This window comes from Toxorhynchites rutilus, chromosome 1, assembly GCF_029784135.1.
Source record: "Toxorhynchites rutilus septentrionalis strain SRP chromosome 1, ASM2978413v1, whole genome shotgun sequence".
Taxonomy (NCBI): Eukaryota; Metazoa; Arthropoda; class Insecta; order Diptera; family Culicidae; genus Toxorhynchites; species Toxorhynchites rutilus.
The window spans coordinates 179575772-179647860 of record NC_073744.1 but is presented as its reverse complement, the minus strand read 5'-3'; the positions used below and the strand labels follow the sequence as shown (position 1 = coordinate 179647860).

The 72089-nt window shown below is 40.7% G+C and overlaps 2 protein-coding genes across 6 annotated transcripts; one reads left to right on the top strand and one right to left on the bottom strand.

Annotated features, from left to right (window-relative positions):
- Positions 1–13010: 13010 nt before the first annotated feature.
- On the top strand, positions 13011–26536 carry LOC129763044 (leucine-rich repeat-containing protein 15-like). 2 transcript variants are annotated; one of them, XM_055761783.1, is made up of 4 exons: positions 13011–13402; positions 24751–25573; positions 25632–25801; positions 25861–26536. In XM_055761783.1, the coding sequence occupies exons 1-4, from the start codon at positions 13385–13387 to the stop codon at positions 26389–26391; spliced, it is 1542 nt and encodes a 513-aa protein (XP_055617758.1). In that variant the 5' UTR covers positions 13011–13384; the 3' UTR covers positions 26392–26536. The 2 variants fall into 2 exon arrangements, with proteins under 2 accessions (XP_055617758.1, XP_055617747.1); XM_055761772.1 differs by lacking the exon at positions 13011–13402 and adding an exon at positions 21544–21751.
- A 4208-nt stretch (positions 26537–30744) lies between these two features.
- Positions 30745–54751, bottom strand: LOC129763021 (splicing factor 3B subunit 1). 4 transcript variants are annotated; one of them, XM_055761742.1, is made up of 7 exons: positions 54633–54751; positions 54094–54368; positions 53900–54026; positions 52769–52848; positions 52512–52700; positions 38581–40770; positions 30745–31909 (listed from the first exon to the last, which is right to left on the bottom strand). In XM_055761742.1, exons 1-7 carry the CDS (start codon positions 54658–54660, stop codon positions 30845–30847), a joined length of 3954 nt encoding a protein of 1317 aa, XP_055617717.1. In that variant the 5' UTR covers positions 54661–54751; the 3' UTR covers positions 30745–30844. The 4 variants fall into 4 exon arrangements, with proteins under 4 accessions (XP_055617717.1, XP_055617709.1, XP_055617735.1 ...); XM_055761734.1 differs by lacking the exon at positions 54633–54751 and adding an exon at positions 54414–54551; XM_055761760.1 differs by lacking the exon at positions 54633–54751 and having other exon boundaries at positions 53074–54026; positions 54094–54116.
- Positions 54752–72089: the final 17338 nt, after the last annotated feature.

Below are 72089 nucleotides of genomic sequence, written 5' to 3'. Positions count from 1 at the left end.
TTAATTTTTAAACGATTTGTTAATAAAACTTGTCATTATCGATGTGCGTTTTTATTAAAAACATAATCGAAGTTACAGAAAGACATAGACAAGTTTGTTAGAAAATACATTATATCGTTCCTATTACACGATATTGCAATAAATTCGATTTCAGAAAGTTTTGAAGTAAGTTTACTGCTTGCTTTATTCACGTGAATACATTCCTCGGACAGCGAAATACAGCAAATATGTACAGTGTTGTCTACCGTAAGTTTCTTGGTGGAAGGAGTAATATTACATATCAATCCAGTATATAACGTATAAACGTTAAGTTATGAAATATCATTAAAGATAATTATACGTTAATTCAAGTGAGAATGAAAATATCTTATAATTTATCGAACATTGCATCGCTCACCCAATCATCACATTATATTCACATAAACTTAAACTCAAAACATATGAAGGAGCGCCTTATGAATCTGCTTCAAAATAATGTCGACGATATTAATACAAAAAGTGCGACACACGGATCGCGCGCATTACTAAAATATAGATTCTAGCTGGCTCAAATGAAATACGCTTGAGGAATTATTTGCATTCAAATTCAGTAGCACACACTGAATTTGAATGATTCAACTGCAAACTGGCACGTGAATCTCATATGCTACTGAACCAAATATACTGCTTACAGCCTACGTTCAGGGGATAAAAAAGAATTGCTAGACTCTCTTCCAAATAGTCTCACGACTTTTTAGCGTTATGAGGAAGGAAGGAAGGTATTGTATTATAGAGACTTTAAACTTTTGCAGTTCATTCGTCTCTAGCCTTGAGAAAGGCCCTTTGAAAACTCTACTCTATTCTACTCCAGCGCTACCACCTCCGCCCTCTTGCCTTGAGAAAGGCACTCGATCCCTCGCCGTCCAGCCCGTCCAGCAACGATGTTGTCCAGTCGGTGTCCACACAAAGAATGGCGTTATGAGTACAAATTCTTCAGCACATATGGATGGACACAATCGTTCTCACTTTTATTTCTCGTGTGGTATCTTCAGCGCGAACAGCGGTTGCTTGGTACGTTAGTGTGAGAGCTTTAAAGCAACTGAACTGTTTTACGGTTCGTTCATTCAAATTTGAATGAATGGTGAAAGCACTGCGAATCGATGAAAATTTTGCTGGTTAGCTCTATTTTACTAATATAGAAACCGAGCATGATCGAGTGAAAGCTATCGGTTCAATTCTAGATCAACATGTCAAAAGGGTCTATCTTCTTTGATCGATTCTCTTCATCTACATTCTCTTCCATTAATAACTCAGCAGTAACAGGATTTCCTGATGTGTTCAACGATAAGGAGTGTGAAAGGGGACCTCGATTATCAAACTACATGGCAAAACTGGAGCAAAATCTGTATGAAAGGCCATGGTTATCGAAAGAGAAAGACGGTGAAGAGAATCGATCATAGAAGATAGACCCTTTTGACATGTTGATCTAGAATTGTATTAATTTTACGAGTTTGATCTACTTATTGCATAACTACAAGAATTATTTTGTTTTGGTTTGCGTCTCTGATGATTTACCGCATAAAAAAAGTTTCTTCCAAATTGTGTAGCGAACACTATGGGTCCTATTCCAGAAAACGAGACGAGCAATTCGTCTCGTCTCGTCTCGGCTTCAGTCACTGTCGAGACGAGCAAAATATCCCATTCCAGTACACGAGTTTCATTGAAATGTTTTATTTGGTAGACTGGAGAGACTTCAGTCAGTTTTTCTCGGTATGATCAGTGATGTCAGATGAGAAGACATGTTTTTGTTTTGAGAAAAACGACAAACAGTTTTAAAATTGATCAATCGATACTCTTTTCTCAATGCCAAAATATTAAAAAAAAAAAAAAAATAACAAAAAGGAACAAGTTTCATATATCTTTTGGTTTCATTGATATTTTTCCCCGAGCATATGGTTTTATCACTCAGACGTTTTGTTATTATGGATTTATTGGGGGCAATGTTTTTTCACCTAATCAACGATTTATCGAGAAAAGTTTCAAATCTATACATACGTATTTCCGAAAAAAAAGTAGTTGAAGACCCTTTTCGTGCCGTGTTCATCTATTCAAAACAGTCATCTAGCATCCCTGGATATGAGTTCAATGTTTACATTGGTTGTGTTGTTTGGAAGAGGTCCATTTGAAAATCTGTAAAATCTTGCAATTACTGAATTTAATATGATGGTTGCAGTTGAAAACATACATTGCTTATGCAATACTAGTTTAGCCGTGAAACAATTTTTGAAGATAAAGGCAGAGCAGATGAATACCGATGCTTTCAATCAACAAGGTGAACAAACACATCAAACAAACTAGACGATTCGACTGATTCATTGACGAGCGCGGCCAAACGGTCGTCGAACCAGACGAGCTACTCGTCTGTTTTTAGTCGAGCTCGGCTTCTGGAATATGAAAACAAACGAGACGAGCGCTCGTCTGCTCGTCACGTTTTCTGGAATAGGGCCCTATATTTTAAAGCTACTGGTGAACTTCAGTACAATTTTTTTCATGCGGTCCATATCCCTCGCACAAAAACACGTTGCCTGTATGCAATTGCAATGTTACAGAAGTTCAGAATTATCGGTTAATTTGGCATGAACTGCACTATGGAAGCGCAGCTGTGAAATAGTCAGTAAAGTTTAAAGTGAAGGTAGAACGAAGCCATTGTAGTAGTACAGGTAAAACCACGTGTTTTCGTGGGGTAATAGTATTTGTGAGAGAAGAGCAAAGCGCACCGTTTGTTTTGGTTTTGGTACTTGAATAGATCAATTGATTTATCAGACTGTGTGGCGCTTCACTGACACGAGTCTTAGAATAAGGTAAATGATTTTGGTTTGTCCAGTCGAAAATATGGGCTATTCCAGAAAACGAGACGAGCAGACGAGCGCTCGTCTCGTTTGTTTTCATATTCCAGAAGCCGAGCTCGACTAAAAACAGACGAGTAGCTCGTCTGGTTCGACGACCGTTTGGCCGCGCTCGTCAATTGTTGATTGAAAACATCGATATTCTTCTAATCCGCCTTTATCTTCAAAAATGGTTTCACGGCTAAACTAGTATTGCATAAGCAATGTATGTTTTCAACTGCAACCATCAAATTCAATTAAGTAATTTCATGATTTTAAAGATTTTCAAATGGGCCTCTTCCAAACAACACAACCAAATGTAAACATTGAACTCATATCCAGGGATGCTAGATGACTGTTTTGAATATATTAACACGGCACGAAAAGGGTCTTCATATATTGAACGAAAATGAGTAATTCAAAACAACTACTTTCTTGGAAATACATACATATATATATATATATATATATATATATATATATATATATATATATATATATATATATATATATATATATATATATATATATATATATATATAAACTTTTTAAACTTTCCTTGATAAATCGTTGATTAGGCGAATAAACATTGCCCCCAATAAATCCATAATAACGAAAAGTCTGAGTGATGAAACCATATGCTCGAGGAAAAATATCAATGAAACCAAAAGATATATGAAACTTATTCCTTTTTGTTATGTTTTTTTTTAATATTTTGGCAATGAGAAAAGAGTATCGATTGATCAATTTTAAAATTGTTTGTAGTTTTTCTCAAAACAAAAACATGTCTTCTCATCTGACACCACTGATCATACCGAGAAAAACTGACTGAAGTCTCTCCAGTCTACCAAATAAAACATTTCAATGAAACTCGTGTACTGGAATGGGATATTTTGCTCGTCTCGACAGTGACTGAAGCCGAGACGAGACGAGACGAATTGCTCGTCTCGTTTTCTGGAATAGGGCCCTATGATCATGGTTTGTCCACTGTTTCGAATGCTCTAATTCAGCACACCTTTGTTAAATCAGGTATTCGAATGTTCCAAAACATAAAAATAAAATAGTCTTTTCCATGATTTACAGTAGTTTTATAGTATATTTTTACGGATTCACATGTTTTAAAGGCGTCTTTCTCGACTCGAGGAATCCAGGGTAGAATGATCACTAGCCGGCGCAATCATCAGCTCGTGTAGAGTTGTCATGAGCGGTACAACCTTTGGCTCTTGGTGAATCATCAGTGGACTGCACAACCTTTGGCCCGTGTATCTGTAAAGAGTGTGTATATGTATTGCCGCGACTAAGTAAAAGTTTATCGATCGGATAGGAGGGATATGAAACAGGGACACAACGAAGGAAACATCATCAAACGTTAACATCGGCGGACAGATCAAAAATGACAGAGGAATTGCAAAAGTATGGGAAGCAAACTTGGTTGGAGATGCCTGGTGAAGAGTGCACGTACGGGGGTACTCCTGCCAAGACTTCGAGACTCATCGTATGTGTCGAATGCAAACACCCTATTGCTATACGCAAGCAACGATATTGTATTCTCTCCAGCTTGAGAATATGAATCCTGGCAGCTGATCGGAAAACTGCCATATTCTAACACTGATAATATCGTTGTTTTGTACAACTGAATGAGGTCTCCTGGATGGGCACCCCACCATGTTCCGGTTATTGTTTGGAGAAAATTGATTCTTTGCTGGCATTTCTGTTTCAAATACGCAATGTGTCTCCCCCAGGTACACTTAGAATCAAAATATACACCCAGGTATTTGAAAAACTTAGAGTGCATGATTGTTTTGCCGGATAGGTGAAGCTGGATTTGGGCGGGTTCGTGCTTCCTAGAAAAAACGACCATTTCAGTTTACTCCGTAGAGAACTCGATACCCAGCTTAAGGGCCCCCGTGAACAGATTGTTCAGGGTATCTTGCAACGACTTTTGCAGAGCGACGGGATTAGTACCCGTGATGGAAATAACTCCATCGTCTGCAAGTTGTCTCAGCGTGCAGTCTCTAGTTAGACAATCATCCATATCATTGACGTAAAAACTGTACAAGAGGGGGCTTAGGCAGGAGCCTCGTGGTAGGCCCATAAAACTGTAACGAGAAGATTTCGAGCTGCCATGAGAGAAAATCATGTGCTTTTCTGACAGTAAATTGTACAGGAAATTGTTGAGAATTGGTGAAAGTCCACGATTATGAAGCTTCTCTGAGAGAATTTCCATGGAAACTGAATCAAATGCCCCTTTGATATCGAGAAAACGGAAGCCATTTGTTGTTTGCGAGCGACAGGGATTTGGATTTCAGAAGATAGCAGCGCGAGACAATCGTTCGTCCCTTTACCTCGGCGGAAGCCAAACTGCGTATTTGGCAGCAAATTGTTTGTTTCGACCCACTTGTCCAAACGAAGGAGAATCATTTTCACTAACAATTCTATGAATACAGGATAACATTGCAATCGGCCTAATACGAGTTGTGATCGCAAGCCGGCTTGTTGGGTTGTAGCACGGTACTGATTTCGACATATGGAAGCCCCTCGTTTCTTAAATTTGAAGTCAGATCCCACACAATCTCGTATGTGTGGATCTGAGTTCCTCTCTTCTGGATTTGTTTGGATGAATGGCAGAGCGAGAGCCTCTCCGCTTTGAATATTTGAGCGACTAGCCATAATGGGTGCTGAATGGGATCCGGCGGCTGAGTTTAGCGAAGACACTCACTGACCAATACGTATTTAGAAGACTCATGCTTTCTTTTTTTTGTTAACACACTTTCCCCCAAAAAAAGCAGAGTCTTTCGGCGGGTTTCTTGTTCTTGAAACTCCAAACCCGGCGAACTCGATTTGGACTGTATTCGGGAGCGTAAAAACCGCGAATGTGGGAAAAACGAGACGGGTACAACCACAAAGAACTTCGGTTAAGACTGTGGAATTATTAACATCGTTAATAATTACGTAGTTCCGGTTCTAAAGAATGCCGGGCTGATCTGAGGATCAAATGTAGTTTGTGTCTAAATCGCGAGTTTGAAACCGGAAGGTATTGTTGGTGCTAGGTGCACGTTAGTTAGTGTGTTAAGAGTTTTTTTTCCTATTTGTAGAGTGAATTAGGTTATTCAAATAATTGTAACAAGAAATACCCTCCAGTGCATCCGTCAAACGATAAATAGGTAAGCTCTATATTCAAATGTGGCACGTGGCGTGTGTAAACTAAATGTGGCTTTTGTGTGGAATTTTTCTGTTGTGTAAAATAGGAGGAAGAGCCGTTTTCGACACCACGTCCATCGTTGGAATCCAGCCCCGAACGCTATTGAAAGTGGCCGCGCATCCCATTCGTAAGCGCTACAACACTCGCGGAAAAGGAAAACCAGCCGCGGCTCGAATACCAGAGTTCATCGGCGGATTCATCGCCCACGTCTCCCATGCACGCAAGAGCCGCCGGCTATTCACGTAATGCCTAGGTTGTGAGTACTCTTTTCGTTTCTTTCTAACACATGCGCATGTAGAGAAATAAATTTGAAAAGCCACACACGTATTAACAAAGCCACAATGCCACACACAAAATAGAGCATGCTAAATATAGAGCAATAACCGACGACGATAGAATATCGTCGGTAAAGGAGGGCATGAACGCAGATGAAATGATAGGTTAGTTAGAAAAGCAACAGATTAGAAATCCCATGGGTAGAGGTTCAAAACCAACGGATATATGTGATTTATAAAAAAATATATAATTGCTGTTGAATTGATGTTTGTAATGATGGTTGTTATGTTTGATATGATTATTGAGTTCTATGTGTAGAGAGTTAAAAAAACGAATGAATAAATGTTGTTGAGAAAGTTATAGAGGTCTAGAAAAAGAACTCGGACGCATCTTTACTGGCTGGCGTGTAGCCGAAACACCGACAAATCGAAACTTTTTTCAGGAAATAGGTCTTGAGTCCAGGGTTGGGGCTCCTTTTCTGTTGCAGCAATATTCCAACCCCCGCTTCACGTTCTCTGAAGCTAGTTTCAAGGTGGGTGGGATTAACGATATTTGAAATTGGTCCTATGATGAGATTCTCGGCCTAAGCGGTGTTCTCGGAACCAACCGTGGTTCTCAGTTTTGTGGTTGTATCACGGACCGCGGACCAACGGTGTCGCGGGTCCTTCAGAGAGCGCAGAAGAGTCGCGGAAATAACCGGGTTTGTGAGAAAAAGGACAAACCCGCCCTCAGTGGGTGTCTCATTGCCGGGCAAGGATAAAACACGGCGGTCGGTCTCCCTCGCGGGAGTGGCGCTTAAGCCGACCGCTTATCTGCGCAAAATCCCCGGTCGCGACGAACTCGCGCGCTTCCCCGGCGTCGCGGGTTACAGGGTTTTCGTATGATTTTTGTTAAAAGCTTAAGAAACGTAATATTTGAGGAAAATTTGTCCCATTGAATTATGTTTTGTAGTTTTTTTCCATCGCCACCCGAAATTAGTCCATTCCTTCAATGCATACGTTAACACCAAAATCGTACAAAATGGATTGGAATTTTCAAGCATTCCATTTGGTAATTTGAAGAAAAGACGGGTGGGTAATTTCGGGGACATAACCGGAGTGACGTAGGACTATACAAAGGGGACAGCTTTTGTTAAATATATATTTTAAATATATTGTTTTATTTTCTTCTCCTACGTGAATACCTACCTATCTACCTGAAAAATGGATTATTTTACTGTTTACTATTTATGAACATGTTGATGGTTCTGAAAAGAACCTTTGGTGTTGTGTTTTTGTTATCACTCGATATTCCCATCTTGTTCGGTTAAACCTTCCTGTTTAGCTATTGCGTTTGCCACTCGCCACAGCTTTCACAGTTGGAAAATTTCTTCCCATCCAGCTTGTGACATGTTGTTCAGTAAATTACATTTAATGCGACGTGCCGGAGAAACACTTTGCCACTCACTGAAACTAATTGTTGCCTTGATGAGCGCCGAACCGAAGCTGCTTCTTGATGCGGGTTTTCTGATTGTCGTGAGCAGCTTTGCAAGCCAACTCGAGCACTCCGACGGCCGAAACTCTATAATCGCTGTTAGGTATACTGGTGCTCCGGCACCAATCCGTTCGGTCTAGTTACCCTTGCGGAGCAATCAGTGAATGCGACCAACAGGGAACTGGAGACCTGCACGGCTCGAGTGAGACTTTGCCTTTCCCTTAACTTGTCCTCCTTTGTTACGTCCACGATGCCGATGCCGTACAACCACACGGGTTTACGGTTTGAAAGAAAATAAGATATTTTTTTGGGGTCCACGTGTTTTATACTCTAGCGGTACACACTCACAGGATAGAGATAAATCGGCAGATTCAGCCAGAGGGGCGAGTCCAACGAGACGAACGAATGAGCGTTAAAAGGGAGCGATGGCAAAAATATACATTCATTACGATTTGTTCGCTCGTTGGATTCACACGCAGGCTAAAAAGGGTCCTTTTCAGGATCACAAAATTATCTTCAATCTAAAGAGTTTATTGTTTTGTTATCACTTGATATCCCCATCTTGTTCGGTTAAACCTTCCTGTTTAGCGATTTGGTGCCACTCGCCACAGCTTTCACAGTTGGAAAATTTCTTCCCATCCAGCTTTGTGACATGTTGTACAGTAAATTACATTCAATGCGACGTGCCGAAGCGCCACTCAGTGTCGCATTGAAGGCGATTTTAACCTGTAATTGAACATTTGCGATGACAGTGGTACAGTGTCGACTTTCAATGTGGGGTCATAATTTGGATCTCTATGTTTACAAAAATGTCCAACTAAATAAGTCGCATTACATGTCCGTCCAATTAGCTAAATGTCGAACTAATTGTAAATTACTGTACTTTCAATCTGGAAACAATTTAAGAATTGGTGAAAATTGAATAATCAGGGAAGTTCCCAACTATCAATAAGCTCAGAACAACTGCCAAATTCACATACTCATCAGATCCCGGCAAACAAATTATGAAAAAATCAATTTGTGTTTCATTATTATTTTGGATAATGTTTTAGAAAGAATTGAACTGTATTTCCTAAACTCTTTTTTGGAAGGTTTAATGGCCCTGAAAAGCGCCTTGTTTTATGGAATGGTTCCAATTTAGAAAACTTAGTACTCGTGGTTTTGAAAAAAAAACCATTTCGAACGCACTCGATGCCGCCTTGTTCTGGATTTGCCACCAAAGCAGTTTGTATAAAGAACAAACTTTTTTCTTCTGCTACCTGATGCCGTTTTGCGATTGTGTTTGCCACTCGCCACTCGCTGCAACTGCCTGTTGTCTTGATGTCCACCGAACCGGATGTGTTCTGTTCCGAATGCGGGTTTTCTTATCGTCGCGAGCAGCTTTGCCAGCTAACTCGATCACTTCGGCGGCCGAAACTATATAACGCCGGCTAGGTGGACTGGTGCACTGGTACTAACGCGCTCGGCCTAGCTACCCTTGCGGGGAACTCCAGATCAACACGGTTCGAGCGGGATTTTGCCTTTCACTTCACTTTTCCTCCTTTACCATGTCCAGACATGGCTGCTTGGGTTGGTTTGTTGATGTGTTGTGATGCGAACCGATGTGGTGTACGGTTTGAATGAGAATGATCGTTACGGAAGGAAGGAAGGTCTTGTATTATACGGCCTGATTCTACTCGGCGTGTGAGGTGAGATGACAATTGTCACATCACCATCACGCAGTTCTCCTCACTCTATTCCTACAGTCGTATCGGATGCCGTGAGTGGTTCATTTTATGTATGTGAGAGAATGAACTGCAAGTGACAAGGTGTTCATTCTGCTGGTTGCCAAATCGGATCAGAGATGCCACAGTCGCACATATGTTCACGCATTTGCAGACATTTTATTTTTGTCATAAGCTTTTATTCCTGCTGGAGACTCTTTAAAATAATGACAAAACATTATTGGTTCCAAATGATCGACGAAGCTGGCCGGTTTTGTTGATATTAGGACATAATTACAAATATTTCTGATTTTTATCGCATATATTTGATAAAAAACATCTGGCATCTCAGAATTTTATTTGCTTCGCTCAGAGAGGTTAGATATTTGTTTTGCTACAGTCAGTGCCGTCGTAGCTGCTGCTCTCTGCGCTCTCAGTTGTTGCTCTGGATCCGGCTCCGGCGTTTACCACGGCTTCTGCAATGGATATGCAGTCCAGTGATGATGACTTGCGGCTAGATAGATGAAACACAAGATCCATGTAATATATATATTTAAGAGAAAATAAATTGATTTCATGTAATATAAATATTTCCGGAATGCTTATTCGTCCGATCGAGGGATAACAGATATCACAAGAAATTCAAACTACTTGCAATTTGTCAATAGCACTGTTAATTGGAGATAAATTGATTCTATTGATACATACAATACCATTACTATCGATTGTTTAAGACCAAAAACGACTCTTAGCATTTCTCTTCCATTTTTCATTTGTTTTTATGCGCTGTCGACACCTCAAGACATATCGACGATTGTCACCTAGAAATCGCAGTTCATGTGACAATCGTCACGTAGATTTGAGAGCGGGAATACGGTGAGAGTTCATTCAAGTGAGAATTCTCACGGCATACGTCTGGTGGAATCGCGTGGTATGCGTGACAATAGTCATCTCACCTCACACGCCGCGTAGAATCAGGCCGATAGAGACTTTAAACTTTTGCAGTTCATTCGTCTCTAGCCTTGAGAAAGGCCCTTTGAAAACTCTACTCTACTTTTACTCCAGCGCTACCACCTCCACCCTCTTGCCTTGAGAAAGGCACTCGATCCCTCGCCGTCCAGCTCGTCCAGCAACGATGTTGTCCAGTCGGTGTTCACACAAAGAATGATCGTTACGGCAGCGGAGCGGGGATTTTTAAGCTGACTGGCTGGCTCGAGAATTACGCATGTGTGAGACTGCGACCAATGTTTCGTTCATTTTTTTCTTTTTCCTTTCCAATCGTGCTTCATTCTATTTCGCTGCTGCTCTGGTTGCCCGTTTTGGTCGGTACGATTTGAGGAGCACAAAATGGACCAATTAAAAATGGGCACATTGGGCATTTTGACAATGCTTGATATTTCACAATTATTCAATTATTTATCTCATGAAAAATGAAATGTTATTCGTTATGATAGATGCGTAGATATATTTCCTATCAATTGATGCAAAAACCTTTGCGATCTATTGAGAAATGCTCGAGTTATAAGCGTTCCAAATCTTGCATTTTTTCCTACTTGTTCAGTGTCTAGATTTCCATTTCACCCCCTATATCTTCCGGTTAGACGTAGTCCTACGTCAAAAGAAAATGGTAGGATTCGAATCGTGCTTGCCAAGCTTAAATGCTTCGATTGAGCGAGTTTTTTCAGGCGTAAATGAAATCTGGACCATCGAGAAATCTCAGCTAGGTGCCGATACGTCGAAAGAAATAATACAGATCAGGTTTAATTGCAAGGACACATATTAAGAATTTCACGAATAAATGAGACTCGCAAAACTATGGCTTATGTTCAAATAACATATATACATAACGTTTTTTTTTACGTAGAACTACGTCTTACATTAAGGGTGCCAAATCAGAAAACAGGTCACATTTTTATGAAATAAAGTTAACGTTAATAACTAATTTTGCCGCGAACGGATTTTGGCGATACCAAACGATTCGGAAATACCCTAAGATTTGTTTGATATACTGTACATTATAATCCCATAGTCTGTATATGGTTTAAATTGATGAAAATTGTAACCATTCCCATTTCCACATTTGTTCTGTCCATTTGTGTGCTTTCCCGAACAGAGCTGTCAATAACGAGCAACTTATCGACGAGTAACGAAGGGAAAATCGAAGAAGAGCGAAGGGGAATATTTGCCTCGAGTATAAACTGTGGATCTCGCTGAGGCAAACTTTCATTCTTCGTGAGAAAATCTACTGAACAACATGGTTGCTGGGCGAGGGATCGAATGCCATTCTCAAGGCAATGGGGGTATAGCAGTATTATGATGGATAAAGTAAAGTTTTCCAAGGACCTTTTTGAAGGTTAGAGACGAATGAACTGAAGTCTCAAGCAAGGAAGGAAGGCAAACTTTCAGCCTCGGTCTGTATTCAAAGCAATTAATATCGTTTGTTCTTCCTTGTTTTGCGACATCACATGTCTTCGTTTCGGATTGAGCTGTGAACGCGACCAAATTACTCACTCGCTGATGTCTCTGGCATTGCAATCATTGCATCATACTGACGCCATTGCATTAAGGTTCTGAGCTACACAATTGTGTGGGGAATCATCAAGCTAGGCTATCTCACCAAGAAAATAATTGTTTTGTCAGTGATATGGTTTTGCATGACGGTAGGAAAACTCTCTTCACAAAGGATGACAGCTAAGCTAATCTAGACTGGCAATATTAACAGATGACGGGCTTCTGTTGAGAAAGCGCAAAACGGAGATAAGTGTGTATATTTAGTTGCTTCAAGCCATCGATACATGGATATTTGTGTGCGTACGTGCGTGCTTCATAACCCGTACGTAAAAATAGTGCATCTTCGCTACGCTGAAGGCCCATTTGTATCTGCACCCGAGTGCATTGGCCCTGTAACGATGCAACAATCGCCTAATTTTTTATGCTATGATTGACGATTGTTTGGTGTTGCAAATTATGCAGTCTCGAGCATGTATTGTTCTGTGAGTACAAGAATGAATCATCAAACAATTATCGTCAAATGATTCTACAATAAAAAACATATCCGAGCGACCAATCTGGTAGAATTGTTATTTAAAAATTTTCGTAGCATTATAAAATAATATGCGCAGTTATAAACAAGCGACTTGAATTAAACTACAGCGTAGTTCTACGTCAACAATGCGGTCGTGTCTTGAACACAACCTCCTATATATTTTTGGTGTCCCGCGTTAGACCTCTGACCATCTGGTCACTTTATCATAGATATAACCCAACTATTTTTTTTTTTTGACAATATTATGCTATGGAACCAAACATTTTACTACAACTAAATCAGGTAAATTCTTCAGCGTCAGCTCGGTTCATTATCAACAGAAAACAATATTAAGCCTTCCGGAAACAACCACCCTAGACAATAAGAAACAAGCCGCAGGCAATCGCACACCACATTTGTGTGTACGAAACTACTCTCGCGTGTTCACTTCGTTCGGATTCGATTATTGCTCTTAGTTCTCGACGGAAGACTTCCCAGTAAACACTACGCTCAGGCGTTCTCGGACTCCGGACGGTTTATTTACCTTCATCTTACAATTGTTATTGTTATTGTTGAATACGCACGAAGAGGACATCACGTTTTGGTGCGCCGAAGAGGTTCCAAATACAATGTCGACAATGCAAACCGACGGTGTGACACAATAATTCCAATTCATATTTTGTTTAAAGTGATTCTATTACGCCGGAAAAGAACAGGTTGTGTGTGGCAGAGGTCACCGGGGTTTGCTTCTGAAAGCTTCCCCTCCCCTAGAAGATGATGACGGCGACGACGACGCAAGTGGATATAAATACGATCGTAACAGCATCAGTTAAACGCCGCGATGACGTACATTTTGAAGGTATGTTATTATCAAAAGTCTATGCGAAAGATTCATTGCTCGGTTATTGGGTGCCAGCCGTGTGACTCACGCGCGTATGCGCGCAATTGTTTTCACAGAGCATAAAAATTTTCTTTGTGTCACACACCGAAGAAACGCGGTCTTCCCTTATTTGTGCTTCCGCGCATGCATCGGCTCCCGATTGTTTGTAAATAATGTGTCCAACGTGTGCAGAGTAGAGTTGCTTGAGTGCGCGCGCGCGCGATTGGAAAACGATCGAAGGAGTCTGTTTACCCAGCTCACTTGTTATTCGACCGCATTTGAAGCCTATTATCAAGTCGAAGAGTCGGCGTCTGGAAGGGGCGAGGCCAGTTGTCAAACATAACAATGAAGGTTGACTCATTGTTTTTATTGCTTTGAGTTTTGTAATAAGCTTGTCGTCAATTTGACTTCATTCTGGGGTGCAATGGTCGGTGTTAAGTCAGACCGGACCATGTGACATTTTTTAAGATTTCGAGTTCGTTAGAACTTGAAGTTTAGTGCTATAGACGAATTTCATTCCAATTCGTCTTAGGAGTTGGTAGCACCATCTCAGATAGTGGTGAAACGTTGTGGGTGTAAAGACATGAGTCATATGAGCAACTTTGCATACTTGAAATATTCGAAAAACAATTAGACTACTTTTTGGAAAAAGCCAAATTTTTTTTCTTATTTTTTTACGAAAATTTTGATACTATGATACCTACAAAATTCTTGTCAAAGGATGAAATGTAGGAAATTGTTTAAATTTTCACAAAAAATTACCAAAAAAATTTTGGGAGAAAATTTCGCTCGCAAAAAAGTTACGTTACTTTCTGTGTATTAGAGATAGGAAATTGCATTACGTAGGGGGGGGGGAGGTGGTCCAAAATCCGGATTTTTAGCGTTACGTAATTTGTGCACGACGCCTTATTAAAATGTGAGCTTTTGACGAAGACGTCAATTTTGTATCTTTTATAATTTTTGGAATATAAGTCATTTTTGTCTGAAGACTCCTGAAAAAAATAATGTTTCGCTCGTAACATTTTTGTGTGTAAATTCTCACGTTTGAAACGTTCTTAACATGTTTCTAAATAGAGAAGCAGAGCATGTAAATTGCAATAATTTATACATAAACATGTTACAAATTAAACATAGTATTTTTTCAAAGATAAAAATGAAAAAGTTGTTGTTCGAAAAACTTTTTCCATATAAATGATTTTTCGAAAAAAAGTTGAAAAACTCAAAATTTAAAAAAAAAACCTACAAAAAATCTACCAGACCTACAAAATTTTAGTCAAACAATGGAATGTAGGAAATTAATTTGGTTTTCATTAAAAATTATCAAAGATTTTTTTGGAGAAACATTTTTTTTCTCGAAAACATGCGGAAAAAATAGATATAAATAGCCCTTAAAATTTTCAACAAGTTTTCCATACATCGGACGATGGGCACATTTACATAGGAAAAGTTTTTCGAACAACAACTTTTTCACGTTTTTTTTTTTTGAAAAAATGCTATTAGTGTTCAATTCGTTCCTTTTTTATATATATATTATCTCATTTTAAATGCTCTGCTAACTTTTCTCTATTTAGAAACATGTCAAGAACATGTCAAACGTGAGGTTTTACACACTAAAATGTTACGAGCAAAACATTATTTTTGACGTAGAACTACGTCCTTCATTAAGGGTGCCAAATCAGAAAACAGGTCACGTTTTTATGAAATAAAGTTAACGCTAATAACTATTTTTGCCGCGAACGGTTTTTGGCGATTTACATACTAGACGAATCGGAAATTCCGTAAGATTTGTTTAATATGCCATACATTAGAATCCCCTGGTTAGCAAATGGTTAAAATTCATGAAAACTTTAAGTGTTTCTATTTTCCCATAAATTTTTTCTGTCCATTTGTGTGCTGCCCCGAACACAGCTGTCAATAACGAGCAACTTATCGACGACCAACGAAGGGGAAATCGTAGGAGTTAAAGTCTCCGTGAACAAAGGAAAAGTAGAAGAATACAGGTAAACTTCGATATAACGTACATTTCACTTTCAAAATTGTACGTTGTATCGAATTGTACGTTATATCGAAACATAATAAAGTTCTCACAAACGTAGTCTATAATACATTATTGTGTTGCTGTTTTAGTAAAGTTAATGATTAACTTCAATCAGAAGACGAAGCCAGCCTTTCTCATGATGTTTTCCTTCGTACTGTTGATTAAAGCTTGATTCATTTAGAATCCGGAATCACAGAACCAGCTGTATTTCGGGATTTATTGAAGGTACACAACTTGTTTTAGCATCACAATACGGGTAATTCATTGTTCTATCAGAAAAAAAATATTGAAAAAAATTTTCCTTTACACTTTGGAAATGTGTACGTTATATCGAGGTAAAATGTACGTTATATCGAGTGACGTTATATCGAGGGTACGTTACGTTATATCGAAGTTTCCCTGTACTTGCCTAGAGTATAAACAGTGTATCTCGCTGAGGCAAACTTTCATTCGGCATCGGACTGTTGAGCAATCCAGTTCAATTTGTTTTCGCTGCGCTAATGATGCACGCGATGTTGGTGCAGTGAAAAGCGCTCGCACTGAACCGAGCCTTCGCGAGTGTGACACCGCATCGCACAACAGCGAAGTAGGCGAATTCGGCGCGTCGGTCGAAAGTATAAACGCCTTTACCCAGGCAGCAACCAAAATCAAGTTCCCTCCGCTGGTGGTGAAGGCGGTCGCTCTTGACAAACTCATTTAGCGTATTCGCATTGATGGGTGTTACAGCAGAGTACAAGCTGTGTGGCATAATTCAGTTTTTTTTCAAGCAGTAAACATTGTTTGTTTTCCGTCATCATAAGGGCTTCATTGGTGCCTTTGAGAATGCATCAATGCATTAAACTGATGTTATGACGAATCAGGCGTTAAGATAGTGCGCCAAAAAATTATTTGGAGAATATCAAGTATTTTGAATGTCTTACAGGAATGTTATAAGTTATTTGGGTTCGCGTGCCAGTCGCAAAACTGCCTTCAACTAGGATTGCAATTGCGCTAATCTCGAATGAACGAACAATGAAGTAATGCTTCTCTTTTCGAGGTGATGGTGGTTAACAGATAGAGTTCATTTCATTTATTGAGTCACCAAGGAAGTAAATGTCGTTCTGGAATTTTGTATGTGATTTGGTTTCGCTTGACAGTAGCATTACAGTCTCCACTAAGGATGACAGCGGCGCTGGTCTCTAACGATGCCTAGAGGTGCGATTCCTTCGAGGCAATACTAAATAACATATAGCATGATATTTGATGCTTGCAAGTGTTGTCATTGTTGTTGTTTACTAAGCAGTTGTTTCTAAAATTTCACAGCATTATAGAATAATATCCGAAGGTATAAACAAGCGACTTATATAAAATAACAGCGTAGTTCTACGTCAACAATGCGGTCGTATCTTGGGCACAACCTCCTATAATTTTTTTTCAGAAGTCTTTATACAAAAATGACTTATATTCCAAAAGCAATAAAAAAAAGTTACAGGAGGGTAGTGTCCGAGACACTACCCAATAGCTGACGTAGAATTCCGTTGGCTATGTTGATTTAGGATACTTTTGAAGAGTTACATCGTTAAACTCTTTGATAACGATTTAATGGCCCTGAAAAGGGCTGTTTTGTTTGGTTGTTGGGTATTGTTTGTTCACTCCACCAGTGTTTACCGAGTGATGATGACAGAAGGATGGTAAACAGTCATTGGATGGCGCGTTTCAGATAAAAGATACTGAAGTGGGACGAGATATGATGAAAACCGCCCTCTGTGATCCTAAACGAGATGCCTCCTATGATATGTATGGATGAAATAAAGAAAAAAAACTCACCAATGTAATATAAGATAATTAGCAATACCGAACACAATTATTAATTCTTCTCATCAGTGAAAAACTGTTACTTTAATATAGAGAAAGCATATTTGAAATAGAAAAGGTAATTTTCTTTGATAACTTTTACTTTCTGAGTATTTATTTAACCCAATGCGAATTTTAATAGGACTAACAAGACCTAATTCTATATGTAAAGCATATATATATATAAACTTTCCTGAGGTGAAAATGAACACAACAAAACAGACAGCTTCAACCAAACGATCCGTTCTCGAACGGGAACAAACCTTGGTTTTTATTTATGAAAATCGAAATAAATCGTTTCATATATGAAGTCATTTTTAACACAACTGCTACCATATACAATTTTACACTTACACTTGTGCCAAATTTTTCACAATACACGATCGGTCATTGATATGAAATTTCACGAGGTAACCAACATTAAAGTTCCAAATTTAAATTGTATTTGCTAGATTTAATCGTATCACTCACATTATATTTGCAATGCCGATTTCCCCCAGGCAGCTTGGTTTTGATGTCTCTGTTAGAGAAATTCAGTAGGAACAAAAGCTCCCCATACTTTCATGTATTTGCAAGGCCGATTTTCCCCAGACAGCTTGGTTTTGATGTCTCTGTTAGGGAACCGCCGCATGTGTCGTCAACTTCGACCAATTAGGAGTGGGTATTTCAGTTAGGATAGGAGTTGAGATTTTTCAATTGTTCGATAGTTAGTTTCATGACATATATTATTTTCTTCAATATAAAAAATTGTTATGGAGTGCCGAAATCGATTGACGCAAAAATTTCATCATTCCATCATGAAATGACTGAGCAATAAGCGTTTGAAATTGGACAATTTTCACGATGTGCTCGATTTACGATTTTCAATTTGTACCCCAATATGTTCCCGAAAGACGTAATCCTACGTCAAAAGGAAGTTGATAACTTCGACAAAAGTTTATATTTTAACAAGATCTAAAACTTTGTCGAATACACTATATCGCTATCTTGACTTTAAACAAAATTAGGATAAGTTATATATTTTTTTAAAGAAAACATAAAAAAGTTGTTGTTAGAAAAACTTTTTCCCTGTAAAAGTGCCCATCTTCCGATGTATGGAAGACTTGCTGTAAATTTTAAAGGCTATTCATATATATATTTTTGAAAATTTTGAAAAAATACGTTTTTGAGAAAATTAAATTTTAATTTTTAAAATAACTTTTTTTTTCAACGAATTTTTTTTCCAAAAATTTTTTGGTATTTTTTTGTAAAAATTTAAATAATTTCCTATATTTCATTCTTTGACATGAATTTTGTAGGTATCATAGTTTTTGAGTTATAATTTTTTGTAAAAAATGATGAAAATAAATTTGGCTTTTTTCCAAAAAATAGTCTAATTTTTTTTCGAATATTTCAAGTATGCAAAGTTGCTTAAATGATCCATGTCTTTACACTCACAACGTTTCACTACTATCTGAGATGGTGCTGCCAACTCCTAAGACGAGTTGACATGTAGTATTGGATATAATGATGAAGTGTTCGAATTGAAAAAGTCGTCCGAATTCAGAAGCATTACGATACCATACTAATCATTGAATCCGGAAATTTAATTGAACTCCTTCTGAATTGGGTTGACATTTCATATATCGTACGAATATGACAATAATCTATGATCATTTTGACGTAGGACTACGTTTTTCATTTCTATACCGGGGTGTAAAATCAAAGTTTCGAAAACGAAAGCGTTACGCCGGAGACCGAGATTTTGAGCGTTAATAGCTCCTAAACAACTGAACGAAATGGTATGATAAACACTTCATTCGAAAGATAAAATGTCTACGCGTTATATACTTGTTACTTTTTGATCCAAAAACTTGTTTCAATAGTCTTAAAATTGCTTTCAAAACAGGCTATTGAAATCACCAATCGGTATATAAGCGAGCGGCGCTCGGAAATCCACTCAGTTCTAATTGAACAGCGATTGGAGCATGTTGTCGCTGTTGCGGTGAAGTTCTTTATTTAACATGAAAGCGCGGATGAACGGTGTCACCAAGAGCCTGTTTGTGCACCCTAGGCTAGAAGGGAATCTATCAGGAGGAGAGTGATGCCACAAACGGTTCCCTGGGAAGACATCGCTACACACACATACACGCGTGGCTATTAACAGGTGGTTATCGAGTTGGCATTAACCACTGGTGGGCTTCCAGTATCGAGGAAAATGTGGAAATATCTAATCATTGCTGGAAAATAATCTGCCAGTTCCTTTGGGAATTTTCAAAATATATTCATGTGAAAGAGTTTAATTGAATGTTTTCTATCCATGTAACACTGTGACCAAATATGTTTCAATCAAGTGCTATTAACAGGTGGTTATCGAGTTGGCATTAACCACTGGTGGGCTTCCAGTATCGAGGAAAATGTGGAAATATCTAATCATTGCTGGAAAATAATCTGCCAGTTCCTTTGGGAATTTTCAAAATATATTCATGTTAAAGAGTTTATTTGAATGTTTTCTTTCCATGTAACACTGTGATCAAATACATTTGGTTTTGTGGTTTTTCAATCAATCGCAATTAACAGGATAGCTTCAGAAGATTATTCTTCCCCATCAGTAGGATATTTCCGTATCCAATATTGTATGCGCCCGCAATCGATTATTGCTCAGTCGCCGAAAGTTCCGAGCTCAGAGAGTTCATTCCCCTCTAGTTTGCCTTCCAAACTGCCATCGTAAACCACGCCTTCTCTCGATTCAATCACACACAAAAAGCATACTTAAGCGATATTCTGGTGGTGAGACGCATTCATTTTTCGTGAGGACATCGACAAGACAACATCGAGATCTGCCCTGAAACGCGAGCAGTTTGTTTGAAACTGTGAGGGAGCACAGAGAAGCCGATCCTTCAGGAGAAGAGAAGGTGACCATCGAAGCAGCCGCTACACACACACTTACACGCACGGAATTCTTTCCGTTTGGATGCCATTCAGCATCGAGAAAGATCCGGAAAATAATCTGCCAGTTCCTCTGGGAATTTAAAATTACATTCTTGTGAAAGAGTTTATTTGAATGTTTTCTATCCATGTAACACTGTGACCAAATACATTTGGTTTTGTGATTTTTTAATCAATCGCAATTAACAGGATAGCTTCTGAAGATTATTCTTCCCCATCAGTAGGATATTTTCGTATCCAATATTGGATGCATAAAACCTTGTACCTCCAACGTAACGCTCTCATTTTCGAAGTCCCCCAAATATTCATTTATTCATTCATTCAGAATGGATTCAGATTCAACTTCAAACAAAGGATCACTGAATCAACGATAGTCCTACGTCACCATTGCGGTTATACCATAGATATAACCCACTTTCTGTTTTTTGAGAAATGAAAACCATCTTTCTGAAAACAGATAGCATATATTTTCACTCTCATGTGACACCATGATTTTATCTAAATATAATATTTTCAAGGCATATTTTCCAGTTAGAAACGAGTGAAAGAAGATCTACATTGCGGCTTACGAATTTAATTTTGTATCACTGTAGGTTCGTACTTTGGAGGAAACAAACCGCATCTTTTCACTTATTTTAAAAAGTCTAATTTTGTAAGACAGGAAGTTCAAAACATACAAATTTATATAAACTGAATAACAGCTAGACCTACTTAATGTATATTTGCAGGGCAGTTTTACAAAATTTTGCAATTCACTCTCCAGCTATGTTATGGTAGGAGTTTAGTGTTTAAATATAGTAGACTATGGTTATTACTTCCGTATGCGATAGCTCTTCACAGCGCTAGCTCAAGAAAACAAAGATTTTAGGTCACATCTAGATGACCATCTCCAGGTTTATCACAGACCCGGGTACGAGTACAGCATTTTATTTACTTCAGTTAATAAAACAATTATTACACCCATGTTCAGAGCCTACACAGTGCCACACTGGTTGACTGCTCTCAGTGTATCATTTATACACACGTCCACTGCATTAGAACTTTTATCATCCCATTTGTGTTCACCGTACCTGCCCGCGCGGTGATAACAAGCCGCGGGCAGCACTCACACGCGCACCACCCACCACCCCGTGTGCGCCGTGTTGCTGCTGCTGCTGCCGCTGATGAAGGTTTACTGCTCTTGTTTGCACAGACTACAGGCCGCGTGTTTGTATGCTAGACCGCGCTGCGTTAGCTGGTTGTGCGCTGATAAGCTGACAATTCACCGCGATAACGATAGCGAAGGAGAATCACATCGATCGCAGCGCAGCGATACGCCGTGGGCTTCTACCCCATTACAGTCGTGGGCAGTTTCGGGACTCGAACGTGTCGGCTTCTCTCCGAATCGAGTCGGTCTGTGGAATACCTATAGATATACGGAATTATTCACGGAAAATAACAACCAACATGTTTTGCTGATCTTCTGTTGAAAGTCATTGTTTTGTGCCGGAATAGTAGATTATATCATGCGGATAAAGGTGATTCAAAAGGTAGGCAGGGATACATTTTTCGGTCAGCGTACGACGATTCAGACAAATCTCCATAGTCCTAAAACTAGGAATGATTCATGTTAGGGTATATCTACAGTGAAAGGTAGCTGTGTGTTCAATATCGTCAAGTCAATTTAGTATCATGGTTTGACAAATAATGTTTTTTTCTGGGAATATTGTTATCATTTACATATTTTCGTCAATTTGTTGTTTGTTATACGTTTTGTTCCATACCAAAAGTTCACTCAGCTGTTCCAGGTTACCTATGGATGATTTGTGTCCTATAGCCTAACTGAAGGTCGAACTTTGCTGATCTTCCTTCCTTAGTTACTGAAGAGCACACAATACTGGTATTGTATCTGTGTCATACAAAGGCTTGGCCTCAAAAGTTCGGTCCTCCAAGTCATCGTTTTAGTGGGTCTTGTAGCCAGTATATGAGAGTCCATAACAGCCTGCTATACTTGTCCGGCTTCACGCTGCTTTCAATGTTTTGCAAAATGCGTTCCTACATAAACAGGGCGTTTTCAAAATAACGGATGCAAGTGCTGCCGTCTATTGGTGATCGGACACAAGTTTGTTAGGTTGTGAGTTGTAAGGATGTTCCAACGGTAGAAGTCGAGTCACTTTGAGATTATTGATACCAAAATGAACAATGAACAAAGCGACAACAATACAACTTTGTTGATGAAATGATGATACCATTCATTTGTTCGTGAGATAAGGTGGAACTGCCCGTTCTGTGCTGTTCACCGAATGTTCTTCTTCTAGAGCATCAAAACCCACATCTATCGCGGTGGCCTTTTTCGCAACTGACACACTAACGTTTGCATGAAAAAATGGACTTTTTTCGGATGGTGATAAAAAAACTAAGACAGATAACTGAGTTTGGTAAATTTCCCATGGAAGATAATTATATTGCGAGCGGCCTTCCAGCAGTTAACCGGACCATTCGGCATGGCGGACGAAAACATGCGTGTAGGTATGTTTTTGAGTTCTTTCGTTTTGTTTATCAATTCCTTCTCATCGATATTCAGCCGCTCCATCTCCTCTAACGATCGCTTCGAGTAGTGGGCCGACGCCAGATCCGGCCACAACACCGCGTCTTCACCCTTATGCTATTATTATGGATGCTGTCTGTCAATCTTGCAACATTCCGCTCCGTTCCTCCTTATTCCGTTTTCCTGTACACCACCGAAGCTTGTGAGTCCTCTTCAAGCATCGTCCATGCTTCGTGCCCATAGAAAATAACCGGTCGAATTAGGGATTTTACATGGTACACTTCTTACGGGGCCGGAGTTTGTTGAACCTCGAGGATTTGCGGAGCCCGTAGTAGGCACAACTTCTATTGACTATGCGTCTTAGATTTTCTAGCCTGTTGATGTCAGTTGTTATCAACGAGCCAAGGTAGACAAATTCCTCTACCACCTCGAGCTCGTCGCCGTCGATCACAACACTACTACCAAGAAAAACTCTGTTGCGGTCAGTCCCTCCTGCTAGCATGTATTTAGTTTTAGACGCATTGATCCCAAGCCCAATCAGCCCTGCTTCGTGTTTCGGTCGGGTATACAAGTCGGCTATTGTTGCATTCGTTCTTCCGATTATGTTCACGACGTCGGCGAAGCAGATAAACTGATTAGACTTGTTGAAAATCGTGCCCCTCATGTTGAAGCCCGCTCACCGCATAACACCTTCCAGCGCCACGTTGAAGAGCAGACAGGAGAGTCCATCGCTTTGTCGACGTCCCCTGCGAGTCTCAAATGATTCCGACAGCTCACCTGCGATCCGCACACCGTTTATCGTTGCCTGAATCAGTCTTGTCAGTTTTCGGAGAGAGCCGTGTTCGTCCATGATCCTCCATAGCTATCGTCGGTCGTTTGTATCATATGCGGCCTTGAAGTTAACGAAGATGAGGTACGTAGGGACCTGATACTCGCGGCACTTTTGGAGGATCTGCCGCAGTGTAAAAATCTGGTCCGTCGTCGAGCAACCCGGCATGAATCCGGCCTGATAACTTCCCACAAATCTACTTTCTATTGGCGATAGACGGCGAAAGAGGATCTGAGACAGAATTTTGTAGGTATCATTCAGGATTTTAAGGGCACGATAATTGCCACAATCCAACTTGTCACCTTTTTTATAGATGGGGCGGATTACCCCGTCCTTCCACTCCTCCGATAGTTGTTCTGTGTCTCAGATTCTGTCTGTCAACCGGTGCATACACTCTACAAGTTTCTCTGGACCTCTCTTGAAGAGCTCCGCCACAAGCCATCCTTACCAGCTGCTTTGTGGTTCTTTAGCTGATTAATGGCCTTCTTAACTTCACCCATCGTCGGGGGTGGTACGTCATCGTTGTTCGCTGCACCAGTGTAGTCTTCTTCAACGCCGTCATGGTCTTCTGTCTGTGCACTGTTCAGGTGTTCATCCTCAATCTGCACATTCTTTCATTGATCAGCCACCAGTCAATCACCCGTTTCTGCATTTCCCCCATCACGATGAAAGCTGTACCCAGCTCGTTTGTGTTGCCGCAGCTCTGGTAGATGGTATACCCACCTTGCAACGATCGCACCATCGAATCTTTCCAGAAGAAATTGGACAAGATTTGGTTAATTTCGGTTAAGTATGAAAAAACTTACGCATGCTTGAAGGTGTCGCAATAATGATCGACTCACCCTTTAGATGATGTTGGTGGCTGATCTGATCTTCTCAAGGATCCATTTTGCCTTTAATGGTTCGACCAAAACGCTGATTATTCAGTTTTCGTTCAATCTTCAGCTTGTTGTGCTTCTGTTCATTCTTCAGCTTTTATACTGCTATTGTTATATTTTTCATTCGATTTCTACGATTAGCTGAAGAACTAGGAGATCACAGTGTCAGGGCTCCACATCAACAAAGCAAGGGCAGGAAATGCTAAAGCCCATTTTGAATTCATCCACCGGAACGGGATGCTTGGTGAATTGAAAATCGCCAAATATTCAATGTTTTTTTTCTCCCCATTACAGACCACACTTCTCCTCTCACTGCTCACGACACTAGCGCCACTCTGCTATGGCCGGGAGCCGGGAGCAGCCGAGTACGAACCCATCGAGGGTATTTGCGGCCGATGTGCGTGTGTAGTCCATCGCAACGATACCCGCTACTCGCTGCTGGATTGCTCCACGCGAAACCTCACCCACATGCTAGCCAGTTGGCCAGAGCTCTTTGGCAGTAACGAACGAACCGAACAGGAGATCGTTTTTTCCCTCTCAGGAAACAACATCCACTCGCTGCAGCAGCTCCCAGCGACGAACGCATCGCTAGCGTTCAGCTGTCGGCACTGTAATCTGACGGCGCTGGCTAGTGGACTGTTCCTGGATGCACCCAACATCATCCGGTTGGATCTGAGCTGGAACCAACTGACGGGGGATGTTCTCCGGCCGGATGTCTTCAGGGGGATCTACACGGAGCGGGAGTACGAATCGATCGCACTTGACGAGCTTGATTTGGGGAATAATTTGATCGAGAATCTAGATGGGGCACTGTTCGAACATATGGTCCATCTGAGGCGACTCTCGCTGACCCGGAATCCAATTGGGGAGATCACAGAGGATACGGCGCTGGCACTCGGATCCATCAGTCGGCTGGAGCATTTGGATTTGTCGCACACGGAGTTGGCTGATATTCCCCATGGGATTTTTGAAAGAATCAGCGGCCTCAAGGAGCTCCTGGTTCAGGGTAATCGGTTTACAACGGTGCCCAGCGCGATTGCGCTGCTCAAACCAACGCTGGCTTTGCTGAATGTAGGGGAGAATCCGATTCAAATGTTGATAGATGAGAGCTTCTTCGGTGGGAATGGGATTGAGCAGTATCAGGAGAGTGCTAATTATTTTGCTTTGTTACGCAGATTTGGATCATCTCACCCATCTGAATATCAGTGGAATGAGTAAGCTACAGGATATCGAAACAGGAACATTCGCCGGTCTCAAATCGTTGGAAGTACTGATCTGCAGTCACAATCGACAACTCCAAGAATTCGACATGAGCGATCTCAAAGGACTTATCCGTCTGCATGAGGTAACCTCCCATTCGTATCCCAATCAATGTTCTGAATAATAATTTTGCTTCCCTTCCAGCTTGACCTATCCAGTTGTGGACTGCAACATTTGCACCTGGACGAAACCATCCCTGAGCACGACGATAGCTCGGACATCGCCCACATCGAGGTGTTCCCCAAGCTCCGCTCGGTCCAGCTGGAGGACAATCCGTGGCACTGCGACTGTGAGCTGCACCAGTCTGTCGAATCAATCAAACACATCCTGGTGGACCCGGGCTTCCAGGCTCCTCTTGCCCGCTGCGAAACTCCCTACTACCTAGCGGCCGTCCCGCTGACGAGTCTCGGCGAACGTGCACTTTGCTCGGCTCCCCCAAAGCGAGTGCCCAAGATACCGATCTACGAAGCGCCAGCCTTCCTTAGACCTCGCTCGATTGTACTCTCCATCCTGTCGGTTGGAGTGGTGCTGCTGATCGGATTCGCCATCGGTTTTGCAATCGTTTGCATCAAGCGGAAGCTAAAGGCGGCCGATTTTGGGTTCACGTCTTCGCCCGTTCGATACACGACGGTGCGCGATAGCACAGCGTCAACGATTCTGCAGCAACAAGCCTGATACGGTATATTGAGGAGAAGTTCGAATTTGTCTGTTCTAGTCCGTTTCTTCTAGTGTCCTAAGTTAGGTTTTAGTCAGAGAGATATGAAAAAATATAAGATGTAGTAAAAACAGGAAGTGGGTTATATCTATGGTATAACTGCAAGGGTGACGTAGGACTATCGTTGATTTAAAGATCATTTGTTTGAAGTTGAATCTGAATCCATTCTGAATGAATGAATAAATGAATATTTGGGGGACTTCGAAAACGAAAGCGTTACGTTGGAGGCACAAGGTTTTATGCATCCAATATTGGATACAAAAAATCTTGTACTGAAGAATAAACTTCAGAAGCTTTCCTGCTAACTGCACTGCACCAATTGTATTTAGTCGCAGCATTATATGAATAGAAAACATTAAAATAAACTCTTTCGCTTGAATATAATGTTCAATTCCAAGGGGAACTGGCAGATTATTTTTCAGCAACGATTACTTCTTCCAGGTTTCTTCTCGATAACCAGCAACCGAAAAGAGTTGCGCGCGTGTATGTGTGTGTGTGGCGGCTGCTTCGATGTTTTCCCGGGGAACCGTTTTTCGATGCTGATACCCTCTTGGTTACCTTCTCTTCTCCTTCTGATCGATCGGCTTTTCTGCGCTCCCTCACAGTTAAAACAAACTGATTGCGTTTCAGGTCAGGTCAGGCCAGGTAATGAATCCCTCGCTGTCCCATCGTCCAGCACCTTCAGCTCGTTAAATTACGATGTTGCCTTGTCGATGTCCTCACGAAAAAAGAATGCGTTTCACCACCAGAATATCGCTTAATTATGCTTTTTGTGCGTGATTGCATCGAAAGAAGATGTGGTTTACGATGGCAATTTGGAAGGCAAACTACAGGGGAATCAACTCTCTGAGTGAACTTTCGGCGACTGAGCAATAATCGGTTGAAAATTATATAATTTTCGCGATGCGAAACGAAACGCGGATACAATATTAGATACGAAAATATCCTACGAAGAATAATGTTCAGAAGCTTTTCTGCAAATTACACTTGATTGAAAAATTACAAAATCAAATGTATTTGGTCGCTGTGTTATATGGTTAGAAAACATTAGAATAATCTCTTTCGTATGAATGTATTTTTCAATTCCCAGGAAACTGGCAGATTATTTTTCAGCAACGATTAGATTTTTCCAGATTTTCCTCGATACTCGAATCCCACCAGTGGTTAATGCTAACTCGATAACCACCTGTTAATAGCACTTGATTGAAAAATTCTTGGTCGCAGTGTTACATGAATAGAAAACATTAAAATAAACTCTTTCACATGAAGGTATTTTTGGCAGATTATTTTTCAGCAACGATTGAATCTTTCTGGAATTTTCTCGATGCTGAATGGCATCCAAACGAAGAGTTCCGCGCGTGTATGTGTGTGTGTGGCGGCTACTCCGATCTCTTCCCGGAGAACCGTTTGTGGCATCACTCTCCTCTTGATGGATTCCCTTCTGGCCTAAGGTGCACAAACAGGCTCTTGGTGACACCGTTCATCCGCGCTTTCATGATAAACGAAGAGCTTGTGGTGAAGCGACAACATACTCCAATCGCTGTTCAATTATAACTGAGTGGATTTCCGAGCGGCGCTCACTTATATACCGATTGGTGATTTCAATAGCCTGTTTTGAAAGCAATTTTAAGGCTATTGAAACAAGTTTTTGGATCAAAAAGCAACAAGTATATAACGCGTAGACATTTTATCTTTCGAATGAAGTGTTTATCATACCATTTCGTTCAGTTGTTTAGGAGCTATTAACGCTCAAAATCTCGGTCACCGGCGTAACGCTTTCGTTTTCGAAACTTTGATTTTACACCCCGGTATAGAAATGAAAGACGTAGTCCTACGTCAAAAAGAATTCATTTCTTTTGCACGAACTCGAAGGCTTCATTTAGCATTGTTCGATAACTTGTTAGAATATTGAAGACAGTTCCATTATGCCTCCCTGAAAAAAACCTCGTCCCTATTTGGCTGATGACTTCTTCGAAGGCTGTTATGTAACGGTCAACTGTTTCTTGGCGACTAACGTGAAGGAAGTCGACCTGTATACAACATACAGTCTTAGATTGGGTAGTCAATGGACAAGTATCCATTAAACAGTCCCAAACACTAGATTTTGATAGTTTGAAAGCTTTTGAAAGCCAAGTAACTCGAGGTCTATCTTATGATGAAATGGCTCACAAGAAGTTATTTTCTGCAATCACCAGAAGTTTTAAACTTTGCAGTTCATTCGCCTCTAATAAAGTAATCGAATCTGGATAATTATTTGTACATCTCCCGATGGAAACAAATCTTGTGCTGGTGTTACGGCACAGAATAAACAGAAGGAGAACAAAGGAATAGAATTATTGCGACAAAAACTGAAGCGGATGTAATTCCACTAGCTTCTGGCATCTGGTGACCGAGATGACGTACCAACAACCTTGGATCCTATCTATCCCAAAATTGCTGCTTATTCTTTGACTTTTCCGTGCACACCTTTTCACGATCTCCAATAGGTTCTCTAGAAGGTTCAGATCCGGTGACTGCGCTGGCCACTGGAACCACTTTTTGACGGTCTCGGCTCGGCGGTCGGTGCTTCGGATCGTTATCCTGCATGGACTGCCATTTCAGAAGCATCTCCAACTCGGCGTGTGGCAGCATAACATCCATTAGGATTTGGGTGTAGAGGTACTTATCCTAATCTTATCAACCCAGTACAGGAGGTCAACCCCGTACCAGGTGAAGCACCCCCATAGCATAATGTTCCCTCCTCCATGTTTCAAGGTGTTCGTGGTATACTTTGGCATGTAAGTGCAGCCGATTGGGAGGTCGATTCAAGTTTTTTCTGTCCGACCAGATGATGTTTACCTTCGTCTAATCCAACCACAGTATATTTCGCTTCTGCGTGAACTTCAGCCGCACCTTCAGATGCTTCGGCGTCAGCATCGGGACCTTCCGTGAGCTTTTACCGCCTAGCCCCTGATCGGTCAGCCGCCGCTGGAACTGTCTGGGAATTCGCGGACAAGTGCAGTTCGTCCCGTATCTTTTTCGAGGCTTTGGAGGCCCGCTTCATGGCAGAGTCGTCCTTCGCAGTCGTTTTCCTTGGGCATTAAACACGAAGGTTTGAGATCGTCCTAAGTACTCTGAGATTTCGCGTTGGTTGCTGCCTGCTTTGGACATTTTGCGGATGACCATCCGCTGTTTCCATGCAATCATGCGCGCGACTCATTTTTCGTTGACTGCAACTAGAATTCCAGAATTAAAACCTCACATACTTCTTGTTTACATGATAAATACTTAACAGGATCCGAAAACACAAAATATCACCGAGAAGCAATCAATTTCCTTCAAAAATCGATCGAAACAACACCCAAAACAGCCGAAATGTGGAACTGGTCCTAAATTTCGTAGCGTCATTTCAGTTGTTTAGTATGCTCAAAACACATTTTTAATGAATGACTATTGTTTAAACTACAGATGTTATAAATTTCTTCGAACAATGCAAATAAATTATTATAAATGGATTGAAGCACTACTGTATATTGTATATTGAGGCCCAACTCTTCCTGGATCACCCGACAAGATTTCTCGGGATCGGATCGAACCAAACGGCGAATAAGGCGATATGTGTGAATTGAGGTTTTATGAGGCCTTCCACTTCCGGATTTCCGCTCTACTTTTCTATGAAATACCATATTTTTCTGCGATTTTACGGTAGCTCACATTCGCTTTCAATTTCCAGCGACTTTTGGCTCATCGTCTAAGTATCAAATAAATATGCTAATATTTACATAGTTCCGAAGTATCTTATGTTTCTACCTTGAACCAAACCTTTTTTATTTTTGACAGCTACTCGACAGAGCTTCAGACGAAATTTGCTATCGTGTAAATAAGCGTGAATAAGCAGTGTAGTTATATTTGTTGCTTCAAGGTATCCTGACTAGATTATATAGGGATGATCGAATCTCCTACTTTATTGTTAATATTCGATTATACGTTACTAGTAGTAAAAGATACCAGTTGTTCACTTTTTATTTCCAATGCCGTACCGATGAATGTGATACTGATGATAGTAACATTAGAAGAAGCGACGAAGAAACGTCCTCCAGGTTCTATTCGGACACTGGGAACAAACACTGGCAAAGTTGTCTTGGCCTCAATCGAAGTAAAACCGTACAGTATGACATATTTTCTCTGGGCAGGTTTCCATCTTTGACACTTGCTCAAACAAAATTGTGTCTAGCAATCAGATTAATATTGTTTTTCTAACGCCATCTATTCGAAAAATATTGGATTTGTTTTCACTTCAAGGAACTTTCTTTCGAAAACAGCTATTCTGCGGATTCTCTGCAACACTCTACGGACAGGTTTAATTATACGTTATTAGGTAATGATAAATTTGTTTTGTTTCACAATCAATACGGCGCGCGAGGGAGTGCCGCCCTAAATGTTATAATCCAACTCGTATCTTATATACTGATTCTGAGGGTCATTCGTGATGCGGGGGTAACCCACGATAAGCGCATCCTGCGCCCCTATATACAACGAGTTGTAAATCTTCCAATAAACGTCCCTCACTTTCCGTGCCGGATGGAACAGCCCCTGGAGGGTGTACTGCAGGATCTTGATGGGTCCCAGCGCGACCCGCAAGCCCTCCACGGCGTCCATGAAGGCCTGAACCAGATGGGGGGACGTCTCGAATATGTTGGGCCAAACGTAGTTCAGCAGATGAATGAGCGCATCCTCACAGCCAAAACCGTACACTCCCAGGGCCATGTGCTTGATTGCGGCGCAAGCGGTCTGTCGATGGACCAGATCCCGGTCCATCAGGGCATCCTCTAGCAGAGGACACACGGCGTAGATGTAATCCTTACCCATCTCTCCGATGTACTCGAACAGGAATGACAACGACTTGAGGACACCGTTTTGAACGTTCAACTCCGGCACTCGGTACTCGTTCATCAACGCGGGCAGCACGGTGAACGGTCGACAGGTTTCCGCCACGATGGCAATGGCGACCGTGGTGCAAACACGATTCTGACGCTCCTGAACCTTCAAATTGTTCAGCAGCGTGGCCAACACATCATGCGGCCCAATAGCTTTAGCGATGTAACCAAAGGTGTTCACCGTGGCTCGCCGAATAGCCTTTTTGTGAGCCTTCAGCAGCTCCAACAGCTCGAAACAGATTCGCATCCACTCACGGGCGGACACGTACTCCGGCCCACGATCGGCAATACGTCCCACCAAATCTATACAATTTTCCTGTACCTTTTCGTGGCGATTTTTTAGGATGGGTGTCAATCGGGGCAGGAGATCCTTGATGGGAGGCGTCATTTTGGTCATACCGATAACGTTGACGATTGCTTTCAGAGCTCCGAGGATGGAACCCAACACTTCGGGATATTCCTCGCCCAAATACTCGTACAGGACGACACCCAAATGTCCCATCAGCTTCTCCTCCTGACAGGTTTTCATGACCACCGCTATGCGGGAGATTAAATCCGCCGCCTGTGGAATGAAAAAAAAGGTTGTAAGCATGCTATTTTTTGACGATGATAGTCCCACCACCTTCCCCTACAGATGTTTGAGGAAAGACACTCGGTAATTACCAATTTAAAACAAATAGTAGTAAAAAGAGAATTTTCGACACAGCACTATCCGTTAAAAAAATATTTCGTAAGTTACAATTTTCGTCAAGGGGGTCTTCGTAGCCTAATTGGTTGGTCACGGCCTGTTGCATCGATAGAATAGGAATACTCTTACGCCAAAAATAGCTACTGTGTAATATACAACATGAGATAAAAATATACACGAATGAATTCGGCTCTGTTACAGCTGAATTGCTAAATGAGCCTAATAAAATAAACAGACGGGATAAAGAAATCTCAAGAAATAAAAAAAATATTTCAGAAAATACAGCTTTATCGCGAGAAATGCAGTGCCTTCTGAATTCTGTAAGTGTTGTTACATTTATTGCTTTGAAGTACAGACCAGATGATCGACATACCAAATTAAAGCAAACTTAGATACAATAGTCTGTTTAGGCTGCTCACGGTTCCATTCAAGATTATGGACCGCGGTTTGCTATTACTAGGTTCCAATAAAGATTTCGAAATCTTCCATAACTCTTTGCAGTTGTTTTGCTGCTGATCAGTTTCCTCAGACTATATTCACAATGAATTTTCATGAGCGGTTATGAATATCTATTACGGGCGATCGTGTACATTAGAGTGCCAATGGATGTATGGGAAAAAGTGACCCTCGAATTTTCAAAGCGAACTTGATTAAAAAAGTTGATTCCCACGAAAAACTACCCTATGCAGAATATCAGCTCAATCGGACTTCATTTACTAGTATCGCAAAGCGGTCAAAGTTTGAGTTTTTTGAAAATCGAAAAATCACCCAAGGGGAGAGTAAAGGGAATCGAAGTTTTCGAAAAAAAAATGTTGATGCCAAATGTCTTCAAATTGCATGAAACGTCGAGATCTACTGTCATCTCGAAAAAAAACGTCGCTCTGGGACTTTGTCGTTTTTTCCGGAATACGAGGCAAAACGTATGGCTTAGGGTACCAATCAGGGTTTGCCAATTGATCTTCTTCTACTTCTTCTTTTTAAATGGCACTAACGTTCCTAGAGGAACTTCGCCGTCTCAACGTAGTATTACTTGCGTCATTTTTACTAGTACTCAGTTTGGATTTCTATGCCAAATAACACGCCTTGAATGCATCTGAGTGGCAAGCTCTAGAATACGCGTGATCGCAGTGCAAGTCGGAGCAAATTTCACTGAATAAATCGCGTTCGTTCGTTCAAGTATAATTTTACAGAAATCATTTCCCCCAGTGACATTTTGTTGTTGTTATGTGCTACAAATCACGACACAAAAGAGAACGAGACAACTCTGCTTCGATTCACGCTTCATAATACGCCAGCACGCAAGCAAAACCGTCATGTACGCTTTCGGTGCAGAAAGTTTATTTTCTTCTTTGCCTCTAACATATACATATCGAACCGCTCCATGCATCATGAAACAGCAGGATCATACGGACTACGCAAAGCGAATGATTCATATTCAGCTAATGTAGCAGATCCTGATCGACAAGTCTCTATATGACTATATGATTATAGATAGATAGAAGCTAAGGGAAGGGTAGTCAAATTATATTTCTTATTCATACAAGTATCTGAACGACCCACCCATGTTTGGTTATATATTCGTGAGAGGTTACTTGCATGGCACATTGTGTATCATTCGATGTTGATCGAAATCCAAACACTGGTGCCAATGAAAATCATCATATCGATTTTTCATACGGGACTCCCTGCGAAATGTTGATTTGCACGATAAAATACCCTCTGCAAAATATTAGCTCATTCGGACTTCATTTACTATTGTCGCAGATGTCAAAATTTAAGTTTTCTGAAAATCGAAAAATAAGAAAACTTGAATATTTGAAAGTATTCTTAACAAAAAATTCTTCTCGGGAGGGACGAAGTTCACCAGGTCAGCTAGTTAACAATAAATGAATCGCCGCGACTGCTGTACAACAAAAAAGCACGCCGGGGAAGGCGAAAAAATGCAAAATTAAACGAGAACCGGCTGCTGTGGCAACCGTCTCTCTGCTTATCCTGATTATAATACACCCAGGTTTTTTTACGCGGTTTTTTTTACGATGTTTTTGACGTAGAACTACGTCTTTCATTAAGGGTGCCAAATCAGAAAACAGGTCACGTTTTTATGAAATGAAGTTAACGTTAATAACTATTTTGCCACGAACGGATTTTGGCGATTTACATACCAAACGAATCGGAAATTCCATAAGATTTGTTTGATATGCTATACATTACAATCCCATAATCTGTATATGGTTTAAATTGATGAAAATTGGAAGCTTTCGCCATTCCTCCTACATTTGTTCTGTCCATTTGTGTGCTTTCCGGAACAGAGTTGTCAATAACGAGTAACTTTTCGACGAGCAACGAAGGGGAAATCGTAAGATGTTAAGTCTCCGTGTACAAAGGAAAAGAAGAAGAACGAAGGGGAATATTTACCTAGAGTATAAACAGTGGATCTCGCTGAGACAAACTTTCATTCTTCGTGAGGAATTCGACTGAACTACATCGTTGCTGGGCGAGCTGGTCGGCGAGGGATCGAATGTCTTTCTCAAGGCAATGGGGGTGGAGGAGTAATATGATGGATAAAGTAAAGTTTTCCAAGGGCCTTTTTGAAGGTTAGAGACGAATGAACTAAAGAAGTTTATAGTCACAGGCAAGCAAGGAAGGCAAACATTCAGTATCATTCTGTATTCAAAGCAATGAATATCGCTTGTTCTTCCTTGTTTTACGTCATCACATGTCTTCGTTTCGGATTGAGTTGTGGACGCGACCAAATTACTCACACGCTGATGTCTCTGGTATTACAATCATTGCACCAAACTGACGCCATTGCATTAAGGTTCTGAGCTACACAATTGTGTGGAGAATCATCAAGCTAGGCTAACGTCAGCTCACCAAGAAAATAAATGTTCTGGAATTTTGTCAGTGATTTGGTTTCGCATGACGGTAGGAAAACTCTTTCCATAGAGGATGACAGCTAAGCTAATCTAGACTGGCAATATTAACAGAAAGGGCTTCTGTTGAGAAGAGTGCAAAAAGAAGATAAGTGTGTGTATATTTAGTAAGTTCAAGCCATCGATATATGGATATTTGTATGCGTACGTGCGTGCTTCTTAACCCGTACGTAAAAATAGTGCATCTTCGCTACGCTGAAACCCCATTTGTATCTGCTCCCGTGTGCCCTGTAACGATGCAACAACCGCCTAATTTTTTATGCTATGATTGATGATTGTTTGGCAAATTATGCAGTTGTAATGATAAATATGAACAAGGAGGGGAGATAGGGGGAGGGAAATATTTACGCTTGGGTATTAGTAATGAATCTCTGCTTTGATTGTTTTATGTCATCAATGCATTGAACTGACGCTATGGTGAAGCAGTGTGATAAGGTTGTGCATCCAAAAAATGTTTGGGGAAAACCAAGTTATTCAATGAGTTATATTCAGTTATCAATTCATTTGGGCTCGCGTGCCAGTCGCAAAACTGCTTTCAACTAGGATTGCATTTGGGCTAATCTTGATCATAATGGAGCAGTGCTATTCTTTTCGAGGTTGTTGAGATTAACAGATAGAGTTTATTTTGTTTATTTAGTCACCAAGAAAGTAATAGTCGTTCTGGAATTTTGTATGTGATTTGGTTTCGCTTGCCAGTAGCAAAACTTTCTCAACTAAGGTTGACAGCTGCGCTTATCTCGAGCATCTATTGTTCCGCGAGCACAAGAATGAATCATCAAACAATTATCGTCAAATGATTCTACAATAAAAACATTTCAGGGCGATCAAACTGGTAGAATGGTAATTTCAAATTTTTCGTAGTATTATAAAATAATATCTGTTATAAACAAGCGACTTGAATTTAACTACTGTTCTACGTCAACAAAGCGGTCGTGTCTTGAACACAACCTCCGATAATTTTTTTTACGCGGATTTTCCAATTAACGCGATTTTTTTTTACGCTGATTTTCCAATTAACGCGGTACCCGCGTAAGAAAAGACCAGTGCAATATCACATCTCCCCCTCAGCTCACATTTTTCTCTTATGTTTCCTCAGAGCATATTACAGTAATTAATGCTTGAACGGAGCTTAGCGCTTATGAAAGAAATAAGTGCTGCACCTTATCACGATTCTGACGTAGATTTTAGGTGTTAACGGGCAGCTCAGCGGGCTGTACAACGGGGCGGGGTTTTTACGGGCAGCGATTCGTGAATGGATTTCCCTGTCTACTTAGCTCTTAGCTTAGGTCCAACAGTGGTACTGCACGTGCCTCGGCAGTAGAGTGTACACATCACAAAAGAATCTTCTAGCAACAGCGGATGCGAGTAACAATCAACTTTTTACTTCCGTTCTACGTAAGGATAGTCCCATTTGATATCTATTATTAGGTGACATGGTTTTTTTTACGCGGATTTTCCAATTAACGCGTTTTTTACGAGGTACGTAACCCCCGCGTAAAAAAAATCTGGGTGTACACAAAAAGCACACGAACGAAGGCTTCGCTTCGCTTCAATATTTATAAACTACCATAGCACAAAATCCAAAAGGTAAATGATTTTGGCTTGTCCAGTCGAAAATATGATCATGGTTTGTCCACTTTTTTGAATGCTTGAATGCTCAGCGCACGTTTGTCAAATCAGGTATTGGAATGTTTCAAAACATATAAATGAAATTGTCTTTTTCATGAATTACAGTAGTTTTACAGAATATACAGAACGGATTCACATATTTTAGAAGTTTATAAAGTCCACCGTCTATTGGTGTTAATGCGCCCCTCATTTGAGCTATCTTTTAATCAATCGCCAGATGATTATTTAGCACGTATTCAGACCTTTTCTGGATTATAACACTTACAAATGTTGTAAACATCATGATTGTACACCATTTGTATCAGATTTACATAGCTAAACCATGTAATTAACGCATTTAGATGACCTCAATTCTGATCATGAGTTGTCCGATTCACTAATATCGTTTTGTCCACATGATTTCTATGGCAACCGCTTGGCACGCTGCAGTTTGTTTATTGTGTCCTTCGCGCACAGCAGAAATAAAGTTTCTCTGTGTTAAGGTGAAGGTGGAAGCTAGCCATTGTAGTAGTATAGGTAAACCCTCGTGTAAAAATGGGGTAATAGTGTTTGTGAGAGAAGAGCAAAGCACACGTAAATAGATCAATTCACTTATCAGACTGTGTGGCGCTTCATTGACACGATTCTTTGAATACATTTGAAAAAAAAAACAAATAACAATTCAATACTAAAGTAAAATGTATGAACGATATGTTCCGATGAACAATTGCAAATATAAATATATATATAGAAGGTGCATTTGCATAAGATTCTGATTATACGCGAGCGTAACATGAGCAAATTTATAACACATGCGAATTGGGGCACTTTTGGTATTAACAAGTTCTTCCGCATAGTAACTCGATGTTGACAATTCCTTAATATTTTCCTTCGTTGATCGTATTGTTTTCACATATTCACGTTGGAAAGCCGAGGCATTAAGATTGAATTTAATACTTTTCCGTTTACTGTTTTTGAAAGCATTGGCAGCCGTGGCAGTGTTCCGAGCTCTGCAATACAATTTTCTTACCCAATGTTAAAGTTGCTAAAACTTACATTATAGACCCATTAAACGTAAAAATAATAATTGCATTGATATCAACACAATTTTATTCTATTGATTTTCATGACATGGGACGCTATGACTCCGGAATAACATTTTATTGAGTGGTTTTTATAGCTGTTTCGATGATGTTGTTTGGCATCAGTGTCGAAAAAATAACGATGCTTCCACCAATACAAACAAAACCATTGCAGAAGATTGAAAAACGAAAATTTAACTTTCAGAGCACTTGCTCGAGTTTTCCGACGTTCTTCACTATACGGTGCGAAAGCAGATGAAAATTTAATATCTTGTGAGTAATCGATTAGAGTTTGGTTGATATTACTTGATGGGAAGTGTGCGAAAACGATCATTTTCTTCACACTGTTTCGCAAAATTATTGATTTTCGGGCGAGAGGTGAGGGAGGTAGATGAAAGAAATGAGCGCCATCGTGGCAGCCATTTGTGGCTAGCTTCCACCTTCACCTTAAGTGTGAACCTTTTTGAAATGCCCAAGAAAAGGCAATATTCTGAAGAAAGCCTAAATTGTGAATAGTTCAATATGATGACAGTAAACTCAAACTATGATAAATGCAACATCTACTTTAAAATTCGAATTTTTTCATTCAAAAATAGTGATTTCTAAAACCGGACAGACCATATTTTTTTTGGACAAACCATGATCATAATTTCTCTTTGAGGAAAATCGTTAAAAAACACAAAAATTCAAATAATTGTAACGCCTTATGGTAGTATTAGCAACTAGAGACTTGGGGCGTTTCAACAAACCCGAATTCGTATTCATTATACGTGATTTTCATGAAGAAAAATCGATTTACATTTACTAGTTGCGTGAAAACGCCCTAAATTGGACAAACCAAGATCATTTACCCTTTACTATGGCCACCATGATAACTCATCCAACTATGTATTTTATCATTCAACGTTATCCTGGAACTCACCTGTTGTCGCACTTTCGCCGACTTGTTGTTCAACCGCCACAGAATGGTACCACAAATCTGCGGTAAGTACGGCTTGACCCGTTTGCTGAGCTGATTCACGATCGTGCCGAAACCATTCAGCATGACCACATCCTCGGTGGTCTGTTCCTGGAAGGCGTACAGAATACCATCGATCAACTGCTCCTCCAGCCTCGAATCGATATCCGCCGCCCCCAGATTCCCCATAATCTTCTCGATGGTCTCCATCACCATCTTGCGGTACTGCTCGTTCTCATCCTTCAGATCGTCCACCACTCGATTGATGATTTCCGAGGCGCCCACTTTGTTCGCGATCTCCACCGTCGTATCCACCAGCTGCCGATAGTTGCGCCTATCCAGCGCCATCCGATGGTTCCAGAAGTGTTTGAAGAAGTGCGGCAGAATTTCCTCCTTGATGTACTGCGCTTCCACACCGTCGGTGGCGCAGCACTGCTTCACAACCTTCAACACAATCTTCTTCATTTCCTCGTCGGGCGATTGAAACTCCCGGATCAGAATCAACATCACTTCTCGGGTGTAGTAATTGGCGTACTCGGCATCCATCAGCGGGATAAGATAGCCAATGGCTTTCAGGAAAGCGGCCAGACCTTTGCCACGGTGAGTTCGGATACCTTTCCACAGCGGTTTCAACACCGAATCGAACGATTCGATACCGTACGGAGTGGCAGCTTCAGCAAGCGCAGCCAACGCCAACGCAGTAATAGTACGAACTTTCTGCTGTTCATCAACCAAACCATGCTCGATGATTTCCACCAGTGATTTCAGATGGGGCAGAATGGCACACCCCATGAGGATTGCGATCTGCTGAACGATTTTGATACCGGTGTGACGCGCTTGCCAGGATTTCTTACTCTTGCATACGGCCTTCAAGAAGGGCAGCAGCGATGGAATGCCAAGAGCGGAAGCTACCACCGCGAAAGCACGAGCCGTTGTGTTACGCACGTACTCATCGATATTGTCGATGTCGGGTCTCATTGTGGAAATCATAGTGGCCAAACCGGCAGCCTTCGCCAGATTGGAAATGATTTCACGACCCTCCACGCGAGCGTAGTAATCTTCATCGATCAGCAGCGGTTCGATGACGACCAGAATCTTGTGGACGTACGGACGAACCAAATCGTCCAACTTGTACAGAATTCGATCGATGACTTTCACCAGCAAGTGACGCTCTTGATCTTCCAGCGTGGGACTCATCAGCAGGGGGAGGATTTGATTGAAGAGGGGACCGGCGCCGAACTCGCGTGCTTTATCGGTTATCTGTCTCAGAGCAGCCTTTCGCATTGGGGGCGTTCCGTTCTTGATCTTCAGCAAAAGTTTCATAATCTTCCGCTCCTTCTGTTCGTCCGGACTGAGGGCTTCCTCGTCGACGTCGATCAGCAACTTGTCGAAGTACTGTGCGTCCTCCGGTTTCATAAACGGTAAATTGCCCTTCGGTTGGTTGTCGATAAACTTCGCGCTCTTGTCCTCGGCCTGGATGAAGAATCCAGCGGGGGTTCCAGCCATTGGTGTCGGCGTGGCGGTCAACTTTCTGGCTGGCGTCCGAATTGGGATATATCCTGCCGGTGGGGGCAAAATCTTGTATCCCGGTGGGAACATAGAGTCCAGTTCCTCATCGCTGAATGGTCTGTTTCGTTCGTCGATTTCTTTCTCCCAACGGTATGCTTGAAGCTGTTCCGGTGTCATTGCAGCCAAATGGCTCGGTGTAGGTGTCGCCATGGCCATCGCCTTGTGCCCAATCGGAGTGGTCCCACCGGGTGTTAGTAGTGGCGTGGCGTGTCCCGGGGTAGCGTGCGGTGTCGGGGTCATCGCAATCGAGGGAGTCATTGCCGAGGGGGTTGCATTGGAAGGTGTCTCGTCCCACCGGGAACGACGCTTGGAAGCAGGAGTGGTGCTATCCATCACACTATCGGTTGGACCCCGATCGGCTCGTGGTGTTTCCGCCCACGAATGGCCCGGTGTTTCTCGTTCCGTTTTCGGCGTTTCATCCCAGCGATTGCGGCGGGTTGATTTCTCCGCTGGCGTTTCCCGTCCAGGAGTAGTTCCCGAGTGGGCCGGTGTGGCGTCCCAGATCCGGACGCTTGGAGTGGCGCCGGGAGTTTCGCTGCCCTTGTGACCCGGTGTTTCGTCCCAGCGATGATCGGCGGGGGTTTTCTGGTGGAAGAAAAAATTATTAATGATCTGTTGGATAATAACTGTTACAGCTGATGTGATCCTCCGTAAAGCCGAGAGGAAAAAGAAACAGATAGCTTTCTCGATTTAGCCACTTTAGAGAGGATTATATCACAAATACACTGCGTTTCATAACTATAGAACCGCTTCATTTTTCTGGGTTTCCAGAGATACGAGGGCAGTCCGATAAGTACTTAGCCTACAAAAAAAAACAGAAATTTGAAAAATGGCCATTTATTTCTCAACATAGTCTCCTTTTAGCTCAATACACCAGACCCAGCGATGTTCAAACCTCTTTAATCCATCTGAAAAATACGTTTTCTCGAGGTCTGCAAAGTAGGCCTCCGTGGCGGCAATGACCTCCTCATTCGACTCAAATTTCTGCCCGTCGAGTGACTTTTTCAGGTTTGGAAACAAAAAAAAAGTCGCACTTGGCCAAATCTGGAGAATACGGTGGATGGGGCAGCAGTTTGTGGTGCAATTCGATCAATTTGGCCGTGGCGACGGCGGAGGTGTGAGCCGGTGCGTTGTCATGGTGGAAGAGCACTGTTTTCTTCGGCAAATGGGGTCGTTTTTTCTGCAATTCGGCATCGAATCGGCCCAATAATTCGGCATAGTAGAGCCCTGTGACAGTTTTGCCCTTCTCCAGGTAGTCGATGTAGATCACACCTTGTGAATTCCAGAAAACGGTGGCCATCACCTTTCCGTCCGATAGGACAGTTTTCGGATTGCGCTTAAATAGGGTCAAACTGCTCTGAAGTGGTCTCACGGTTGCGCTTGTTGTCCGGAGTGAGCAAAGGCCGCACCCATCGCGCCGACTTAATGCAGGATATGAACCACTCGATCTTTTGAGATGCCTACTGTTTCAGCTATCTCGCGCACATTCAATCGGCGGTCTGCCAATACGAGATCGTGGTTTTTTGTCACGTTATCCTTCGTGGTAGCCGTTTTCGGGGCACCTGGGCATGGCTCATCAAAAACCGACGTTCGACCACGTTGAAACTCGTTAAACCAATTTTTGATGGAGAAGCAGAAGTGTCACCGTATACAGCATACAAGCGCTCTTTGATTTCACTGCCCGATTTCCCTTCCAAAAACAAGAATCGAATCACCGACAGATATTGCTCTTTTTCCATTTTTCGGTCAAAACAAAACTACAGGCCCGGATCACAATATATGATTTCCTGCCGATCTCACCAAACACACAGCAAAAACCTGGCGCTTGACATTCAACTTCCCACTACCAAACACAACCCGCTTCAAAATTGGATCGATTGTGTTGCAATTCAGCAGCTATTCATAGATGGAAATTCCGTTCCACATTAACTCATGTGACAGAGCTCCTTTTTGTATCCATAGTCATTCGAGTGGCTCCAAACGGATTTTATGCACAACATTCAGCACAAAAGCATCAATCTTCACTTCATTTTAAAGTTCATTAACAGCAAACTACAGGAACATTATTTGAAAAGGTTTCCGATTTTCCAAGTGCGAACTGGCGGAAAGGCTTCCGATTTTACGGCTACACGTTTCACACCTTCCGTCAGATTTTGTACCGCTATAGTATCCACCTTCTTAGATGGTGCACGTCATTTTACTTTACACTGTTGTTCATTTCAAACTGTTTTCGGAGTGCTCTTGAGGTTCCGCAATATTTTTCAATTAGGTGCAGCTCTGGCGCACTTGGAAGGTATTTCTCCTCGGGTGGATGATGATCGACTGTGACAGGATGTTTTTCAAACTTCTTTTTCTCGTAGTGAACATTTTTTTACATAAATATTCTGATTGTGGGGCCAGTTACGGAAAAATCGCTTTTCAGTCCACAAATATAAATCGGCTCGTAAACCAAGTACTTTTTTTTCGGAAACTAACATTTTTGTTTCACTTTCTCTTCTTTTGCGGTACCCAGTTAACCTTGATGTGGGAATTGTTTGAAATCCGGCTTGGCGTAATTTCCATTATCCATTATGACAGCGCATCTCAACCATCACTACTAGGTGGTAGCCCGACTCCATGTTAGCACCTCGATAGATTCTAGCGTCATTTATGTCCGAGAAGCAGTGTTGTAAACGATCGACAGTTTTGATGATCACCATGTCATACTGCCCTTGCGCGAAAGTTACGGTTCAATATGTACTGTGAACGTGACCAATAATGCGTTGCTCGGCTCCAACAGTCACATCAGAAATAAATGCACAGTCGAGAACACGACCGTCAGTTGAATATTTAAATGTTCTCTCTTTCTATTGAACGTACCCAGAAGAGTGATAAAAATATGCTATTTTCATTCTCCTATTCGTAGTCATAACTATCCTTCAATTTCGGTTATTTTCTGTAGTTTTAATGTCATTTAACTGCCAGTGATAATCGGCCTGATTCTACGCGGCGTGTGAGGTGAGATGACAATTGTCACATTACCATCACGCAACTCTCCTCACTCTATTCCTACAGTCGTGTCGGATGCCGTGAGAGGTTCATTTGATGTATGTGAGAGGATGAACAGCAAGTGACAAGGCGTTCATTCTGCTGGTTGCCAAATCTGATCAAAGATGCCACATTCGCACATATGTTCACGAATTTGCAGACATTTAACTTTTGTCACAATCTTTTATTCCTGCTGCAGGTTGATTAAAATAGTGACAAAACATTATTGATTCCATATGATAAACAATTTTTTATCGCATATATTTGAGAAAAAACATCTGGCATCTCAGAATTTTATTTGTTTCGCTCAGAGAGGTCAGGTATTTGTTTTACTACAGTCAGTGCCGTATCTATAGATCTGATTTAACTTGGCCTGTTGTTAGCATAAAAATTTCGTTGTGTATCAGGACATTCTGCCGAATTTGCAGGTATCTGATTTAGATTTAGTGAAACGGGTGATTGTATTCTGTAAAGTTCAACATTTTTGTTTGTTTTGGTCCTAGTTGCTGCTGCTCTCTGCGCTCTCAGCGTTGAATTGTTGCTATAGCTCCGGCTCCGTCGTATACCACGGCTTCTGAAATAGATACGCAGTTCGGTGACGATGAATCGCGGCTAAATAGATGAAACACAAGATCCATGTGATAGATATATTTTAGAGAAAATAAATAGATTTCATGAAATGGAAATAATTCCGGTGTGCTTATTCGTCCGATTGAGGGATAACAGATTCACTACCGCTTTCACAAAAAAATCAAACTACTTGCAATTTGTCGCTCGTACTGTGAAAATTGAAGATAAATTGAACTTATTGATACATACAATACCATTACTATCGATTCTATACGACCCAAAAAGACACTCTCTCCTCTTCCATTTTTCATTTGTTTTTATGCGCTGTCGACACCTCAAGACATGTCGACGATTGTCACCTAGAAGTCCCAGTTCATGTGACAATCGTCACGTGTATTTGAGAGCGGGAATACGGTGAGAGTTCATTCAAGTGATTTTTCTCACGGCATACGCCTGGTGGAATCGCGTGACATAAGTGACAATCGTCATCTCACCTCACACTCCACGCAGAATCAGGCCGAATATTTCTCCTCTCTTTATTCTGCTTTTGTGCACACATACATCCACATCCTCACACATCCATAAACGAGGGATGGTACTTGCACGGATTGCTCATATCTATCGATTACAAATGTGTTGAATGAACGTTTTAGGCGGTGACATTTTTAGTACGACGGTCGACTGTCGGCCTTATTCTGCGTGGCGTGTGAGGTGAGATGACAATTGTCACTTATGTCACGCGATTCCACCAGGCGTATGCCGTGAGAAATCTCACTTGAATGAACTCTCACTTTATTCCCGCTCTCAAATATACGTGACGATTGTCACATGAACTGGGATTTCTAGGTGACAATCGTCGACATGTCTTGAGGTGTCGACAGTGCATGAAAACAAATGAAAAAAGGAAGAGGAATAATAAGTGTTTTTTTGGGTCGTATAGAATCGATAGTAATGGTATTATATGTATCAATAAATTCAATTTATCTTCAATTTTCACAGTACGAAAGACAAATTGCAAGTAGTTTGTTTTTTTTTTGTGAAAGCGGTAGTGAGTCTGTTATTCCTCAATTGGACGAATAAGCACACCGAAATTATTTTCATTTCATGAAATCTATTTATTTTCTCTAAAATATATCTATCATATGGGTATTGTGTTTCATCTATCTATCCGCGAGTCATCGTCACCGAACTGCATATCCATTTCAGAAGCCGTGGTATATGCCCGAGCCGGAGCCAGAGCAACAATTTAACACTGAGAGTGCAGAGAGCAGCAGCAACTACGACCAAAACAAACAAAAATGCTAAACTTTACAGGATGCAATCAACTGTTTCACCAAATCTAAATCAAATACCTGCAAATTCGGCAGAATGTCCTGATACACTAACAACAGGCCAGGTTAAATCAGATCTATAGATACGGTACTGACTGCAGCAAAACAAATATCTGACCTCTCTGAGCGAAACAAATAAAATTCTGGGATGCCAGATGTTTTTTCTCAAATATATGCGATAAAAATTTGAAATATTTGTAAATATGTCCTAATGTCTGACATACTGACCAGCTTCGTTTATCATATGGAATCAATAATGTTTTGTCACTATTTTAAATAGCCTGCAGCAGGAATAAAAGGTTGTGATAAAAGTTAAATGTCTGCAAATTCGTGAACACATGTGCGAATGTGGCATCTTTGATCAGATTTGGCAACCAGCAGAATGAACGCCTTGTCACTTGCTGTTCATCCTCTCACATACATCAAATGAACCTCTCACGGCATCCGAAACGACTGTAGGAATAGAGTGAGGAGAGTTGCGTGATGGTGATGTGACAATTGTCATCTCACCTCACACGCCGCGTAGAATCAGGCCGTGTATGTTCATTTGAGGATGTTCATTAATGACACAGCACATACGTCTCCATAAATAGTCATACGATTGTGACCACTAGCCAGACTGGTCTTAGGATATTCTCCGCTACGCTGTCTATGGCTGTTTTTATCATGCTCCAACAGTCCTCAGGAGGAGCTTCGTTAATTTTGTCTTCTTCCGGCAGCGCAGCTCCGAACGAATGCGCGTAGTTTTCGGCGACATTTGCTTGTTTTATCCGCGAGCATCGGTACCGAATGTTGTTTACTTTGGAGGGTTTTGGGTGCGTCTCAACCATCACTAGGTAGTGGTCCGAAACGATGCTAGCGATGCTGATAAGTTCTGACATCAATTAGGTGCAAGAAGTGATGATCATCCTTCAGAACATGGTCGATCTGGGATTCTGTTTTATTTGGCGACCTGAAGGTATTTCGACGAGGGTATTTATGTTGGAAAAATGTAATACTTTTGGAGGTGAAAAAATGGATGAGTTTAAGGCCGTTTATATTAGTCAACTGGAACAGTTCCTGTTCATTTGAAATCTCTGATGATGATCTTTTTTTTTCCCAAAATATATTTTTTTATTAAGGCACATGTGGCGTTAGCCTGACGGGGCCGGGAGTCCAATATTTTGACAATTTTTGTCTTACAACTATGTTAGTAATATGTAACCGATTACTCGCGGTTGGCTCGAGGTTAGTATTACAAGTGTTCTCATAATTGGTATGTTGCAGTGTTCGATGCTCTGTACGTGTGCCCGACACGGGATACTTCCTATTGGGATGCAGCTGACCATTAATCAGCAACGCCCACCTAGTCTGTACCCCATATCTAGCGTGGTGCGTCTTTCTCGACTCGAGGAATCCAGGATAGAATGGTCACTAGCCGGCGCAATCATCAGCTCGTGTAGAGTTGTCATGAGCGGTACAACCTTTGGCTCTTGTTGAATGATCAGTGGACTGCACAACCTTCGGCCCGTGCATCTGTAAAGAGTGTGTGTATGTATTGCCGCGACTAAGTAAAAGTTTATCGTTCGGATAGGAGGGATATGAAACGGGGACACAACGAAGGAAACATCATTAAACGTTGACATCGGTGTTTCTGAGGAACAGGTATAGATGAAGCAGAAGATCAGGATCCCGGCTACCTAAGATATCCCGGACGGGGATATCCGATTGTCTGCCTTGTGCTCTCAGTGCTTTAGAGAGCTGAGAGCGAGCAGCATGGAACCGGATACACGACCAGACAACATGCTCGATGTCGTGGTAGCCATCGCCACAATCACAAAGATTTTTTGCTGCGAGCCCAATGCGATAGAGATGCGCGTTTAGGTTGTAGTGATTGGACATAAGCCGAGATATCACGCGAATGAAATCACGACCTACATTCAATCCCTTGAACCATGCACTCGTCGAGACCTTAGGGATAATCGTGTGTAACCAACGACCGAACTCATCTTCACTCCACATGCGCTGCCAACTAACGAGTGTGTCCTGACGAGGAATGTGAAAAAATTCATTATAGGCAATTTGCCTTTCAAAAAGTGTGCCTTCTGAAGCGCCCACCTTAGCTAGCGAGTCCGCTTTCTCATTCCCCGGAATCGAGCAATGAGAGGGAACCCATGCTAAGGTAATCTTGAATAATTTTTCGACCAAAACACTCAATAGATGTCTTATTCTTGTTAGGAAATAAGATGAGCGTTTATCAACTTTCATTGAGCGGATTGCCTCTATTGAGCTGAGACTGTCTGAAAAAATAAAATAATGGTCGATGGGCAGTGTTTCAATGATCCCTAGAGCATAGTATATCGCACCCATTTCTGCGACATACACGGAACAAGGATCTTTGAGTTTGAAAGAGGCACTGGAATTTTCATTGAAGATGCCGAAGCCAGTGGACCCGTTTATGTATGAACCGTCAGTAAAGAACATTTTATCAGATCCAACTTTCCCATATTTTTCCGAAAATATCGACGGAATAACATTGGAGCGTAGGTGATCTGGTATTCCATGGATTTTTTGTCACATGGACAGATCAAAAATGACAGAGGAATTGCAAAAGTATGGGAAGCAAACTTGGTTGGAAATGCCTGGTGAAGGGTGCACGTCGTGGGTAAGGTACTCATGGTATAAAGACATAAAACTTGACTGAGGAGTCAGTTGGAGTAGATTTTCGAAGTTATCAATCACCAATGGATTCATGATCTTGCAACGGATGAGAAATCTGTAGGATAATTCTGTGAACCGAAGAGTAAGCGGGGGTACTCCTGCCAAAACTTCTAGACTCATCGTATGTGTCGAATGCAAACACCCCATGGCTATACGCAAGCAACGATATTGTATCCTCTCCAGCTTGAGAATATGAATCCTGGCAGCTGATCGGAAGCAAAAACTGCCATATTCTAACACTGACAATATCGTTGTTTTGTACAACTGAATGAGGTCTCCTGGATGGGCGCCCCACCATGTTCCGGTTATTGTTTGGAGAAAATTGATTCTTTGCTGGCATTTCTGTTTCAAATATGTCAAATGTGTCTCCCCCAGGTACATTTAGAATCAAAATATACACCCAGGTATTTGACAAACATAGAGTGTTGGATCGTTTTGCCGGATAGGTAAAGCTGGAATTGGGCGGGTTCGTGCTTCCTAGAAAAAACGACCATTTCAGTTTTCTCCGTAGAGAATTCGATACCCAGCTTGAGGGCCCACGTGAACAGATTGTTCATGGTATCTTGCAACGACTTTTGCAGAGCGACGGGATTAGTACCCGTGATGGAAATAACTCCATCGTCTGCAAGTTGTCTCAGCGTGCAGTCTCTAGTTAGACAATCATCCATATCATTGACGTAAAAACTGTACAAGAGGGGGCTTAGGCAGGAGCCTTGTGGTAGGCCCATAAAACTGTAACGAGAAGATTTCGAGATGCCATGAGAGAAATTCATGTGCTTTTCTGACAGTAAATTGTACAGAAAATTATTCAGAATTGGTGAAAGTCCACGATTATGAAGCTTCTCTGAGAGAATTTCCATGGAAACTGAATCAAATGCCCCTTTGATATCGAGAAAAACGGAAGCCATTTGTTCTTTGCGAGCAAATGCGATTTGGATTTCAGAAGATAGCAGCGCGAGACAATCATTCGTCCCTTTACCTCGGCGGAAGCCAAACTGCGTATTTGACAGCAAATTGTTCGTTTCGACCCACTTGTCCAAACGAAGTAGAATCATTTTCTCTAACAATTTGCGAATACAGGATAACATTGCAATCGGCCTATACGAGTTGTGATCGCAAGCCGGCTTGTTGGGTTTCCGTATGGCTATCACTCTCACTTGTCTCCAGTCATGCGGGACAATATTCAGCTCCAGAAACTTGTTGAACAAGTTCAGCAAACGCTGTTTTGCCAAGTCGGGAAGATTCTTCATCAAGTTGAATTTAATCTTGTCCGACCCCGGAGCTGAATTGTTACATGAGAGGAGGGCAATTGAGAATTCTACCATCGAAAAATTCTCATAATCGCATTGAAGCGCAATATCGCGTACGACGCTTTGTGCAGGAACAGAATCGGGACAAACCTTCCTTGCAAATTTGAAAATCCAACGGTCAGAGTATTCCTCACTTTCATTGGTATGGTTCCAGCCACGCATTCTCCTAGCCGTATTCCAAAGAGTACTCATAGCGGTCTCCCTTGACAAACCATTGACGAATTTCCGCCAATATCCACGCTTTTTTGCTTTAATCAGACCTTTTAGTTTGGCTTCTAGAGCTTGGTACTTTCAAAACCATTCCACTAATCCAGTTTTCCTGAATTTTTTGAAAGGGGATGATTTTTCAAGGTAGACCTTTGAACACTCCCTGTCCCACCAAAGTGATGGAGGACGACGTCGGAAAGTGGTAGCCGGTACACGTTTCTTTTGAGCTTGAAGTGCGCTATCGTAAATCAAACTTGATATAAAATTATACTCTTCAAGGGGAGGAAGTTCATGCATCGAAATGATTCCTTCAGATATTAATTCTGCAAATTTTCTCCAGTCAATATTCTTCGTGAGGTCATACGCAATATCGACTGACTCACTAGATTTTGATTCATTGGCGATCGATAAAATTATTGGTAGGTGATCACTACCGTGGGGATCTTGGATTATCTTCCATGTGCAATCCAGGGATAATGAAGAAGAGCAGAGAGATATGTCTAGCATGCTTGCCCGTGCAGGAAGGTTGGCTATCCTAGTTGCTTCCCCAGTATTTAAAACTGTCATGTTGAAGTTGTCGCACAGATCATAAATCAACGTGGCACGGTTGTCATCGTAGAGTGACCCCCATGCTGTTCCATGGGAGTTGAAGTCACCTAAGATTAACCGCGGCTCCGGTAATGTCTCGATAATATCAAAGAACTGATGGCGGCCTACCGTAGTCCTGGGAGGAATATATATCGAAGCAATGCAGAGTTCTTTGCCATTGATTTGTATCCGGCAAGCGACAACTTCAATGCCTGTAATCGATGGGATAGTGACTCTATAGTGACGTGACGTGATAGTGACGTTTTTTGATCCCCAATAGTACGCCACCAAACGAGTCGTTACGATCTAGGCGAATAATGTTGAAATCGTGAAAATTCAGCTCGTCGGCTGAACAAAGCCATGTTTCACAGAGAGAAAATACATCACAGTTAGAACAGTGAACTAAAAATTTAAATTGGTCTAGTTTAGGGATGATGCTTCTGCAATTCCACTGTATGACAGTGGTCAAATCCTTGACCTCTTGCGCTGAATTAGGCATCGAGGGAAATGAACGCTGCTAAAAAGCCACATTTTTCTTTCAAAAATGTTCTCACAACCGGAAGCAAACATAATACTATGCTTTTAAGAGGATCATTTATATTTAAAGCATTTAAAATGTTATCCACAAGGTCTGAAAGCGCAAGCAGGCCAGGTAGTGGCTGTTGCTTCGACCGCGAAAATGGAACAGACGTGTTCGTTGTTGTTCCGGAAAGTGCTGAGGACCCCTGGTTGGTAGCATGACCACGTAAACCGGGAGGTACTTGCTTCGGCCTATTCTCAGCACGTTCAGTTCGAGGCTTCATTCCAACTTGGGAAGTTTCGGTATTCTTTCTGGGGAGTGATGGAAAAGAAGTAATTTTTCTTTTCCTGATGGCACCCTGCGATGTACCGGAACATCCGGCATTGGGAGCGTCAGCAACAGGCTCGTCGTTCTGCAGAATGGAGTAGGGATTGTCCTGTGTCGTTGGCACGGAACTCTTAAGCATTTCTGCAAAAGTCCGCTTGGAACGTTCCTTTAAGGAACGCTTGAGTTTTTCCCCTCATTGTTTGTACACCGGGCATTGAATAAGATCATGAGGAGTCCCGCCGCAATGAAGACACTTGTGCTCTTTCGCGCAAGGATTCTCATCATGGCTCTCTCCACAATCTGCGCAACGTTTTTTATTGCAACAATAGGCGGCCGTGTGACTGAGTTGCATACATTTGTTGCATTTCATTACCCGGGGTACAAACAATCGAACAGGTAAACGAAGTGCCCCTATTGCAACGTAATTTGGAAGGGCGGAACCCTCAAAAGTCACACGAAAAGAGTTTGTCCGATTGAGAATTCTTTTGTCATTTTTATGTGACACAGATTTCAGTCGATCGCATGCAAGAATCTTCACAGTTTTTAGTGTGGAGCTCTTGAAGTGACCGACACCATCGATTATCTCTTTTCGGGTCAAACCCTTTTCGGTTATTACGCCGTCTATTTCGACGTTGCAACAGGGTACGTATACACGATACTCAATCGCAAAAAGGTCGCAGCGCGTTATTTTGTTCGCTTGGGTCCTGCTTGAGACGACAACTCGTAGTTTGTCTGGCCCCATCCGTGTAATTTCGGTAACGTCAGAAAAATGTTGAGTTAGTTCCTTCGAGATGCGAATGACATTGAGAGGTTTGGATTTTCGTCTAAAGTACAAAATGAATGGGGCTTTGGAGCCTTCAGGGTATTCTTTAGGACGAAAATCCTGTTTCTCGTCGATTTCCTCATCTTCGGAACTATCAACTTCGTAAACAGAATTTTCTACCTCAATTTCTGCTTCAACCTCCTGCTCTTCAGGAGGAGGTTCGGTATCAGAAATATTCAATTGCGTCAACGGGGGGTCCTTTCCGCCCTCAGCCATATTAGAAAAATCGGCCAACTGTTCGATATGAACAGAATATAATAATTATCAAAATGAATAAGTAAAAAAAATATTATAAGGTTATGCTGCGGATAATATTTATATTAATTTATTTTATTTATATAAAATTCTAAAATGAAAAAAAGTTCCAATAAAATTTCAACGGTAATGTAACCAAGAAAAAATAGACACCCCTAATGCCAACGTTTGCCGATTTGGTAAACACACAGATGAACAATGGTGTAAATCGAGCACAGATGGTAGAAGGAATGATAAACTTATACTTGCCGCTGCTGTGTGGCGTGTGTGATGAATCTGTCTGAATTGTATCCTCTGCGTCTCGGTCGCGCACCACTTTGAGCTTCGCTCTACTCGCAAGCGCAACCGATGAAAAAAAAACACAGTCTGATTCGATGTGGAAAAAAACACCTTTGTTGGATCGTTTCGAAAACCTGTCCGATCTACTTACGAGTTATTGATCTTGATATCATGTTTTGGACAGCGGGTATTCGAGTTCCAGCGACGCGCAGAAGTCGTCTATCATCATCGGGACCCCTCACAATGAAAGCTGTGCCCAGCTCTTTATTCAAGAAATGACTGGGCAGCAACAAGTGCTTAGGATTGGATAATTTTTGAAACGCAACCGATCTTGAAACAAACTCGTTCGGCTCAAACCTTTGTAGAGAGAGAGACCGCCTCAGACTTACCTCAGCATCCCAAGTGGGGGTGGCCGGAACCGCAACCTTCTTCGGTGGCACAAAGGCTTCCTCCACCGTCTGATCCCAGCGGCCTCGTTTCTTCGCCTCGACAGGGGCCGGTTTGCTAGCGTCGCCATTGCTGGAACTGGTCACTTTAAGTGAGCCATCCTTCGCCTTCTCCTGGATCTTTTTGCGGAGCTGGAATTGAAACAACAATTCATATTAATAATCACTTGCCGTTAGCCTTTAATTCGCCGATTGCTTACCTCGACCTCTTCCCCTTTGAGCATCTGCTCGCGCATAATTTCCGTGTACGAACGGGATCCGATATCGGGAGTTTTACCGCCTGTAAGACATCCAAACAAGCAAACAGATTGAAAAACACTGATTAGAGCCATTCGGATCGTGGATCGCATTGCGTTTGTTTAAATCATATACAAAACGAGACAAACTTGAAATTAAATACCCGAAAGAGCTATATTCGATCGCGATTTTTTAGAGGATGAAACGAAAGGAAGGGTGGTAAAACACAAGCTCTAATTTCAAGTTTCGTCCCGGCAGTGATACGTACGTGCTCCAGCCAGATCCTCTGTGCGTGAAACATTCTTTCTGCGCTGTTACAACAAATTTACTAATACTGTGTGACAAACTAGGGGGATTTTACGAAATTACTACTTCGCAGAAGAAGAATGCTCACGGCTAGTGGCTTTAATTTGGGGTTTGAGAAGGGCTTCCTAAAAAAATCTCTGTGATTAATAGTTTTGTTTTCAGGTAGATAAACACACTCATTCACCATTCTCACAAAACTTGTCCAAGCTCCTCGGTGGCGAAACGGAAAGCGAAGAATCATTCCAGGCTTCGAAGTTTTTTTTTTTCAAACCGATTAACGAAACGAACACTTATGATTGGCGCGGCCATTCTCGAATCATTCTTCCCTTTCCGAAGATCCACCATTAGAAATCGAGCGAGCAGGAACTATTAACCTGAGAAACTGAGAGCCATCCTCGGCGGTCTCATTCTGACACGGACGTCCGCAACCTGCGTGGTAAGTGGTTTTCGTTAATCAAAAGTGGCACTATTCTGGATACTCAAACAAAGCGCAACAGAAGAGCCAAAAGAGGACTTATGCACCCCCATGGTTTGTCGTCTTGCATTGCGCGTGTTTTGTGTTTTGTTTTTTTTTTACTTGTTCCGTTCACCCAAGGCACGCATTCACTCCAAACTTTCACTCACTCCCAAAGACTAACTGTGCATCGAATGGTGGCACAGGAAGTGCACACATTTTAACGCGGATCGAACGAACCGTCTGTGCCACCATTTGTGCAACGATAAACCGACTAGCTGAGCTTATGGACTGAACACTTATCAACTGATATTTCAAGAGCTTCGAAACTTACCATCTGCGAAAGGATCGATACGTTCCGGTGAGATAACGAGCCGACGTCGCTTCTGACGATATTCGTCCTCTTTCTCACCGACCGTTGGTCGGCGTCGATCCGCAAAGGGATCGTAATCTTTCTCAGGCTGCAAAACAAAGCAAAAATCACGTAAATAATCCACCCATTCTAATCATTCCGTTAAGATCCCTCACCTGAGCAACATCATTCAGCAGAGCGGCCGGTGCGGTGTATCCTGCCGGTCGATTACCCCGCCCGAGCGGGATCCCATCGTCCTCGTCGTCATCCACATCGTCGTTCGGCGCGATCGATGTGACGTATCCTTCGTATTTACTCTTTGCGTTCCCCCCATCGTACAGCTCGCTATCATAGTAACCGCTCTCGAGCAGCCCAACGCCCTTGTCTTTGGCCGCCTCGGCAATTACCTCTTTTTTCTTCGTCTGGATATCGCGTATTTGCGCCTCGATATCTGTGGAAAAAAAATCAAAAACAACTTCAAAATCGAATCGTATACAAATCGCAATCGTTTCCGGACGTCTCGCAAAAACAAACATGGCTGCTACGGGAGAGAACCATCTTCGTCGGTTGTCTTTGCGAACGATTTATAACATTGCGTGATTCATCCGGGCAGATTCTCATTTGGAACCGCCTTCGGCGGATCTTTACCTTGCAGATCGAACCAATTTTGGCGGTTAAAAGTCGAAAATCTCACTGAAATAATACAATTACTCACCTTCGTGCGTCCGCGGTATGTTCTCCATTTTTCACTCAATATTTTTCGGTGCACTTGCTTGACAGCTACTCCGGCTAGTAGTAGGGATGCGAAAGAAGATGTTGATCCGACTTTGTAAGGTTCTAAACAAGTGCGCATCGGGTGGGCTGGAATAAGTGCGATTCACATACAACATACACGTCACGTTCACGTCACGATACGTCTATGATTCTACCATGCAATTCCCATGAAAACATTCACATACACCAGCAACGTAACGACCCGTCAGCATACGTTCAACGAAAACGACCGGCAGGATTTGTAGAAAATTGTAATATAAAAAAATATATAATATTGTAAAATAATTGACGGAGACGGACGGTTTTTGTCTGGGCTTTGTGTCTCGGCTTTTGTTTTGATTTGGTTGTACAGTAATTTACATTTAAATCGACATTAAGCTAATTTAACCGATCTGTGATGCAACACGTTTAATTAGACATTTTTACCTCTAATTGGACATTTTTGTAAATATTGAATTCGGGGCCCAAATTATGGCCCCACATTGAAAGTCGCTAACAGTCGCGAATGGCCGATTACTGATCAAAATAGACTCCAATACGACACTGAGTGGTGCCTCAGCATATCGCATTATAAGTAACTTACTGTACTTTTTATGCCAACATATCGCTTAGCTCCAAATTTCGGAGTGAAAATCATTCGCGACTAGTTGAGAGAATTATTCTATTTATTATTGTTGTTGAATAAGGGTCGGACTACGGGGTTTAAGCATTTAACCTTCGGTTTCTTCACCTCTGCTTAAGATTTAAGCGAGGCTTAACGGCAAGTTAAGCCTCGCTTAACTTTTTTCCCATTTCTTCACCTCCGCTTAACGGCTAAGCCAGGGTTTAATAAAGCCTGGCTTAGGCTAAGCGTCGCTTATCTTAAGCGGTGGTCTATGACCGCTTAACGCCGTTAAGCGGTCGATTTTCAGTTTTTGCTTTTCTTCACTGTTGTGCTTTGGTAGTAGTAGCAGATATTTTTTCAGCCATTCAACTAGTATTAAAAACGATTTTATACAAAATGTCTTGTTATCGTAATTGTGTTTGGGATACATATTATTGGAGATTTTTAGATGATGATGAAGAAAATAGTGAACAATACGGCGAATTACTATTAGCACGTCGTCAATATAAAATGCGTGTTCGAATAAATATTGATAATTGGGACGATCTGGATTTCTTTATGAGATTTCGTCTTCAGAAGAGTACGGTCATGATGATACTGGATATCATACAACCTTCTTTAGAAATCGTTGAGACAAGGTAGAAAATATAACCTGTATTGCAGCGTATCTGAAAGATATAATTCTTACATCCTTTGTATCTATGTTTTGCAGATCGCGTTATATTCAGCCATTAGTACAATTATTGGTGGCTCTTCGATTCTACGCACTAGGGTCGGTGCAGATAGCCGTCGCTGATTTTGCTGGTATTTGCATTTCTTCTGTGTGTCGTATCATTCGTCGTGTATCTTTTGCGTTAGCTCAATTACGGTCGCGGTTTATCAAGATGCCGAAAACGCAGCATGAACTACATGCAGCAAGTCGTGAGTTTTACTCAATCGCAAAATTTCCTCGAACAATTGCTTCAATTGATTGTACGCACGTCAAAATACAATCACCTGGTGGTGATCATGCCGAAAACTACAGAAATCGAAAATCATGGTTTTCGATAAACGTGCAAACAGTCAGCTCTGCAAATTTGAAAATTTTGAATATTGTCGCAAGGTGGCCTGGAGCATCCCACGACCAACACATCTTTAATAACTCTTCACTGAAGATGCAGCTTGAGCGAGGAGATTATGGACACTTTATAATCGTAGGCGATTCCGGGTATCGTAATACAAAATATCTGGCAACACCGTTTCTTAGATGTGAAACCGCAGCCGAAAATTTGTATAACGAAAGTCAAATCCGTACTCGTAATGTTGTGGAGCGATCATATGGTGTTTGGAAGCGACGATTTCCAGTACTTTCTTTGGGAATGCGTGTGATAATTTCTACAGTACAGCTAATAATTGTTGCATGTGCAGTGTTACATAATATAGCAATCGATGCCAAAGAGGAGGTTCCACCACCAGAGATAGAAGGATTTGAAGAAATGTTAGCTGCAACAGTGGTTCCGAACGCTTCAAACTTGTTCAAAGTCCCAACGAGTTGTTAAAAACAGAAAAATAGATTCAATTCTTCTACTACTGACACTATCTCATAAGAGCCAAAGTCTTATTTATAAAAATGACTGTTTCCTGGTGTTATGTGTTGAGAAATATGTAATTCTCAAGGAAACATTCATCATTACTGTGAAAAGAAAAACACATGCTGTTGCATAGAATTGATGAGTAAAGTAAAAAAAAACATAACAACATGGAAAATCCATGAAAATCATTTATTACATTTACGAAATTGGCCCTCATTAATGATCAATGTCGATTTCTCGATTGCGTATCACATCAAAACAATCATCGTCGGCTTAAAGTGACAGGTCAAATGGAAAAATAGGGCGACCAAACGGGAAATATACCTAAGCGCGGCTTACGGTAAGCGAGCCTCTCAGATTGCTAAACCGGGGTGAAGAAATGTAATTTTTTAAGCCTCGCTTAAATGTGCGGCTTAACGTTAAGCGAGGCTTACCGTAAGCCAGGTTTAACGCGTTAAGCGGGGCAGGTGAAGAAAACGGCCCTAAATAATTGAATTCAATGATTCCCATTGAATTTTCCAAAATTCGAAACTGATTTTAGGCATGCTGATTTGAAAGAGTGCATTGCAATTCAAAATTGTTGTAGGTGGCGACACCATGAATAAAATTAATTGAATCATTCGTTTGGCATTTGACGTGACGGTGCTGGTGGAAGCATTGACTGCATGTGTGAATTGGTGGAGACATTGACGGAACGTAGACGTTCTTCTCCGTAACGTGCTATGTGAATCGCACAATAGTCGGAAAAGGAACATAAATATTCGGTTGGGGAAAAAACAAATGTCGTATTTCTTAGGGTGCTCATACACTGTTTGACCGAAGCCAAATATTTGACTCTTTTTGACAGATAAAATTTGGTCAAGGTGTACTGATCAAATATATTCTACACAAAACACGACAAGCAAATATTCCATTATTGGATGCCTAAAATATTTTTTCAGTCTGTTCTTCGAACCTGTCGGTACATGGTTAGGTTACCTTGGATATTTCAGTTGATTCTTTTCCATGTTCGGTGTTTGATATTGTTTACTACTGTTTAAAATTGAAGAGTGGCAAACAAAATAGTGTTTGTACAAATATCAAATCAAACCTTATCTGTCAAAAAATATCAAATATTTGACCTCCGGGCAAACAGTGTATGGCCACCTTTATTGAAATTTGACGCTTTATTTAACATACTTAAAATTATCCAATTTAAGTCAAATATGCGCCGTTTTGTTCGCAAACTCGTTGCCATTTAGAAGGCAACTTTATAATCCCCCCCCCCCTTATAAAACCACCCTCCTTGTTTGCAAAAAAAAATCAGACAGCCAGTTTTCGCAAGCCTATTTCGAGGCCAAATTAGAATCACCAAGAGCGTCTTGCATGGACCGGAAGAGATGATAATCACTTGGTGCCAGGTCTGGACTATACGGTGGGTGGAATAGGACATCCCATCCGAGTTCCCGTAGCTTCTGGCGGGTCATCAAAGATGTGTGAGGCCGAGCGTTGTCCTGGTGGAAAACAACACCATTCCTATTGATCATTTCTCCGCTTCTGGTTAATCGCCTGCTTCAAACGGTCAAGCTGCTCACAGTAGAGAACCGAGTTGAGGGTCTGGCCATAATTGAGCAGCTCATAGTGAATGATTCCCTTCCAATCCCACCAAACACACAGCAAAACCTTCCTGGCCGTCAATCCGGGCTTGGCGATGGTTTGGGCCGGCTCACCGCGCTTCGACCACGACTTTTTTCGCTTTAGGTTGTCGTACGTGATCCACTTTTCATCACCAGTCACCATCTTCTTCAAAACTGGGTCGAGTTCGTTCCGTTTCAGCAGTGCATCACAGGCGTTGATTCGGTCTAAAAGTTTTTTCTGTGTCAACTCGTATGGCACCCATACATCCAGCTTTTTTTGGAATCCAATCTTCTGCAAATGGTTCCAAACGATTTTATGGTCTATACCCAGTTCCTGACCAATCGAAAATTTCTAATCCGAAAAATTCCTTGACCGATCGACAATTGAACCCAATACCTATGTCCTTATCAGTCCTGAATTTAAAAGAGTCTTCTCGCTTTACTAGATTCACGATAACGGTCTGCTGATACGATCGTTATCGATCCCAGACAGCTGAGCAAACCCAAGCCTAATTCTAGCCAACACTTCAGGCCCTTCATAATCGGGGTACAAACATGTATACTGGAACACGCAATCAGATCTGCCACAATCCAGAAAAATCTCGTTATAACCATCTACTTAACAGATAAGTTCACGAGTATTACCGGTTGGGCTACCCCCAGCACCATTTCAGTTGCTTCATTAGACTCTTCAAATGAGTTTTACTGACACTTCAGGTTCTACATAACTTAGGGACAAACGCGTTTATCGGAACCTGCAATCAGATCTGCCACAACCTTAAAAAATGTCGTTGTAACCTTTTACTGAACAGAAGAGTTTACGAGTATTCAGGTTTGGCTATCCCCAGCTTCATTCCAATTTCCACATTGGACCCTTCTAAATAAAGTTCATTACTCTTGGAAATTATTTTCTTTTGCAATTTTCTATGCCCTCAACGCGCGATGCTCCAACTGTTGTAGACTTTACAATATTTTCAAGTTGAAAAACTAAAAGTAAGCTAAATATCATCATTATTTTAGTCAGACAAAAAAAAACAAAAACACATGCACAAACAAATACAAAAGTAAGAGTCTATTCGTCATCACTTCGTCAATTTACACAATAACACTGACTATCGAACAGGTCACAAGTCTGAATCATTCATTAAGAACTTCTTACAAATATTTCGGAATATTCTGTGGCTTGTTGTTATTTTTGCTTCACGGGGCAGTGTGTTATACAATCGGTACCCTTTACAAAAAAAAAATAATATGTTTTGGGTGCAAGACATCCGGAAGTTCATAGTTCTGAGGTCACTTGCTTGCCTAGTATTGTATTGATGTATATCTCTTCCATATACTATAGTGTTCTGTAAATAATTCGGTGTTATTCCATTCGTCATTTTGAACGTAAGCGTGCAATATTTTATTCTCTGGTCGACTGACATCCATTGTAGGCATTCTAACATAGCATTTGCATTTGCAATCGTTGCATTTGTCTGTTGTTTGCAAAAAACAAAACGGATGCACAATAATCAAAATGCGGAGCTATCAAAACTTTAATGCACTGTCTAGCACATGTAGCCTTTAACCTTATGTGTGCCTTTGAACTCGCGATACCAGAAAAAAAACTGTTCCTTCCTCTTCCACAGTCGAAGTCGCGAGCATATCTCACGATCCTCAGATCAGCGAAACATTCATTGGAACCGGAATTACGTAATAGTTAACGATGTTAACTATTCTGTATTCATACCGAAATTCCCCTGCGCTTTCATTGGTCGCACTTGCAAGCATTCGCGGGCGATGCCCTTTAACCTTCCGAGCACAGTTCACGTCGAGATGCTCGCCGGGTTTTGAAATTTAAAGAATAAGAAAAACCCCGCCGGAAGACTCTGCTATTTGGGGGAAATATTCAGAATGAAAATCGCGAAAAAAAGGAAAGCATGAGTCTTTCAGTCTTTATGGGAAAGAAGGTGTCTCGGCTAAATCAGTCACCGAATCACTCCCAGCGCCCATTATGGTAGGTCGCTCAAATATAAAATCGGGAGCGACACTCGCGTTGCCATTCATCCAAAACAACTACAGAAGGAGAAGCTCACATTAACCTAGGTAGTGCGGACTGAATCAAAACGGCTGTCAAAAAAGATCCAATTGAAATGTCAAAAAAGATCCAATGATCAGGAGTGTTATTTTTCTCATGAAAATCAACACTATGAAAAAGGTATTGTTATTAGAGGCAAAAATAGTTAAACTTATAAAATGAACGAACTACATTTTTCCGTCAATTTTTCAATTGACCATTGCATCTCTGAAAGGACATCTTATATTGCAAGGTATCAGAACCTGACAGAATATAAACAACCTACGAATAACGCTTAGTTCACTCCAAGATTTTAATGTGGGAGCAAAATTCAACATCGGCGAATTTCGATACATACATACATAGCAAAAGTGAAATGTTTTGAAGGCGTTATTTTCTAACGTCGGTGAAAACAGCTTTGCTAATGAAGTTAACCGAATGAAATCCACTTGATTATGATCCGCTAGTCCTGGTGATGAATGTACCGCTAAAGCATTCAGCGCTTTGTGTTGATGATGGACGTTATCTTCTGAGTCAACTACCGGCTTAATTGTGGAGAAGGCATTACGGTTTCTCACGAGGTTTCCTTTCCGGTTGAAATGTAATGATGTATTTGTAACCTGTAAATGTGTTTCAAAGGTTTGCTACACTTTTGGTTTTCAATAATTGAAACATCGTACTTACTCCACAGATACGGGAACCCTTATTCGGAACTAGTTTGTCGTCTCCGCAAAAATCAACCCAGCGCGACTGTAAATACGTTTCCGAGGGTATACGATAAAAGCTAACGCGAACATTTTCACTCATATTCGGGCAGCCTTTCACTGAGCAACACATTTTTAATGTTCACTTTTCCTGATATAAAGCATTTCTCCGAACGAAATAAAAACAAACAAAGTCACAGTCACGTAAATGTTTACTCCTGCGATTTGAAGACATTCGATGAAAAGTGAAACGAAGAGTTGCCAGATGATTTTTAAAAAAAAGACTGTAAAAATATGTGAAAGTCTGTTAAAATGTGGAAATGTCTGTAGAAGTGTGCGGATCTTTAGAAATGTCTTTTAACGTTAATTTTCATAGATTCAATCATATTTTGTACATCGCGATGCACTTAAGATTGTATTTTGTATATTATTGTATATTTTGTATATATACAGCCATACCATGCCAAACCGATATAGTGGTTCTCAGATTTCGATGAAAAGTGGTAGTTTTGTTCTTTATCGCAAATGATTAGACCCGTATTTTTTTTTATTTTTTCGTTAGGGTGACCATTTCCATTTTAGGGTGGTCCGAAAAATATTTTTTTCTCACTTTTTCCCAAAGCTGACTTTCTTTTTAAAATTCATAATTTCAGAGCCACTGAGCCGGTTTAGATTTTTGGCATATCTAAATAAAGACAATGAGCTAGCTTTTTATTAAAAAATATCGAATTTGCAAAAAAATGGATTTTGTTTTCGTAATTATCGAATGCGTTTGTTTTTTATTGTTTTCATGGCTTTGGACTAAGGGGCGTTATATTTTTTATATTTTTCTTGAAAGATGAGGCTGTTTTACATAACATATCTCGATTTAAGAGATGCTTTTTTTCGTTTTTGAGATATGATTCTTCAAAGTTAGCATGTGGTCCGAAAACTAATTTTTCCCCTTGAGAACGCATGGAATGGATATGATTTCTTTAGAACGAATTTCTAAACTTTTCCACATTAGGCAATTTCCAAGTCTCTTTAAAAATAAATAAAAAAAAAACTTTTCCTCATCATAACATTGCTCTATGGGTAGAATACAACAAATACAGCAAAATGAAGATGACTCAAAAGAGACCTTTCCTTCATCGGATTTTGCGATTAGCAACACATTTGGCCTTCCATTTTGACAATGTTTATTTATATAGATAGATGGATAGAAGATATAGGAATACGTTGTTTTGCATGAAAATCCATTTTCACTTTCGAACAAAGATCATCTTCGCTAGTGCAAATATCGAATGGCCTAACAACGCTCATCATGTTGTAATTTTAGGTGATATGGGAATTCAATTTTCCAAATTTTTCCGACATTCTTTCAGAGTTTTCCAATTTTTTTCGGTTTTGCTCTCCACTATATTGATCTACAGAAAAAGACAAATACAACAAAATAAAGAATCCTAAAATCAGGCCATCCCTTCTTCGGGTTCTCCGTTTACGAACAGATTTGGCTTTCCATTTTTATTTATATAGATAGATATAGGCTTACAATGCGAGGTTGAAGGGATGCTCATGAACTGGGATGAAACGATCTCCGTTATTGCTTGGATATAGTCAATCTTAATATTACTCAAAGATGTTCAGTCAGGGCTTTGAGAATCCACTCATTGTTGTTTGCTCAAAAGAGACTCCTCTAGGAGAGTCATTTTTAAGGAAATTAGCGACGCACATGTTGCCGTCCACACGTTTGCTAAAATATGATTCGCTTGGCGCCGGTAGCGCTTATTCGGATTAGTTTGTCGCCAGTCGTTTTTGACATTATCGGGCAATTACAATCTGTTAAGTTTTACCCATCTCATCGATAGTTCTCATAGGTTCTCGACACTGTTCCCTCACAGTCATGAAATTTCGAAGTGTAGTATAGTAAATGTATAGCATGTATAGTGAATGAATGCAATTTTTCATTCAACGTGAAGAATCGTATCGTCTCTTTCGCCTGCAATGATGTCAGGGCAAAAGTACTTATGAAATCATAAAAAACGTAGATGTGTACAAGTTATTGTTACCAAACAAAACACCAACAGAATGCAAAAGATACTGAAGTACTGTCGTCGGCCACTGAGCGATACTATGCTCACGACATCACTGCGGTGCGACCTATTTTGCGAACGTAACCACTGTGGTTACGCCGGACAGCAAAGTGTTAATGAATGACTCAAAAAATAGGTCTAACGTCATGTGTTTTGATATAAACTAAATATGACAACTGTTCATTTATTAAAAATATGGAAAAATATCATACGGTGATTGAAATATATTTGATGTGATGAATAGAGTCTCTCATTTTTCATAAACCTGTGAAATATTGTTATATCCAAAAAGTCTGCAACAAAAATTAAAAGTTTCCACTGATCATTCAACAAGAGCCAAAGGTTGTACCGCTCATGACAACTCTACACGAACTGATGATTGCGCCGGCTAGTGGCCATTCTATCCTGGATTCCTCGAGTCGAGAAAGACGCACCACGCTAGATATGAGGTACAGACTAGGGGGGCGTTGCTGATTAATGGTCAGCTGCATCCCAATAGGAAGTATCCCGTGTCGGGCACACGTACAGAGCATTGGAGACAGCAACATCCCAATTACGAAAACACTTGTAATACTAACCTCGAGCCAACCGCGAGTAATCGGTTACATATTACTAACATAGATAATAAGAAAAATTGTATTGAACTCCCGGCCCCGTGAGGCTAACGCCATATGAGCCTTTATAAAAATATATATTTTGGAAAAAAAAAATTAAAAGTATTTTGCAGATATGTCTGTGAATTTACAAACATATCTGTAAATCTGGCATCTCTGGTGGTATGAGAATTTATTGCAACAAATCACTTGAAAAAATGCATGGATTTGCTTGAAAACGAAGTGAATTGAGTCCGCACCACTTAGACATTAACACATCCGAGCTTGTGTTGAATCTGAACTTCAAAATTAAGAAACGAGGGGCTTCTAAATGTCGAAACCAGTACCATGCTATACAATTAATGATGACCAGATGAAAGAAATAGTGGAGGTAAAAATAGGTGTTAGTCAAAGAGTGCAAATAATGACCACATGAGGACCCATGGGACCTGAGCTGTTTAGTGCGATGGAAGCCGTTGTCCGCCCGAAGAAATCTGAGATTAGCCTGGATCTAACCGCACGCATAACTAACTGTATCAATGTAGATCACGCTTGAGCTGACGCAGTTTGATTGCTTTGAATATCATCTCGATCAATTCAATTTGTGACGAATTGATGACGAATGATATCGAAGCTCATTGTGGTTTAAAGTTTACAGCTGATCGGAATGTTGTATTATTACTACTTTTATAACCGTTTTTTCTTTGTAAAGTTTAATGGAAGACTTTTTACATTTTATCGAAACAAATAAAGTGAATATTCCTTACAATGTGTATATATTAAAATCCATCTTATGCCTTGACTGAGCCCCTTTTCTGGTAGAAAAATTTTACCTGGAGAATATCCGCAATATTGAAATAGATCATAGCATGGGTAAACTATGAATTGATTAATCGTATCACAAACATGTCGGGCCATTGATGCGTTTTTGACATGCTTCCGTCGAGTACGCTTCTTCGCGAGTTCAAAAATCTCCTCAATGGGATTGAAAAATGGGCAATACGTCAGGAGAAATATTGGTAGATGTGGGAGACAGCATTAATTATACATTTTGGATAAATATAAAAAACATTGGAAGTTCTAATGTTTCAAATTTATTGGTATTTCGTTGAATCAATTTATCTGTTACATAGCTGTGACTTTAACTGAGCCTGTAAAAATAAATGAATTTATAAAAAAAATAGCTTTGACTCAACTGCTGACAAGCTTTGTTTTCCCTCTCTACGATAGAATGGAAATCCGAGAGAGAGAGAGAGAGAGAGAGAGAGAGAGCAGTTATACTGAGAGTCTATCTTGCATGTTTTATACGTGAGCCACAAACTAGATTCATTCTCTGGATTTTTTTTGGTTCGAGTGGTCGGTTTTCTAAAGAAAGAAAATATTTTAGATACGACAATAGAATCCCTATAGACCGCAAATAACAGATTTTATCAGTTACACAATGTGTTCTAGATCCGCCGAGAATCTAGACGAGGTGGAACCCAGCAAACCAAACTACCGACAGCACTTGAATGATGTAATCCTTGTGAACATGCCTTTAAGCTTTCCAGCATTCCGTTAACTCCCAAAAAGCAGATTAGATATACTCGTGGCGCTCAACAAAATTCACCGCGAAAGTTGACTTTTTGTGCAACTACTCCATATTCCTGTTGTCAAAGCTCACTTCATCAGGAAACATCAAGTTGTAGAGATCTCATCGAATAGAAAGTAATTTTCGCGCGAAATTCATAATCTCGTGATCTTTGATATGAATTGCCCGACGCTCAATCGACTTCTACAAGAGCCCAGTGTAGTAAACTATAGTACAAAGTGATGTTGCAGTCACAGTCTTATGTAACCGAAACTGGAAATTGTGTTTCGCTTCACCTAAAAACAGAAGTGGTCTTCTTGTATACGACCTTACCAGCCAATGCTGCATCATTGTGGAAAATTATTTTCCATAGATTCATACTGAAGTCTTCCTATAAATGCCCAAGAAGAAATGGCTATAAGGGCATAGTGAACAGTGTTTTTATGAGTAAGTTGATGACAAAAATGCTGAGCACTATTGCTGGCCATTCTATTAAAAAAGAAAATTTATTTTTTAGCAACAAGAAAATATTCATTTGATTTTTGTAAATAAATCCTACTTTTCGGTCTTAAAAAAACAACACAAAGCTCGAAATCTGTCTATCATAATTTGATAGCTTCATTTGCTTCGCTAGTCAAGTTCACCTAGATAGTCGAACAAACAAACTCCGGTTTTGTGCTTAACACTCCTATACTCGCGCATTGGTCTGTCAGACCGAGAGATCAATAATTCGTTCATTTCTTAGAAAATATCAACACTACGACTTTGCGATTCTCTCTAGCTTCGTTATTCGTCGTTCGTCATCGTTTAGCGTATCGCATGTGTTGGTACAAATGGGACGTGTATCACTTTTTTTTAACACTTTCGGTCTGACACACCGACGCGAGTATAGGAGTAACTGTTTTTGGACAAGTGCCTTTTTTGACTTTCGTTATTCGCTAAATATAATGGTCATACATAAACACTTGTGAAAGAATTTCACTTGTGGAAGAGTTGTAAACAGTAAACTATAAACTGATCGGTAGCTTATGGTAATTTTTAACAGTTACAGTTGCGGGGATTTTTTTTATAATGGACAATATCGACAAGAAAACAAGAAAAAGAAAAGGAAGTTCCTAGAAATCCTTTTATATAATCTTTTATGCCCCATCTAAAAAAAGGCATTGATTCTTAGTGTTGTGTCTCAACGGTTCGTGGGCTGAATTAAACTAATCGTCCTTCCATTCTAGCTTTCCAACAAATCCATTTCCTTCTCCTTCCAGGTACCAGGTAATTCGGTTTAATTTTCCAGGTAAGGTAAGGTAAGTATCCAGTTTCCAGGTGTTCACGTACAATGATAACTTTTATTCCAAATTTTTCCAGGTTTTAATTTTTCACATAATTTATTTATTCAAATGTCCATCAATAGGAACAATTATTTTTGCGCGAGATAGAAGTACACTTTTTATTACTTTTCACAAAAGGATCTATATCATTTCTAAAAACTCTTTATTTATCGACTCGTATTTATCCCTTTTCTCTCTCTATATCCATCTATATATCTAAGTATTAAACTCTGAGTGTCTTTTTCTGGGGATGCTCAAGTGTATAACACTTAATGGTTCAAACACTTAGTTTACCAAGAAAACAGAGACAAAGAATATTAGGAATATGCAAATTTTATATTCCAGAACCTTTTATGTTATTTTATAGCTCTTTATACTTCCATGAATTATATTCAGTTGCTTATTTTTAATTAATAACAGTGAAAAATTCGAATTTCGTTATTTGTGTTGGAGTATTAAAACATAGTTGGATTTTTTTTCATTCAATCATACCCTTCTTCTTCTTCTTATATGGCACTAACGTTCCTAGAGGAACTCCGCCGTCTCAACGTAGTATTACTTGCGTCATTTTCATTAGTACTTAGTTGAGATTTCTATGCCAAATAACACGCCTTGAATGCATTCTGAGTGGCAAGCTCTAGAATACGCGTGACCACAGTGCAAGTCAGAGGAAATTTCTTTGAAGAAAAATTTCCCCGACCAGAACGGGGATCGAACCCGAACTCCCGGCATGTTAGGTTTGACGCTAACCATACCCTCTTCTTCAAATAAATGCCAATAAAGCCTGAAAATACACAATGCAACATTACAGAGAAGTTCAATTTTCGGTCTGTGACACCGTGCGCGAGTATACGTGTTATGATTTTGCACGCGAGTACAGGAGGGTTAACCGATAATAGCCACAGGCTGTTGCTTTTTGACTCACCAAAATACTTCTAGTTACCTTGTTTCGAAATAAAATGCATTTCTGTTCTGTGCACTGGAGAAATAGTTTAGTAAAAGCAGCTACCAAATCTTTAGTAGCAAAAACATTGGTAAAATATACACATTTTTTGTAAATATTACTAAAATTGCGTAAAAAAGATGTCAGACGCAATGAATGTTCCTACCAGGAATTCGTATATTTTACTTCATACCATTAGTAAGTTTGTTTTTATTGTCATACCTAACAACTGTGATGTGTGCACTTTGCAATCGCCATTTGTCTTTTGGAGACGAAGCGATTCGGAGGTAAGCACTTTGTTTTTATTGAATTCAATTATGTATTGATCTCCCCCGAGAATTTGTTTTCATATTTTCGGCGGGGAAAATATCACAAGAAATTTTGATCCATATTAACATAATTGACCTAATACCATTTTTTTTCTTTTTTAGTTGGCCTTAAAATTATATGCAGTACAATCATTCATCATAAACAAATCGGAGATAAGTATTCGTCTTTTTTACATCATTACATCAGTCACCTCGGTCGGGAAACTATTTTCATATTCCCGCCAAGGATAAACATCAGTTATATTCTATACATTACAACACTATTGACCTTTTTCCTTGTCTTTACAGCTGGCATGATCCCAGACTCGTAATACTTGTTTACCAAAAACCATCCAAGCTATGGGATTGAAGGTAACGGCGAGTTTGTCGCTAAGATTGGAATCTTTCTTCAACACATCATCGACCGTAAAAAAAATTAAGGTGAACATACATAATTTATTGCATATTTAATATCATTAACATATGTATTTCTTTTCTTCATAGGGACACGAGAGAACAGAATACGGATGAAACGTGCTAATTCTACCGTCACTCTGCTAATCAGCTGCTAATCAGCTAATGCAAATCAGAGCGATGCAGCAGGAAGAGGAACGGGAACTTGCTTTGGAAATGCTCATCAAATTGAGGTGGTTGAAGCTGCGATTAAAATTTGCCTCTTGTACGCAGTTTATAGAATGATCCCAACGAGAATTATTGATGTTGTTTATAGAATAAGTTATTAGTATAATGTATTCTAAGTATGTAGAATTAAACGCAATCAAATACAATTTTTTAAATTAAAAATAATTATTAAAAAATATTGTCATTATCCCTGATCTAGGTAGTGCGGACTGAATCAAAACGGCTGTCAAAAAAGATCCAATTGAAATGTCAAAAGAGATCCAACGATCAGGAGTGTTATTTTTCTTATGATAATCAACACTATAAAAGAGGTATTGTTGTCAGGGGCAAAAAAAATTAAAATAACAAAATGAACGAACTACATTTTTCCGTCAATTGTTTGATTAACCATTGTATCTCTGAAAGAGCATCTCAGCCTTTCACTGAGCTACGCCTTTTTAATGTCCCCTCTCTTTGACATAACGTTTTTTCGAACGAAATAAAAACAAACGAAGTCAGAGTCACGTAAATGTTTACTCCTGCGATTTGAAAATATTCGATAAAAAGTGGAAGGAAGAGATGCCAGATTATTTTTAAAAAAAGTCTGTAAAAACATGTGAATGTCTGTTAAAAATGTGGAAAAGTCTGTAAAAGTGTGCAGATCTATAGAAATGTCTTTTAACGTTAATTTTCACATATTCATGAATACTTTGTACATCGTGATGCACGTAAGATTGTATTTTGTTCTCAGATCTTCGTCAAAAGTGGTAATATTGTTCTTTATCGCAAAACATTAGACTCGTATTTTTTTATTTTTTCATTGGGGTGCCCATTTCCATTTTAGGGTGATCCAAAAAATCATTTTTTTTCCACTTTTTCCCAAAATGACTTTTTTCTAAAATTTATAACTTTCGAACCACTTAACCGATTTAGATGATCGACATATCAAATTGAAGCCAATGAGGTTTAATTGAGAAATATTGAACTTGCAGATAATATGGATCCTATTTTCGTAATTATTGATTGTAGTCGTTTTTTAATGTTTTCATGGCTTTGGACTAGGGGGCGCTATATTTTTTTATATTTTTTCTTGGAAGCTGAGAATTTTTTACATAAAATATCTCGATATCAGAGATGCTATTTCTAGAACAAAAAATAATTATCAGAGACAATTTTCGTTCAAGGTTTTTCGTTACCTGCAGAGAATGCAATTTTTCATTAATTGTGAATAACCGTATCCTCTCTTTCGTCTGCAATTATGTCAGGGCAAAAGTACTTATGTGTATGAGTTCCAAACTTCATACACACCAGATGGGCCAACCAGAAAGACTGCCGGGCCGCAGGTTGAGTATCGCTGGTCTAACGTCATGTGTATTGATATAAACTAAATATAATAACTTTTCTGTATTAAAACTATGGAAAAATGGCATATGGTGAGTCAAATATCTTTGATGTGATGAATAGAGCCCTTTTATTTTTCAAAAACCTGTGAAATATTGTTATATCCAAAGTCTACAACAAAAATAAAAAGTGTTTTACAGATATGTCTGTAAATTCACAAACATATTTGTAAATCTGGCATCTCTGGTGGTCTAAGAATTTATTGCAAGAAATCGCTTGAAAACATGCATGAATTTGCTTGAAAATGATGTGGATTGAGTCCGCACCACTTAGTCCCTGATGATTACCTCTCACAAATATGAAGCAAAATTTTCACTGTTATTGCACCAATGTTGGCCCAACAATTTGTAGTTTGTTTGACATATGTGCCTACCATTCTTTTTCTGTAACATGTACCAATGATTAGTAGGGTAGAAAATGACTAGAGAATTGGTAACATGTACCAAAAAATTCGTCATATTTACTAAATTTTCCTCTCAGTGTGGACAAGCTATAAATCAAGATGCTGAACTATAGGTGTTTCGCGTTAGGCGAGACGTAACTTTTAGAATTATTTAATTTTTGTTTGGGTGTGTGGTTATGATTTCAATGTCAACTCGCTAAGGAAAATAATTGAAGGAAAAAATAAGCAAATATATATTCGTGGAATATAGTGCACAACCTCCTTTTGCTCTAGCCAATTACTTGTAACGGCCCTTTCCGGATCTCCTTTCCGGTATATGCACAGCATTCTCCTCCTCCCTGAGCGAAATCAGTGGAGCCACAATCAGCGTTATACTGATAGTACTCTTTTCCCCGCCGATGGGAGCCAAACAGAAGTACATTTTGCTTGGAAAGAAAGGCGAAAAGATATACTAAAACATCCTTCTGCACTGTTATGATTCGACAATAAAGCGCGAGCAGCTAGTTTGCCAACGAATGCATTTGTCACCAAAAGATACGACTTGTTTTGCAAACAAATTTGAATTTTCACGAGAAATGGCCGAACAGCAATTTTGACATTGCGGTCCACCTATAGTACAGCGTCTTGCTATAAATCTGGCATCTTTGCAGCCAACATCAAAACGCCACACGGGCCTCGAATGTCACTCCAAAAGGAATCCTTTTTGCTCTCGAATACACTCACACACGCACGCTCTCTCAATCAAACGTAGCAAAAATAAAAAAGAAACGGCCAGTGTCAGAAATCGCATCCTCTCAGAAAGTAGGCTGCTGCAGCAAGAAGTTTTCCTCTTAAGTGAAAGTACTGTTGTGAGTGGTGGAAAAAAACGGCATTTTGTGGGACGGTGCGTTGCTGCTTGTTTGTGCCAGCGAAAAGCTGAAATCGTGAGCCACATCGGCGGAATATAGGCGCTATTGTGATTGCGGGAAAGAAACGAAATAGTGTTTCGCGAAAATCGGTAGCGTGAGAAGTGTGAGAAACGAGTTCACCGAGAGAGAAAGAGGGGGGCCAATCGTTTATCTCCCGATTTTCCGATTATTTTTTTTCTATGATTTCAAGGTGTAAAATAAATGCAAGCGCATCTGCGTAGCATAGTGTTTGTGTGTATTGTGTGTGCGTACACAGAGAGACTGCGCTGAGTGCGCAAGTGTGTTTTCGGCGGTTGTTTTCTCAACGGAGCTGATGAGCGGCTGACAGCTGTCACTTCGGGCTTCATCGTGCGTTTCGTTTCTCTTTTCTGTTTACTTGCATTTGTCTTCCATGTGTGGTGGGCCTCTACTGTTCGGGGGGCAGAATCTCGCGCGTGTTCCGTCTCCTTCTGGCAGCGGCAGGTTGGGGGAAGCGATCTGGTAGCTAGAGTGAGCGAGGACGAGGACGAGATCGAGCGAGGTGTGTATAATCCAGCGAAACAACACAAAATAGCATTCGCCAGTGGACGACGGCAGGAGCAGCGAAAGATCGATGTTGATTCGTTTCAGCGGCTCGGCGACGAAAACTTGGGAACGTGTCACCAGCATTTTCAGCGAATATCTGTGGAAGTTTGCCCGGCGGCCAGCTATTGAGGTAACT

Excerpts from the sequence above, each read along its gene's own strand:
- LOC129763044 (XM_055761772.1), top strand. The coding sequence starts at position 21,728 with ATGCGGATAAAGGTGATTCAAAAG. Across the intron at positions 21,752-24,750 it reads GGATAAAGGTGATTCAAAAG|ACCACACTTCTCCTCTCACT; the intron begins GTAGGCAGGGAT and ends TCCCCATTACAG. Across the intron at positions 25,574-25,631 it reads GATAGATGAGAGCTTCTTCG|ATTTGGATCATCTCACCCAT; the intron begins GTGGGAATGGGA and ends TTTGTTACGCAG.
- LOC129763021 (XM_055761734.1), bottom strand. The coding sequence starts at position 54,453 with ATGTTTGTTTTTGCGAGACGTCCGGAAACGATTGCGATTT. Across the intron at positions 52,701-52,768 it reads TCAAAGGGGAAGAGGTCGAG|CTCCGCAAAAAGATCCAGGA; the intron begins GTAAGCAATCGG and ends TTTCAATTCCAG. Across the intron at positions 40,771-52,511 it reads CCCCCACTTGGGATGCTGAG|AAAACCCCCGCCGATCATCG; the intron begins GTAAGTCTGAGG and ends TTCTTCCACCAG.